The sequence below is a fragment of the Ambystoma mexicanum genome, chromosome 3p (assembly GCF_040938575.1).
Source record: "Ambystoma mexicanum isolate Mex_15411 chromosome 3p, UKY_AmexF1_1, whole genome shotgun sequence".
Classification (NCBI taxonomy): Eukaryota; Metazoa; Chordata; class Amphibia; order Caudata; family Ambystomatidae; genus Ambystoma; species Ambystoma mexicanum.
Genome location: NC_090925.1, coordinates 783,503,437 through 783,570,835, shown reverse-complemented (window position 1 = coordinate 783,570,835; position 67,399 = coordinate 783,503,437). Strand labels below are relative to the sequence as shown.

The window sequence follows — 67,399 nt, the reverse complement described above, 5'->3', positions numbered from 1 at the left end:
TAGGCAGAGAGAGAGAGAGAGAGAGAGAGAGAGAGAAGCAACAGGCTCTGCTCCTGGGCCTCTCAGGGCCCATCAGAGAGTGGCGACCGCACTCAGCAGCGGGTGGAGCAAGGAATACGCTCCGGCCTGGCCCCTAGGCCCCGAACGGCCAGGTTCTATAGGCAGGAAAACAGGGCTGACCTACAGGCACTTGTAACTCAGAGTGTGCTGTGACCCCTGGCTTCTCGGATAACAGTGCACCGGGCGACGCGAGAGTTCTCGAGGCCTGCTCAGAGGCTTATGGGGATGGCTAGAGGGGTGTGTGTGTGCCCCCCGCTTGGTCTGCAGCTGGGTACTTCTGGGAGTTATCAGCATAATCCCGCCTTTCCCAGCCAACTCTACCTAGGCCGCAGTACCTTCTGCCGTTACAAGAGGGCATCGGGGAGCTCAGTGCTTTGGCATGAGTGCCTTAGTCTGGTTACCAGAAGGGAAGAGAGATGTGGGGGGGGGGGGCAGGGAGGGAGGGGGCTTCCCATCTGCAAGGGGGTATGTATTCTCATGTAGGTAGACTTTGACGCGAAGTAAAGAGCTATCAAGTGGAATTCCTAAAGTGGACTTGGTTTCTTTTGGCGCATTGCCCCATTTACATTTCAATGGGCGCACACACAACGGGGCTGTTGGTATTTTGGCCCACGGGACCTCGAGTGCCACTGCCGCACAGGTCCACCGCACTGGCGGGGAAGCAGAGGGGTGGGCTGGGTTCAGCCTTCCAAGAAAGCGCGGTTCCATGTGATAATATGCCTGCAAAAATGTCGCCATGCAAGAATTGCGCAGTTTTTTTTGCGGCGATCTTACCCCACGGAACCTGTGGGGGACAGCCCCTGCAACCCCCATATTTTTTTCATACCATAAATAATGTCGCCTATGCTGGGGATAATATTAGCCCAATACCGAATGCGCAGCGCAAATGAGCAGCTCTGTTATTGACGGTGTGGGCGGCTCTTAAAAGAGCCTTTGGGTTTGTGCGTCGGTGCTGTGGTAGGTGTTCCTCAACCCCCGAATCCATAGAGAGTGCGTCCCTGGCGCTTCAGGGCATAGACCACATCCATGGCAGTGACCGTCTTCCTCTTGGCGTGCTCAGTGTAGGTGACGGCGTCCCGGATCACGTTTTCCAGGAAGACCTTGAGCACACCGCGGGTCTCCTCGTAGATGAGGCCGGAGATGCGCTTGACTCCGCCACGGCGGGCCAGGCGGCGGATGGCGGGCTTGGTAATGCCCTGGATGTTGTCTCGGAGCACTTTCCTGTGCCTCTTGGCGCCGCCCTTGCCGAGACCTTTCCCTCCTTTGCCGCGTCCAGACATGTCCGCTTCTGCTGCTGCTCTGCTCGTCACAAGGGAGCTGGGGCTGTGTGTGTGGTGGCCGACGGGAATCGGCTGCTTATATGGACAGAGGGCGGGCCATGGGGGTGGAGGGCGGGGATCGCGCGGCAGCCGTCCGCTCCAGTGTGCACATGCGCAGCATTTCAAAATCAAAATGCCCGCGCTTTCCAGCCGTTACACCGGCTGGCCTTTGTTCTCTCCGAACTCGGTAAAGCAGGAAGGCGCTTGATTGTCAGCCCTTTAATGTAGAAACGTAGCTGCGCTTCTGAGAGAGGGCGCGCACGAACACACACACACACCACCCCTTCCTCCAATTAAGCCCTGTGTACTCACTCCCACCCTTTCCAGCTGTGCCTCACAGTCCGGTGTGCCGCATTCGCGCCCTACTTTGCCCATGCACCCAGAAAGCTGCATGGGTATCGGGAGCATGCGATCAGCCCAAAGGGGTTTTGCACATACTCTGTTGTAGTGTAGAGAAGTGGTGGCGCTGCTGTCAAGGTACTGAGCTCTTTGTCTGAGTGTGTGAGCGGCTCTTACAAGAGCCTTTGTGTTTTTTGTTTTGTTTTTGGGAGAGTGTGTACCTTGGGCTTGTTACTTGCTGGCTTTGCCCCCTGCCTTGTGGCCCTCGGTCTTCTTGGGCAGCAGCACGGCCTGGATGTTGGGCAGGACACCGCCCTGGGCAATGGTGACCTTGCCCAGCAGCTTGTTGAGCTCCTCGTCGTTGCGGATGGCGAGCTGCAGGTGTCTGGGGATGATGCGGGTCTTCTTGTTGTCCCGGGCGGCGTTGCCGGCCAGCTCCAGGATCTCAGCAGTCAGGTACTCGAGCACGGCAGCCAGGTACACCGGGGCTCCGGCTCCCACGCGCTCACCGTAGTTCCCCTTCCGCAGCAGCCTGTGCACACGGCCTACTGGGAACTGCAAGCCTGCCCGGGAGGAGCGAGTCTTTGCCTTAGCACGGGCCTTCCCTCCTTGCTTTCCTCGTCCAGACATGATGCGTTGCTCGTTCAACGTTCAAAACGAAAGTAATGAGCGCTTGTTCTTCTTCTTCTTGCTGATAGATTTTTATCCATCAGCGGTGATTTTTTGGATACCGAGGCTTGAGCCTCATTACTCCATCTTCTCGGGTTGAGTGTGTAGTCGTGGGTTTGTATTCTTCTTGGTCTGTGTGGTCTTGTCACAGTAGGGCTGGTTTCACTGGGTCTTCGCAGTGATGGGCCGCGGGTAGCGGTCGAAGGGGTTTGCAGTGGTGGCAGTGAGTCTTCTGATCAGAGGGTTCGGGTTCTGATCCAGTTCTTGGCAGAAGTTCTTACTCAGCTTTGCTAGATGTTCATCCAACATCTCGATGTCCAGGTCTCTGTGAAGGTCTGCTATCCTTGTGAAGATTGGAGCTCCAGATGATATCCGCAGGGCCTTGTTCTGGACTATCTGAAGACTCTTCCGGTGTCGCTCATGGCAGGTCATCCATGCTGGTGAGGCATAAGTCAGGGTTGGTCTGATGATCGCCTTGTAGACGTTGATCTTTGTCCGGAGGGGCATGGACTTGCTCTTCAGGAGTGGGTACAGCGCTGCCATCTTTCCTGTTGCCTTCTGCTGAGTATTCTCGATGTGGCTTTCCCAGTTGAGTTTGCTGTCCAGGGCCTGGGAGGGCCGGCATATAAAGACACGGTGGAGCTCTCTCATTGGACGAAACCTAGGCTCTGTGTGAACATCCATTGGAGGGGGAGACTACTCCTGCCAACCAACCAATCAGAGCTCTGTGCCGGGCACACAGACACGGAAGAGCTGCAGAACCAAAGGGGCCAATGGCGAGCAGGGACTGGCAGCAGCTGATTAAGCACAGGCAGCCTACAAAAGAGAGGGGAGGGGTGCGGTTATTTACTCATTTCTTCCGCTCCTCACAGCGTGATCGTTCGCGGCAGACAATGCCTGAGCCAGCCAAGTCCGCCCCAGCGCCCAAGAAGGGCTCCAAGAAAGCGCTCTCCAAGCCGCCCAAGAAGGACGGGAAGAAGCGCAAGAGGTGCAGGAAGGAAAGCTATGCCATTTACATCTACAAGGTGATGAAGCAGGTGCACCCTGACACCGGCATCTCTTCCAAGGCCATGGGCATCATGAACTCGTTTGTCAATGACATCTTCGAGCGCATCTCCGGGGAAGCCTCCCGCCTGTGCCACTACAACAAACACAGGACCATCACCTCCAGGGAGATCCAGACCGCAGTGCGACTCCTGCTGCCAGGCGAGCTGGCCAAGCACGCTGTGTCCGAGGGCACCAAGGCCGTCACCAAGTACACCAGTGCCAAGTGAGGCCACAGTTCCCAGCAGCAAAAAACCCAAAGGCTCTTTTAAGAGCCGCTCACCACCTCCACTCAAGAGCTCGCATGCTTTGCCTAGCAAGCCCCGCTTTATTCCATCCCCGGAAGACATAAGGGCAATGGTCTCAAATAGGGACTTCGGCGTAAGCAAATTAATGCTCTGCGCTGCGGCAGGAGTCACGCTCCCTACTTGACACATTCGCTGGGCTGGGAGGGAAAGCTCTGGGGACAGAGCGCAATGTGCAGGACAGGCACTGCCAGGGAAGCGCTCGCAGCAGACCCCTCTGTCCCCGAGCTCGACAGGGAGCCAGTACCGCACCGTTCGGTTTGCGGGTGGGGGGGGCGGCGGGCGGAGAACCGGCCGTTAGCGCACAACGCTTAGAAGTGGTTGTGATCCAGCATCAAGGCAGGCGCTATAGAAACCGTGATGTGTAGGGGGGGGGGGGGCGTCTTCAGGTTCAGAGATCTCTGTGGGGAGGTGGGGGGGCCGGCCTCGGGTTAAGAGATGGCTGTGCTCCGGCTAAGAGGCACAAGCCATCGCATCTAATCCGACCGCCACAAGAGCACAAATTGAAAGCAATATGAAGGTGAGGCAAAGCTGGTCGCCAAAGCGCCCTGACATGCATTTTGGGGGCTCGCAGCGGTGGGGTGTGGCGGGTTGCGTTGACTTGGACGCCAGCCGCAGGGCGTTTCATTCAACACATGCCAAGACAGGCAGTGGCAACTGGAGCGTTGGCATGTTTGCCTTGGGTTTGAGAGACAACCTAGCTGCCTGTGCAGTGAAGAGAGGCGCCTCGAGAGGCAGAGTTGAGCAGCTCTTGTGTGTGACAATGTGTCGGCTCTTAAAAGAGCCTTTGTGGTGGTGGGTCTTGCTGCCGGTGCCCCTCAGGCCCTCTCGCCTCGGATGCGGCGGGCCAGCTGGATGTCCTTGGGCATAATGGTCACTCTTTTGGCGTGAATGGCGCAGAGGTTGGTGTCCTCAAAGAGCCCCACCAAGTAGGACTCGCTGGCCTCCTGCAGGGCCATGACGGCGGAGCTCTGGAAACGCAGGTCGGTCTTGAAATCCTGTGCGATCTCCCGCACAAGGCGCTGGAAGGGCAGTTTGCGGATGAGCAGCTCGGTAGATTTCTGGTAGCGCCGTATCTCCCGGAGGGCCACGGTGCCCGGCCGGTAGCGGTGAGGTTTCTTGACACCGCCAGTGGCTGGTGCGCTCTTGCGGGCAGCTTTGGTGGCCAGCTGCTTGCGAGGTGCCTTGCCTCCGGTGGACTTGCGGGCGGTCTGCTTGGTACGGGCCATGGTAACCTTGTGCGACTTACTTCCGAAGTACAATGGTCTGTCTGTGACGGCTTCAGAGAGCGCGCGGGCTGATGAAGACCCAGCTCCACTCCGATTGGCTGGGACAATAGCAGGAAACAGGTTTGAAAAAGCCCGCCAAACTCTGTGACGAGCCCGAGGCAGAACGTCGGCCCGTTGAAGGGCTGGCAGGCATCTACGTGCACAGGCACGCGCGGAACAGGAGGGCTATGATTGGACAGCCAGTCTGAGGTTTGCCAGCTATTCATTGATTCCTGTTATGATTGACAGCACGCACGCACGCACGCTCGTGTCTCTCACTTTTCTTTCTTTCTCTCTTGGGCTGAGGGGGATTTATTCATTTTATTCAGGTGGCCATTTTGTATGGCACGATAAGGGGCGGCGTGGGGTCACCTCAGAGTACGAGTCTGTGAAGCACCCAGCCTGGCAAGCAAGTGCAGAAAAGAAAGCGGACCGCGCCCCGAAAAGTTATAAAAGGAGACTCCATAGAAGTAGGTGGTTGTGGGAAAAGTTAAGAGTGGTTCTAACGAGCAACCACCTTCTCTTGACTCCCCCATCTGACACCTGATGGCAAGGCTCTCGCGTTTCCCGGGTCCATGAGTGGGAAAGCCACCCAGTTCTGTTTTTTGTTTGGAATTCTGGCACTGGTAGTGTTTCTGCATTTGAAACAGGGAAGACAAATCGACAAGACCCGCAATCCAGAGGGGGGTTAAGACAGGACTGGATGGCCTCCCCACGCGTTGGCCACTGGACATTTGAGAGTTCGGCTCATGCACTGCTTACGTCTCTCTGGCTCTCGCATATGCTCTCTCTACACTCTCTGGGCAGGCAGGATACACAACCTCTCCTTTGCCATCATAGCGATCTGAGAAACACACGTGCAGCTGCCCCCAGTCAGAGGGCCGACCAACTGCCGCATAGCGACCTTCTACAGCCATCCTCAGAGGAATGCACCAACACAGATACCCAACGGAGCGCTTTGCCCAGGGATGCAACAGTGCAGATGCGTAACTGAGTGCTTTTCAGGGGTAAAAACGGAACAGATATACAGCAGGGAGTAGGATACGGAGGGGCACCGCCATACAGGGTGGCTGGGTGGAGAGAGGCAGGTGTCGTCTAGCGAGCCAGGTGGTGCGGCGTGATTGGCCTAGGTATTGAGGGGGAGAGCGACTCCTTGAAGAGGTGCGTCTTGAGTTCTTTTCTGAATTGTGGGAGCGTGTGGGGCAAGTCTGATGCCGACGGGGAGGAGGTTCCCTGGTCTCGGGGCGTAGGCAGAGAAGGCTTGTTGTCTGGTCCTTTCCTTTTTGCAGTGGCGGATTTAAAGACTGCTCGTGTCCCAGGCTTCTGGTGGTGCGTTGTCTGCTGGAGATGCTGGGTTTCTCTGCAAGGTAGCTGGGTGACTTGAGGGCGTGACTGCCTTATAGATGATGCGGCAAGACTTGAAGGTGATTTGTGGGTGCAGTGTGAGCCAGTGAAGGTCGATGAGGGGAGGGGTGACGGGGTACCTGCGTAGAGCCTTGAGAAAGCGTGTGGCTGCATGTAGGACACTTCTCTGGGGCTCAAGGGAAGACGACGGGCGGCCTTTCCGAGGAGGGCGTTGCCCCCATCCAGGTGGGATAGGACCAGTGCTTGTACGGTGGATCTAAAGCTGTCCGGAGGGATATTGTTGGCATGCGAAATGACTCCTGCCCTACAACCTACCATCCTGCCTAGACCTACCCTGCAACCCACCATTAACGACGACCAAGGATCAGAAAAATGAGCTCGATGTGACCACATTGGTGCGTGATAGCTCCTGCCCAATATCCAATTATCCTGTAACCAACCATAAACCGCAACCAGTGAAACCGGGCCCCTGAGATGCAGTCTGCTGAGCCTAAGATTAATGGCCCTCTGCCCGAGCACACATATCTTACCCGGCTACTAGCTGTGCATCTGCCTCTGAGGGCAGCTACCGCGAAACACGACAATGTAACCCTGGAACAGTGGGCTCGTAAGAACAAAACATCCACTCCAGACGCTCACCTCTCCTATCACTATGCTCACGCTCTACTTTACACCAACACAAAATAGAGCGCAGCTATAGCCCGCGATCAATTTCGGCCTAGCTGCTCACATATACGTACTATAGCCCATGAACGCCTCAGCATCCTGCTAGAACGCAGCTATAGCCCACGAAAAGAAATCGGCCTAGCTGCACACATAAGCGTCCTACACAGGCCTCATGCCGCAGTCTCGAGAGACCAACCCCCAAACTGCACACATTCAACTGATCTCTCAATACCACCGCACCAAATGTTAGGATGCAGCTACCATCAAGCAATCGCATCAGCTGCTCCCATATTGAATGCACCCAAGCACCCTACTCTCTCGACTGACCTTTACTACGGTCTCCAAGGGGGGCGTTCAACCCACAAGCGCTTTGAGATCATACCAATGATATATAGAGCGCTATGTAAATGCCAAATAACAATGTATGATGTTGGCCTGACTGACCCGATGGCTGGAGGGAGAGAAATGGCAGCTGGGCCGGCCACTCCCGAGGAGAGGCCAGTAGTGAGTGGAGCAAATGCCATGCTCCTGGCTGTCTCAGGGAGCCTAGGCAGAGAGAGAGAGAGAGAGAGAGAGAGAGAGAGAGAGAGAGAGAGAGAGAGAGAAGCAACAGGCTCTGCTCCTGGGCCTCTCAGGGCCCATCAGAGAGTGGCGACCGCACTCAGCAGCGGGTGGAGCAAGGAATACGCTCCGGCCTGGCCCCTAGGCCCCGAACGGCCAGGTTCTATAGGCAGGAAAACAGGGCTGACCTACAGGCACTTGTAACTCAGAGTGTGCTGTGACCCCTGGCTTCTCGGATAACAGTGCACCGGGCGACGCGAGAGTTCTCGAGGCCTGCTCAGAGGCTTATGGGGATGGCTAGAGGGGTGTGTGTGTGCCCCCCGCTTGGTCTGCAGCTGGGTACTTCTGGGAGTTATCAGAATAATCCCGCCTTTCCCAGCCAACTCTACCTAGGCCGCAGTACCTTCTGCCGTTACAAGAGGGCATCGGGGAGCTCAGTGCTTTGGCATGAGTGCCTTAGTCTGGTTACCAGAAGGGAAGAGAGATGTGGGGGGGGGGGGGGCAGGGAGGGAGGGGGCTTCCCATCTGCAAGGGGGTATGTATTCTCATGTAGGTAGACTTTGACGCGAAGTAAAGAGCTATCAAGTGGAATTCCTAAAGTGGACTTGGTTTCTTTTGGCGCATTGCCCCATTTACATTTCAATGGGCGCACACACAACGGGGCTGTTGGTATTTTGGCCCACGGGACCTCGAGTGCCACTGCCGCACAGGTCCACCGCACTGGCGGGGAAGCAGAGGGGTGGGCTGGGTTCAGCCTTCCAAGAAAGCGCGGTTCCATGTGATAATATGCCTGCAAAAATGTCGCCATGCAAGAATTGCGCAGTTTTTTTTGCGGCGATCTTACCCCACGGAACCTGTGGGGGACAGCCCCTGCAACCCCCATATTTTTTTTATACCATAAATAATGTCGCCTATGCTGGGGATAATATTAGCCCAATACCGAATGCGCAGCGCAAATGAGCAGCTCTGTTATTGACGGTGTGGGCGGCTCTTAAAAGAGCCTTTGGGTTTGTGCGTCGGTGCTGTGGTAGGTGTTCCTCAACCCCCGAATCCATAGAGAGTGCGTCCCTGGCGCTTCAGGGCATAGACCACATCCATGGCAGTGACCGTCTTCCTCTTGGCGTGCTCAGTGTAGGTGACGGCGTCCCGGATCACGTTTTCCAGGAAGACCTTGAGCACACCGCGGGTCTCCTCGTAGATGAGGCCGGAGATGCGCTTGACTCCGCCACGGCGGGCCAGGCGGCGGATGGCGGGCTTGGTAATGCCCTGGATGTTGTCTCGGAGCACTTTCCTGTGCCTCTTGGCGCCGCCCTTGCCGAGACCTTTCCCTCCTTTGCCGCGACCAGACATGTCCGCTTCTGCTGCTGCTCTGCTCGTCACAAGGGAGCTGGGGCTGTGTGTGTGGTGGCCGACGGGAATCGGCTGCTTATATGGACAGAGGGCGGGCCATGGGGGTGGAGGGCGGGGATCGCGCGGCAGCCGTCCGCTCCAGTGTGCACATGCGCAGCATTTCAAAATCAAAATGCCCGCGATTTCCAGCCGTTACACCGGCTGGCCTTTGTTCTCTCCGAACTCGGTAAAGCAGGAAGGCGCTTGATTGTCAGCCCTTTAATGTAGAAACGTAGCTGCGCTTCTGAGAGAGGGCGCGCACGAACACACACACACCACCCCTTCCTCCAATTAAGCCCTGTGTACTCACTCCCACCCTTTCCAGCTGTGCCTCACAGTCCGGTGTGCCGCATTCGCGCCCTACTTTGCCCATGCACCCAGAAAGCTGCATGGGTATCGGGAGCATGCGATCAGCCCAAAGGGGTTTTGCACATACTCTGTTGTAGTGTAGAGAAGTGGTGGCGCTGCTGTCAAGGTACTGAGCTCTTTGTCTGAGTGTGTGAGCGGCTCTTACAAGAGCCTTTGTGTTTTTTGTTTTGTTTTTGGGAGAGTGTGTACCTTGGGCTTGTTACTTGCTGGCTTTGCCCCCTGCCTTGTGGCCCTCGGTCTTCTTGGGCAGCAGCACGGCCTGGATGTTGGGCAGGACACCGCCCTGGGCAATGGTGACCTTGCCCAGCAGCTTGTTGAGCTCCTCGTCGTTGCGGATGGCGAGCTGCAGGTGTCTGGGGATGATGCGGGTCTTCTTGTTGTCCCGGGCGGCGTTGCCGGCCAGCTCCAGGATCTCAGCAGTCAGGTACTCGAGCACGGCAGCCAGGTACACCGGGGCTCCGGCTCCCACGCGCTCACCGTAGTTCCCCTTCCGCAGCAGCCTGTGCACACGGCCTACTGGGAACTGCAAGCCTGCCCGGGAGGAGCGAGTCTTTGCCTTAGCACGGGCCTTCCCTCCTTGCTTGCCTCGTCCAGACATGATGCGTTGCTCGTTCAACGTTCAAAACGAAAGTAATGAGCGCGCGCTTGTTCTTCTTCTTGCTGATAGATTTTTATCCATCAGCGGTGATTTTTTGGATACCGAGGCTTGAGCCTCATTACTCCATCTTCTCGGGTTGAGTGTGTAGTCGTGGGTTTGTATTTTTCTTGGTCTGTGTGGTCTTGTCACAGTAGGGCTGGTTTCACTGGGTCTTCGCAGTGATGGGCCGCGGGTAGCGGTCGAAGGGGTTTGCAGTGGTGGCAGTGAGTCTTCTGATCAGAGGGTTCGGGTTCTGATCCAGTTCTGAGGGCCGGCATATAAAGACACGGTGGAGCTCTCTCATTGGACGAAACCTAGGCTCTGTGTGAACATCCATTGGAGGGGGAGACTACTCCTGCCAACCAACCAATCAGAGCTCTGTGCCGGGCACACAGACACGGAAGAGCTGCAGAACCAAACGGGCCAATGGCGAGCAGGGACTGGCAGCAGCTGATTAAGCACAGGCAGCCTACAAAAGAGAGGGGAGGGGTGCGGTTATTTACTCATTTCTTCCGCTCCTCACAGCGTGAACGTTCGCGGCAGACAATGCCTGAGCCAGCCAAGTCCGCCCCAGCGCCCAAGAAGGGCTCCAAGAAAGCGCTCTCCAAGCCGCCCAAGAAGGACGGGAAGAAGCGCAAGAGGTGCAGGAAGGAAAGCTATGCCATTTACATCTACAAGGTGATGAAGCAGGTGCACCCTGACACCGGCATCTCTTCCAAGGCCATGGGCATCATGAACTCGTTTGTCAATGACATCTTCGAGCGCATCTCCGGGGAAGCCTCCCGCCTGTGCCACTACAACAAACACAGGACCATCACCTCCAGGGAGATCCAGACCGCAGTGCGACTCCTGCTGCCAGGCGAGCTGGCCAAGCACGCTGTGTCCGAGGGCACCAAGGCTGTCACCAAGTACACCAGTGCCAAGTGAGGCCACAGTTCCCAGCAGCAAAAAACCCAAAGGCTCTTTTAAGAGCCGCTCACCACCTCCACTCAAGAGCTCGCATGCTTTGCCTAGCAAGCCCCGCTTTATTCCATCCCCGGAAGACATAAGGGCAATGGTCTCAAATAGGGACTTCGGCCTCAGGGTCGGCGTAGGCAAATTAATGCTCTGCGCTGCGGCAGGAGTCACGCTCCCTACTTGACACATTCGCTGGGCTGGGAGGGAAAGCTCTGGGGACAGAGCGCAATGTGCAGGACAGGCACTGCCAGGGAAGCGCTCGCAGCAGACCCCTCTGTCCCCGAGCTCGACAGGGAGCCAGTACCGCACCGTTCGGTTTGCGGGGGGGGGGGGGGGGGCGGCGAGCGGAGAACCGGCCGTTAGCGCACAACGCTTAGAAGTGGTTGTGATCCAGCATCAAGGCAGGCGCTATAGAAACCGTGATGTGTAGAGGGGGGGGGGGCGTCTTCAGGTTCAGAGATCTCTGTGGGGAGGTGGGGGGGCCGGCCTCGGGTTAAGAGATGGCTGTGCTCCGGCTAAGAGGCACAAGCCATCGCATCTAATCCGACCGCCACAAGAGCACAAATTGAAAGCAATATGAAGGTGAGGCAAAGCTGGTCGCCAAAGCGCCCTGACATGCATTTTGGGGGCTCGCAGCGGTGGGGTGTGGCGGGTTGCGTTGACTTGGACGCCAGCCGCAGGGCGTTTCATTCAACACATGCCAAGACAGGCAGTGGCAACTGGAGCGTTGGCATGTTTGCCTTGGGTTTGAGAGACAACCTAGCTGCCTGTGCAGTGAAGAGAGGCGCCTCGAGAGGCAGAGTTGAGCAGCTCTTGTGTGTGACAATGTGTCGGCTCTTAAAAGAGCCTTTGTGGTGGTGGGTCTTGCTGCCGGTGCCCCTCAGGCCCTCTCGCCTCGGATGCGGCGGGCCAGCTGGATGTCCTTGGGCATAATGGTCACTCTTTTGGCGTGAATGGCGCAGAGGTTGGTGTCCTCAAAGAGCCCCACCAAGTAGGACTCGCTGGCCTCCTGCAAGGCCATGACGGCGGAGCTCTGGAAACGCAGGTCGGTCTTGAAATCCTGTGCGATCTCCCGCACAAGGCGCTGGAAGGGCAGTTTGCGGATGAGCAGCTCGGTAGATTTCTGGTAGCGCCGTATCTCCCGGAGGGCCACGGTGCCCGGCCGGTAGCGGTGAGGTTTCTTGACACCGCCAGTGGCTGGTGCGCTCTTGCGGGCAGCTTTGGTGGCCAGCTGCTTGCGAGGTGCCTTGCCTCCGGTGGACTTGCGGGCGGTCTGCTTGGTACGGGCCATGGTAACCTTGTGCGACTTACTTCCGAAGTACAACGGTCTGTCTGTGACGGCTTCACTCCGCTTGTTCTTCTTCTTGCTGATAGATTTTTATCCATCAGCGGTGATTTTTTGGATACCGAGGCTTGAGCCTCATTACTCCATCTTCTCGGGTTGAGTGTGTAGTCGTGGGTTTGTATTCTTCTTGGTCTGTGTGGTCTTGTCACAGTAGGGCTGGTTTCACTGGGTCTTCGCAGTGATGGGCCGCGGGTAGCGGTCGAAGGGGTTTGCAGTGGTGGCAGTGAGTCTTCTGATCAGAGGGTTCGGGTTCTGATCCAGTTCTTGGCAGAAGTTCTTACTCAGCTTTGCTAGATGTTCATCCAACATCTCGATGTCCAGGTCTCTGTGAAGGTCTGCTATCCTTGTGAAGATTGGAGCTCCAGATGATATCCGCAGGGCCTTGTTCTGGACTATCTGAAGACTCTTCCGGTGTCGCTCATGGCAGGTCATCCATGCTGGTGAGGCATAAGTCAGGGTTGGTCTGATGATCGCCTTGTAGACGTTGATCTTTGTCCGGAGGGGCATGGACTTGCTCTTCAGGAGTGGGTACAGCGCTGCCATCTTTCCTGTTGCCTTCTGCTGAGTATTCTCGATGTGGCTTTCCCAGTTGAGTTTGCTGTCCAGGGTCACACCGAGGTAGCGGCTGCTGCTCTCCCATTTGATGGTCTCCCCGTTGAGGCTGATGTGTGGGTGCTCCTTGATCTTCTTTCTGGTGAACAGCGTTGCAGTTGTCTTGCTGGTGTTGAGTTCTATCCGCCAGTCGCTGTACCACTTTGCGATGGTATCCAATGAAGCTTGCAGGTTCTTCGCCACTTCCTTTTCGCTGAAAGACTGGGAGATTACTGCAACATCGTCTGCATACAGTGCCAGGTTCGTCTTGTGGAGATCTGTCGGGATGTCGTTGGTGAAGAGGTTGAACAGGAAGGGTCCGAGGTTCGATCCCTGTGGCACGCCTGCTCGGATGGGATGTGAAGAGGACATCTCAGACCGCATGGCGACATGGAAGGTGCGGCCTCCCAGGTAGCTTGCAATCGTCTTCACCAGGTAGTTCAGAAATCCCAGGCCAATCATCTTGTGCAGCAGTCCCTTGTGCCAGACTCGGTCGAATGCTTTGGCTACATCCAGGAAGACGATTCCTGTGGACTTCTTGATGTTGAATCCGTGGCTGATGGTGTCCACCACTCTCAGTAGCTGATGAGTCGTTGCATGCTCCTTTCGAAATCCAAACTGTTCCTTTGCTAGTAGATTTCTTTCGGAGGTGAAGTCGCTGAGTCGAGCGAGGAGGACCTTCTCCAGGAGCTTCGATAATCCAGAAAGCAGGCTGATGGGGCGGTAGTTTGCTGGATCCCTCAGTGGTTTGCCGGCCTTTGGAAAAACGATGACCCTTGCTTCTTTCCAGGAACTCGGGAAGTGCTGGAGCCTCATGCATGCATTGAAGATCTCTGTGAGATGTTCCATTGATGCTGTTGGGAGGTTCTTGATTGCCAGGTTGGTTATTCCGTCGCTCCCCGGTGCCTTGCCGTTCGCCAGCTTTTCTGCAAGTCCTGCTACCTCAGAGCTTGTGCACTCCTTGATGTCTTCTGCTCCCAGCCCGGTTCCGTGATCTGCGAGGTACTTCTCAACTGCTTCCTCCACTCCGTCTGAGAGCCTACTTACCTTGTTCGGGGTGAACGAAGCCTCCAGTGTCTCGGCAAGGACCTCTGCCTTGTCCTTGTTGCTGCATGCAAGGTGGGTTCGTCCCTGGATTGGTGGGCTTGGCTCCTTCTTCCCAGTCAGTCGACGAGTCATTCTCCACACCGAGTTGTCAGCCTCCTTCAGCTTGGCTGTTGCAGACTCCCACTTCTCTCCACGGTGCTGTCGGATCTGTTCCCGCAGGAGTCTTGCAAGCGTGTTGTACTTCTGCAGGAGATCAGGTGTGCGGAGCTTCTGCCACTGGCGTCGGGCGCGGTTCTTGTCGGCGATTGACTGTTGGATGCCTCTCGGTAGGTCGTAGATGGAACATCTGGTTGTCTTCTGCTTCGGAACACTGCTCTTGATTGCCTCCTGGACTGCTGTCGTGAAGTCTTCCACGGCCCTGTTGATATCATCCATGGTGCTCAGCGGGGTTGGAGTGACCATTCTGTTCAGCTCTTCTTTGAAGCGGCTCCAGTCAGCTCTTCTGAAGTTGTACTTCTCGGCCTGCTGGTAGGGTTCCATCTCATCTCCCACAGTGATTGCTACTGGATTGTGGTCCGAGGTCAGCTCCACCAGTGTTTCCAGCTCCACAGAGTGTTGCAGGTTCTTCAGTAGCTGGTGGGTCTTGCTGCCAGTGCCCCTCAGGCCCTCTCGCCTCGGATGCGGCGGGCCAGCTGGATGTCCTTGGGCATAATGGTCACTCTTTTGGCGTGAATGGCGCAGAGGTTGGTGTCCTCAAAGAGCCCCACCAAGTAGGACTCGCTGGCCTCCTGCAGGGCCATGACGGCGGAGCTCTGGAAACGCAGGTCGGTCTTGAAATCCTGTGCGATCTCCCGCACAAGGCGCTGGAAGGGCAGTTTGCGGATGAGCAGCTCGGTAGATTTCTGGTAGCGCCGTATCTCCCGGAGGGCCACGGTGCCCGGCCGGTAGCGGTGAGGTTTCTTGACACCGCCAGTGGCTGGTGCGCTCTTGCGGGCAGCTTTGGTGGCCAGCTGCTTGCGAGGTGCCTTGCCTCCGGTGGACTTGCGGGCGGTCTGCTTGGTACGGGCCATGGTAACCTTGTGCGACTTACTTCCGAAGTACAACGGTCTGTCTGTGACGGCTTCAGAGAGCGCGCGGGCTGATGAAGACCCAGCTCCACTCCGATTGGCTGGGACAATAGCAGGAAACAGGTTTGAAAAAGCCCGCCAAACTCTGTGACGAGCCCGAGGCAGAACGTCGGCCCGTTGAAGGGCTGGCAGGCATCTACGTGCACAGGCACGCGCGGAACAGGAGGGCTATGATTGGACAGCCAGTCTGAGGTTTGCCAGCTATTCATTGATTCCTGTTATGATTGACAGCACGCACGCACGCTCGTGTCTCTCACTTTTCTTTCTTTCTCTCTTGGGCTGAGGGGGATTTATTCATTTTATTCAGGTGGCCATTTTGTATGGCACGATAAGGGGCGGCGTGGGGTCACCTCAGAGTACGAGTCTGTGAAGCACCCAGCCTGGCAAGCAAGTGCAGAAAAGAAAGCGGACCGCGCCCCGGAAAGTTATAAAAGGAGACTCCATAGAAGTAGGTGGTTGTGGGAAAAGTTAAGAGTGGTTCTAACGAGCAACCACCTTCTCTTGACTCCCCCATCTGACACCTGATGGCAAGGCTCTCGCGTTTCCCGGGTCCATGAGTGGGAAAGCCACCCAGTTCTGTTTTTTGTTTGGAATTCTGGCACTGGTAGTGTTTCTGCATTTGAAACAGGGAAGACAAATCGACAAGACCCGCAATCCAGAGGGGGGTTAAGACAGGACTGGATGGCCTCCCCACGCGTTGGCCACTGGACATTTGAGAGTTCTGCTCATGCACTGCTTACGTCTCTCTGGCTCTCGCATATGCTCTCTCTACACTCTCTGGGCAGGCAGGATACACAACCTCTCCTTTGCCATCATAGCGATCTGAGAAACACACGTGCAGCTGCCCCCAGTCAGAGGGCCGACCAACTGCCGCATAGCGACCTTCTACAGCCATCCTCAGAGGAATGCACCAACACAGATACCCAACGGAGCGCTTTGCCCAGGGATGCAACAGTGCAGATGCGTAACTGAGTGCTTTTCAGGGGTAAAAACGGAACAGATATACAGCAGGGAGTAGGATACGGAGGGGCACCGCCATACAGGGTGGCTGGGTGGAGAGAGGCAGGTGTCGTCTAGCGAGCCAGGTGGTGCGGCGTGATTGGCCTAGGTATTGAGGGGGAGAGCGACTCCTTGAAGAGGTGCGTCTTGAGTTCTTTTCTGAATTGTGGGAGCGTGTGGGGCAAGTCTGATGCCGACGGGGAGGAGGTTCCCTGGTCTCGGGGCGTAGGCAGAGAAGGCTTGTTGTCTGGTCCTTTCCTTTTTGCAGTGGCGGATTTAAAGACTGCTCGTGTCCCAGGCTTCTGGTGGTGCGTTGTCTGCTGGAGATGCTGGGTTTCTCTGCAAGGTAGCTGGGTGACTTGAGGGCGTGACTGCCTTATAGATGATGCGGCAAGACTTGAAGGTGATTTGTGGGTGCAGTGTGAGCCAGTGAAGGTCGATGAGGGGAGGGGTGACGGGGTACCTGCGTAGAGCCTTGAGAAAGCGTGTGGCTGCATGTAGGACACTTCTCTGGGGCTCAAGGGAAGACGACGGGCGGCCTTTCCGAGGAGGGCGTTGCCCCCATCCAGGTGGGATAGGACCAGTGCTTGTACGGTGGATCTAAAGCTGTCCGGAGGGATATTGTTGGCATGCGAAATGACTCCTGCCCTATAACCTACCATCCTGCCTAGACCTACCCTGCAACCCACCATTAACGACGACCAAGGATCAGAAAAATGAGCTCGATGTGACCACATTGGTGCGAGATAGCTCCTGCCCAATATCCAATTATCCTGCAACCAACCATAAACCGCAACCAGTGAAACCGGGCCCCTGAGATGCAGTCTGCTGAGCCTAAGATTAATGGCCCTCTGCCCGAGCACACATATCTTACCCGGCTACTAGCTGTGCATCTGCCTCTGAGGGCAGCTACCGCGAAACACGACAATGTAACCCTGGAACAGTGGGCTCGTAAGAACAAAACATCCACTCCAGACGCTCACCTCTCCTATCACTATGCTCACGCTCTACTTTACACCAACACAAAATAGAGCGCAGCTATAGCCCGCGATCAATTTCGGCCTAGCTGCTCACATATACGTACTATAGCCCATGAACGCCTCAGCATCCTGCTAGAACGCAGCTATAGCCCACGAAAAGAAATCGGCCTAGCTGCACACATAAGCGTCCTACACAGGCCTCATGCCGCAGTCTCGAGAGACCAACCCCCAAACTGCACACATTCAACTGATCTCTCAATACCACCGCACCAAATGTTAGGATGCAGCTACCATCAAGCAATCGCATCAGCTGCTCCCATATTGAATGCACCCAAGCACCCTACTCTCTCGACTGACCTTTACTACGGTCTCCAAGGGGGGCGTTCAACCCACAAGCGCTTTGAGATCATACCAATGATATATAGAGCGCTATGTAAATGCCAAATAACAATGTATGATGTTGGCCTGACTGACCCGATGGCTGGAGGGAGAGAAATGGCAGCTGGGCCGGCCACTCCCGAGGAGAGGCCAGTAGTGAGTGGAGCAAATGCCATGCTCCTGGCTGTCTCAGGGAGCCTAGGCAGAGAGAGAGAGAGAGAGAGAGAGAGAGAGAGAGAAGCAACAGGCTCTGCTCCTGGGCCTCTCAGGGCCCATCAGAGAGTGGCGACCGCACTCAGCAGCGGGTGGAGCAAGGAATACGCTCCGGCCTGGCCCCTAGGCCCCGAACGGCCAGGTTCTATAGGCAGGAAAACAGGGCTGACCTACAGGCACTTGTAACTCAGAGTGTGCTGTGACCCCTGGCTTCTCGGATAACAGTGCACCGGGCGACGCGAGAGTTCTCGAGGCCTGCTCAGAGGCTTATGGGGATGGCTAGAGGGGTGTGTGTGTGCCCCCCGCTTGGTCTGCAGCTGGGTACTTCTGGGAGTTATCAGCATAATCCCGCCTTTCCCAGCCAACTCTACCTAGGCCGCAGTACCTTCTGCCGTTACAAGAGGGCATCGGGGAGCTCAGTGCTTTGGCATGAGTGCCTTAGTCTGGTTACCAGAAGGGAAGAGAGATGTGGGGGGGGGGGGCAGGGAGGGAGGGGGCTTCCCATCTGCAAGGGGGTATGTATTCTCATGTAGGTAGACTTTGACGCGAAGTAAAGAGCTATCAAGTGGAATTCCTAAAGTGGACTTGGTTTCTTTTGGCGCATTGCCCCATTTACATTTCAATGGGCGCACACACAACGGGGCTGTTGGTATTTTGGCCCACGGGACCTCGAGTGCCACTGCCGCACAGGTCCACCGCACTGGCGGGGAAGCAGAGGGGTGGGCTGGGTTCAGCCTTCCAAGAAAGCGCGGTTCCATGTGATAATATGCCTGCAAAAATGTCGCCATGCAAGAATTGCGCAGTTTTTTTTGCGGCGATCTTACCCCACGGAACCTGTGGGGGACAGCCCCTGCAACCCCCATATTTTTTTCATACCATAAATAATGTCGCCTATGCTGGGGATAATATTAGCCCAATACCGAATGCGCAGCGCAAATGAGCAGCTCTGTTATTGACGGTGTGGGCGGCTCTTAAAAGAGCCTTTGGGTTTGTGCGTCGGTGCTGTGGTAGGTGTTCCTCAACCCCCGAATCCATAGAGAGTGCGTCCCTGGCGCTTCAGGGCATAGACCACATCCATGGCAGTGACCGTCTTCCTCTTGGCGTGCTCAGTGTAGGTGACGGCGTCCCGGATCACGTTTTCCAGGAAGACCTTGAGCACACCGCGGGTCTCCTCGTAGATGAGGCCGGAGATGCGCTTGACTCCGCCACGGCGGGCCAGGCGGCGGATGGCGGGCTTGGTAATGCCCTGGATGTTGTCTCGGAGCACTTTCCTGTGCCTCTTGGCGCCGCCCTTGCCGAGACCTTTCCCTCCTTTGCCGCGACCAGACATGTCCGCTTCTGCTGCTGCTCTGCTCGTCACAAGGGAGCTGGGGCTGTGTGTGTGGTGGCCGACGGGAATCGGCTGCTTATATGGACAGAGGGCGGGCCATGGGGGTGGAGGGCGGGGATCGCGCGGCAGCCGTCCGCTCCAGTGTGCACATGCGCAGCATTTCAAAATCAAAATGCCCGCGCTTTCCAGCCGTTACACCGGCTGGCCTTTGTTCTCTCCGAACTCGGTAAAGCAGGAAGGCGCTTGATTGTCAGCCCTTTAATGTAGAAACGTAGCTGCGCTTCTGAGAGAGGGCGCGCACGAACACACACACACACCACCCCTTCCTCCAATTAAGCCCTGTGTACTCACTCCCACCCTTTCCAGCTGTGCCTCACAGTCCGGTGTGCCGCATTCGCGCCCTACTTTGCCCATGCACCCAGAAAGCTGCATGGGTATCGGGAGCATGCGATCAGCCCAAAGGGGTTTTGCACATACTCTGTTGTAGTGTAGAGAAGTGGTGGCGCTGCTGTCAAGGTACTGAGCTCTTTGTCTGAGTGTGTGAGCGGCTCTTACAAGAGCCTTTGTGTTTTTTGTTTTGTTTTTGGGAGAGTGTGTACCTTGGGCTTGTTACTTGCTGGCTTTGCCCCCTGCCTTGTGGCCCTCGGTCTTCTTGGGCAGCAGCACGGCCTGGATGTTGGGCAGGACACCGCCCTGGGCAATGGTGACCTTGCCCAGCAGCTTGTTGAGCTCCTCGTCGTTGCGGATGGCGAGCTGCAGGTGTCTGGGGATGATGCGGGTCTTCTTGTTGTCCCGGGCGGCGTTGCCGGCCAGCTCCAGGATCTCAGCAGTCAGGTACTCGAGCACGGCAGCCAGGTACACCGGGGCTCCGGCTCCCACGCGCTCACCGTAGTTCCCCTTCCGCAGCAGCCTGTGCACACGGCCTACTGGGAACTGCAAGCCTGCCCGGGAGGAGCGAGTCTTTGCCTTAGCACGGGCCTTCCCTCCTTGCTTGCCTCGTCCAGACATGATGCGTTGCTCGTTCAACGTTCAAAACGAAAGTAATGAGCGCGCGCTTGTTCTTCTTCTTGCTGATAGATTTTTATCCATCAGCGGTGATTTTTTGGATACCGAGGCTTGAGCCTCATTACTCCATCTTCTCGGGTTGAGTGTGTAGTCGTGGGTTTGTATTTTTCTTGGTCTGTGTGGTCTTGTCACAGTAGGGCTGGTTTCACTGGGTCTTCGCAGTGATGGGCCGCGGGTAGCGGTCGAAGGGGTTTGCAGTGGTGGCAGTGAGTCTTCTGATCAGAGGGTTCGGGTTCTGATCCAGTTCTGAGGGCCGGCATATAAAGACACGGTGGAGCTCTCTCATTGGACGAAACCTAGGCTCTGTGTGAACATCCATTGGAGGGGGAGACTACTCCTGCCAACCAACCAATCAGAGCTCTGTGCCGGGCACACAGACACGGAAGAGCTGCAGAACCAAACGGGCCAATGGCGAGCAGGGACTGGCAGCAGCTGATTAAGCACAGGCAGCCTACAAAAGAGAGGGGAGGGGTGCGGTTATTTACTCATTTCTTCCGCTCCTCACAGCGTGAACGTTCGCGGCAGACAATGCCTGAGCCAGCCAAGTCCGCCCCAGCGCCCAAGAAGGGCTCCAAGAAAGCGCTCTCCAAGCCGCCCAAGAAGGACGGGAAGAAGCGCAAGAGGTGCAGGAAGGAAAGCTATGCCATTTACATCTACAAGGTGATGAAGCAGGTGCACCCTGACACCGGCATCTCTTCCAAGGCCATGGGCATCATGAACTCGTTTGTCAATGACATCTTCGAGCGCATCTCCGGGGAAGCCTCCCGCCTGTGCCACTACAACAAACACAGGACCATCACCTCCAGGGAGATCCAGACCGCAGTGCGACTCCTGCTGCCAGGCGAGCTGGCCAAGCACGCTGTGTCCGAGGGCACCAAGGCTGTCACCAAGTACACCAGTGCCAAGTGAGGCCACAGTTCCCAGCAGCAAAAAACCCAAAGGCTCTTTTAAGAGCCGCTCACCACCTCCACTCAAGAGCTCGCATGCTTTGCCTAGCAAGCCCCGCTTTATTCCATCCCCGGAAGACATAAGGGCAATGGTCTCAAATAGGGACTTCGGCCTCAGGGTCGGCGTAGGCAAATTAATGCTCTGCGCTGCGGCAGGAGTCACGCTCCCTACTTGACACATTCGCTGGGCTGGGAGGGAAAGCTCTGGGGACAGAGCGCAATGTGCAGGACAGGCACTGCCAGGGAAGCGCTCGCAGCAGACCCCTCTGTCCCCGAGCTCGACAGGGAGCCAGTACCGCACCGTTCGGTTTGCGGGGGGGGGGGGGGGCGGCGAGCGGAGAACCGGCCGTTAGCGCACAACGCTTAGAAGTGGTTGTGATCCAGCATCAAGGCAGGCGCTATAGAAACCGTGATGTGTAGAGGGGGGGGGGGGCGTCTTCAGGTTCAGAGATCTCTGTGGGGAGGTGGGGGGGCCGGCCTCGGGTTAAGAGATGGCTGTGCTCCGGCTAAGAGGCACAAGCCATCGCATCTAATCCGACCGCCACAAGAGCACAAATTGAAAGCAATATGAAGGTGAGGCAAAGCTGGTCGCCAAAGCGCCCTGACATGCATTTTGGGGGCTCGCAGCGGTGGGGTGTGGCGGGTTGCGTTGACTTGGACGCCAGCCGCAGGGCGTTTCATTCAACACATGCCAAGACAGGCAGTGGCAACTGGAGCGTTGGCATGTTTGCCTTGGGTTTGAGAGACAACCTAGCTGCCTGTGCAGTGAAGAGAGGCGCCTCGAGAGGCAGAGTTGAGCAGCTCTTGTGTGTGACAATGTGTCGGCTCTTAAAAGAGCCTTTGTGGTGGTGGGTCTTGCTGCCGGTGCCCCTCAGGCCCTCTCGCCTCGGATGCGGCGGGCCAGCTGGATGTCCTTGGGCATAATGGTCACTCTTTTGGCGTGAATGGCGCAGAGGTTGGTGTCCTCAAAGAGCCCCACCAAGTAGGACTCGCTGGCCTCCTGCAAGGCCATGACGGCGGAGCTCTGGAAACGCAGGTCGGTCTTGAAATCCTGTGCGATCTCCCGCACAAGGCGCTGGAAGGGCAGTTTGCGGATGAGCAGCTCGGTAGATTTCTGGTAGCGCCGTATCTCCCGGAGGGCCACGGTGCCCGGCCGGTAGCGGTGAGGTTTCTTGACACCGCCAGTGGCTGGTGCGCTCTTGCGGGCAGCTTTGGTGGCCAGCTGCTTGCGAGGTGCCTTGCCTCCGGTGGACTTGCGGGCGGTCTGCTTGGTACGGGCCATGGTAACCTTGTGCGACTTACTTCCGAAGTACAACGGTCTGTCTGTGACGGCTTCACTCCGCTTGTTCTTCTTCTTGCTGATAGATTTTTATCCATCAGCGGTGATTTTTTGGATACCGAGGCTTGAGCCTCATTACTCCATCTTCTCGGGTTGAGTGTGTAGTCGTGGGTTTGTATTCTTCTTGGTCTGTGTGGTCTTGTCACAGTAGGGCTGGTTTCACTGGGTCTTCGCAGTGATGGGCCGCGGGTAGCGGTCGAAGGGGTTTGCAGTGGTGGCAGTGAGTCTTCTGATCAGAGGGTTCGGGTTCTGATCCAGTTCTTGGCAGAAGTTCTTACTCAGCTTTGCTAGATGTTCATCCAACATCTCGATGTCCAGGTCTCTGTGAAGGTCTGCTATCCTTGTGAAGATTGGAGCTCCAGATGATATCCGCAGGGCCTTGTTCTGGACTATCTGAAGACTCTTCCGGTGTCGCTCATGGCAGGTCATCCATGCTGGTGAGGCATAAGTCAGGGTTGGTCTGATGATCGCCTTGTAGACGTTGATCTTTGTCCGGAGGGGCATGGACTTGCTCTTCAGGAGTGGGTACAGCGCTGCCATCTTTCCTGTTGCCTTCTGCTGAGTATTCTCGATGTGGCTTTCCCAGTTGAGTTTGCTGTCCAGGGTCACACCGAGGTAGCGGCTGCTGCTCTCCCATTTGATGGTCTCCCCGTTGAGGCTGATGTGTGGGTGCTCCTTGATCTTCTTTCTGGTGAACAGCGTTGCAGTTGTCTTGCTGGTGTTGAGTTCTATCCGTCAGTCGCTGTACCACTTTGCGATGGTATCCAATGAAGCTTGCAGGTTCTTCGCCACTTCCTTTTCGCTGAAAGACTGGGAGATTACTGCAACATCGTCTGCATACAGTGCCAGGTTCGTCTTGTGGAGATCTGTCGGGATGTCGTTGGTGAAGAGGTTGAACAGGAAGGGTCCGAGGTTCGATCCCTGTGGCACGCCTGCTCGGATGGGATGTGAAGAGGACATCTCAGACCGCATGGCGACATGGAAGGTGCGGCCTCCCAGGTAGCTTGCAATCGTCTTCACCAGGTAGTTCGGAAATCCCAGGCCAATCATCTTGTGCAGCAGTCCCTTGTGCCAGACTCGGTCGAATGCTTTGGCTACATCCAGGAAGACGATTCCTGTGGACTTCTTGATGTTGAATCCGTGGCTGAGGGTGTCCACCACTCTCAGTAGCTGATGAGTCGTTGCATGCTCCTTTCGAAATCCAAACTGTTCCTTTGCTAGTAGATTTCTTTCGGAGGTGAAGTCGCTGAGTCGAGCGAGGAGGACCTTCTCCAGGAGCTTCGATAATCCAGAAAGCAGGCTGATGGGGCGGTAGTTTGCTGGATCCCTCAGTGGTTTGCCGGCCTTTGGAAAAACGATGACCCTTGCTTCTTTCCAGGAACTCGGGAAGTGCTGGAGCCTCATGCATGCATTGAAGATCTCTGTGAGATGTTCCATTGATGCTGTTGGGAGGTTCTTGATTGCCAGGTTGGTTATTCCGTCGCTCCCCGGTGCCTTGCCGTTCGCCAGCTTTTCTGCAAGTCCTGCTACCTCAGAGCTTGTGCACTCCTTGATGTCTTCTGCTCCCAGCCCGGTTCCGTGATCTGCGAGGTACTTCTCAACTGCTTCCTCCACTCCGTCTGAGAGCCTACTTACCTTGTTCGGGGTGAACGAAGCCTCCAGTGTCTCGGCAAGGACCTCTGCCTTGTCCTTGTTGCTGCATGCAAGGTGGGTTCGTCCCTGGATTGGTGGGCTTGGCTCCTTCTTCCCAGTCAGTCGACGAGTCATTCTCCACACCGAGTTGTCAGCCTCCTTCAGCTTGGCTGTTGCAGACTCCCACTTCTCTCCACGGTGCTGTCGGATCTGTTCCCGCAGGAGTCTTGCAAGCGTGTTGTACTTCTGCAGGAGATCAGGTGTGCGGAGCTTCTGCCACTGGCGTCGGGCGCGGTTCTTGTCGGCGATTGACTGTTGGATGCCTCTCGGTAGGTCGTAGATGGAACATCTGGTTGTCTTCTGCTTCGGAACACTGCTCTTGATTGCCTCCTGGACTGCTGTCGTGAAGTCTTCCACGGCCCTGTTGATATCATCCATGGTGCTCAGCGGGGTTGGAGTGACCATTCTGTTCAGCTCTTCTTTGAAGCGGCTCCAGTCAGCTCTTCTGAAGTTGTACTTCTCGGCCTGCTGGTAGGGTTCCATCTCATCTCCCACAGTGATTGCTACTGGATTGTGGTCCGAGGTCAGCTCCACCAGTGTTTCCAGCTCCACAGAGTGTTGCAGGTTCTTCAGTAGCTGGTGGGTCTTGCTGCCAGTGCCCCTCAGGCCCTCTCGCCTCGGATGCGGCGGGCCAGCTGGATGTCCTTGGGCATAATGGTCACTCTTTTGGCGTGAATGGCGCAGAGGTTGGTGTCCTCAAAGAGCCCCACCAAGTAGGACTCGCTGGCCTCCTGCAGGGCCATGACGGCGGAGCTCTGGAAACGCAGGTCGGTCTTGAAATCCTGTGCGATCTCCCGCACAAGGCGCTGGAAGGGCAGTTTGCGGATGAGCAGCTCGGTAGATTTCTGGTAGCGCCGTATCTCCCGGAGGGCCACGGTGCCCGGCCGGTAGCGGTGAGGTTTCTTGACACCGCCAGTGGCTGGTGCGCTCTTGCGGGCAGCTTTGGTGGCCAGCTGCTTGCGAGGTGCCTTGCCTCCGGTGGACTTGCGGGCGGTCTGCTTGGTACGGGCCATGGTAACCTTGTGCGACTTACTTCCGAAGTACAACGGTCTGTCTGTGACGGCTTCAGAGAGCGCGCGGGCTGATGAAGACCCAGCTCCACTCCGATTGGCTGGGACAATAGCAGGAAACAGGTTTGAAAAAGCCCGCCAAACTCTGTGACGAGCCCGAGGCAGAACGTCGGCCCGTTGAAGGGCTGGCAGGCATCTACGTGCACAGGCACGCGCGGAACAGGAGGGCTATGATTGGACAGCCAGTCTGAGGTTTGCCAGCTATTCATTGATTCCTGTTATGATTGACAGCACGCACGCACGCTCGTGTCTCTCACTTTTCTTTCTTTCTCTCTTGGGCTGAGGGGGATTTATTCATTTTATTCAGGTGGCCATTTTGTATGGCACGATAAGGGGCGGCGTGGGGTCACCTCAGAGTACGAGTCTGTGAAGCACCCAGCCTGGCAAGCAAGTGCAGAAAAGAAAGCGGACCGCGCCCCGGAAAGTTATAAAAGGAGACTCCATAGAAGTAGGTGGTTGTGGGAAAAGTTAAGAGTGGTTCTAACGAGCAACCACCTTCTCTTGACTCCCCCATCTGACACCTGATGGCAAGGCTCTCGCGTTTCCCGGGTCCATGAGTGGGAAAGCCACCCAGTTCTGTTTTTTGTTTGGAATTCTGGCACTGGTAGTGTTTCTGCATTTGAAACAGGGAAGACAAATCGACAAGACCCGCAATCCAGAGGGGGGTTAAGACAGGACTGGATGGCCTCCCCACGCGTTGGCCACTGGACATTTGAGAGTTCTGCTCATGCACTGCTTACGTCTCTCTGGCTCTCGCATATGCTCTCTCTACACTCTCTGGGCAGGCAGGATACACAACCTCTCCTTTGCCATCATAGCGATCTGAGAAACACACGTGCAGCTGCCCCCAGTCAGAGGGCCGACCAACTGCCGCATAGCGACCTTCTACAGCCATCCTCAGAGGAATGCACCAACACAGATACCCAACGGAGCGCTTTGCCCAGGGATGCAACAGTGCAGATGCGTAACTGAGTGCTTTTCAGGGGTAAAAACGGAACAGATATACAGCAGGGAGTAGGATACGGAGGGGCACCGCCATACAGGGTGGCTGGGTGGAGAGAGGCAGGTGTCGTCTAGCGAGCCAGGTGGTGCGGCGTGATTGGCCTAGGTATTGAGGGGGAGAGCGACTCCTTGAAGAGGTGCGTCTTGAGTTCTTTTCTGAATTGTGGGAGCGTGTGGGGCAAGTCTGATGCCGACGGGGAGGAGGTTCCCTGGTCTCGGGGCGTAGGCAGAGAAGGCTTGTTGTCTGGTCCTTTCCTTTTTGCAGTGGCGGATTTAAAGACTGCTCGTGTCCCAGGCTTCTGGTGGTGCGTTGTCTGCTGGAGATGCTGGGTTTCTCTGCAAGGTAGCTGGGTGACTTGAGGGCGTGACTGCCTTATAGATGATGCGGCAAGACTTGAAGGTGATTTGTGGGTGCAGTGTGAGCCAGTGAAGGTCGATGAGGGGAGGGGTGACGGGGTACCTGCGTAGAGCCTTGAGAAAGCGTGTGGCTGCATGTAGGACACTTCTCTGGGGCTCAAGGGAAGACGACGGGCGGCCTTTCCGAGGAGGGCGTTGCCCCCATCCAGGTGGGATAGGACCAGTGCTTGTACGGTGGATCTAAAGCTGTCCGGAGGGATATTGTTGGCATGCGAAATGACTCCTGCCCTATAACCTACCATCCTGCCTAGACCTACCCTGCAACCCACCATTAACGACGACCAAGGATCAGAAAAATGAGCTCGATGTGACCACATTGGTGCGAGATAGCTCCTGCCCAATATCCAATTATCCTGCAACCAACCATAAACCGCAACCAGTGAAACCGGGCCCCTGAGATGCAGTCTGCTGAGCCTAAGATTAATGGCCCTCTGCCCGAGCACACATATCTTACCCGGCTACTAGCTGTGCATCTGCCTCTGAGGGCAGCTACCGCGAAACACGACAATGTAACCCTGGAACAGTGGGCTCGTAAGAACAAAACATCCACTCCAGACGCTCACCTCTCCTATCACTATGCTCACGCTCTACTTTACACCAACACAAAATAGAGCGCAGCTATAGCCCGCGATCAATTTCGGCCTAGCTGCTCACATATACGTACTATAGCCCATGAACGCCTCAGCATCCTGCTAGAACGCAGCTATAGCCCACGAAAAGAAATCGGCCTAGCTGCACACATAAGCGTCCTACACAGGCCTCATGCCGCAGTCTCGAGAGACCAACCCCCAAACTGCACACATTCAACTGATCTCTCAATACCACCGCACCAAATGTTAGGATGCAGCTACCATCAAGCAATCGCATCAGCTGCTCCCATATTGAATGCACCCAAGCACCCTACTCTCTCGACTGACCTTTACTACGGTCTCCAAGGGGGGCGTTCAACCCACAAGCGCTTTGAGATCATACCAATGATATATAGAGCGCTATGTAAATGCCAAATAACAATGTATGATGTTGGCCTGACTGACCCGATGGCTGGAGGGAGAGAAATGGCAGCTGGGCCGGCCACTCCCGAGGAGAGGCCAGTAGTGAGTGGAGCAAATGCCATGCTCCTGGCTGTCTCAGGGAGCCTAGGCAGAGAGAGAGAGAGAGAGAGAGAGAGAGAGAGAGAAGCAACAGGCTCTGCTCCTGGGCCTCTCAGGGCCCATCAGAGAGTGGCGACCGCACTCAGCAGCGGGTGGAGCAAGGAATACGCTCCGGCCTGGCCCCTAGGCCCCGAACGGCCAGGTTCTATAGGCAGGAAAACAGGGCTGACCTACAGGCACTTGTAACTCAGAGTGTGCTGTGACCCCTGGCTTCTCGGATAACAGTGCACCGGGCGACGCGAGAGTTCTCGAGGCCTGCTCAGAGGCTTATGGGGATGGCTAGAGGGGTGTGTGTGTGCCCCCCGCTTGGTCTGCAGCTGGGTACTTCTGGGAGTTATCAGCATAATCCCGCCTTTCCCAGCCAACTCTACCTAGGCCGCAGTACCTTCTGCCGTTACAAGAGGGCATCGGGGAGCTCAGTGCTTTGGCATGAGTGCCTTAGTCTGGTTACCAGAAGGGAAGAGAGATGTGGGGGGGGGGGGCAGGGAGGGAGGGGGCTTCCCATCTGCAAGGGGGTATGTATTCTCATGTAGGTAGACTTTGACGCGAAGTAAAGAGCTATCAAGTGGAATTCCTAAAGTGGACTTGGTTTCTTTTGGCGCATTGCCCCATTTACATTTCAATGGGCGCACACACAACGGGGCTGTTGGTATTTTGGCCCACGGGACCTCGAGTGCCACTGCCGCACAGGTCCACCGCACTGGCGGGGAAGCAGAGGGGTGGGCTGGGTTCAGCCTTCCAAGAAAGCGCGGTTCCATGTGATAATATGCCTGCAAAAATGTCGCCATGCAAGAATTGCGCAGTTTTTTTTGCGGCGATCTTACCCCACGGAACCTGTGGGGGACAGCCCCTGCAACCCCCATATTTTTTTCATACCATAAATAATGTCGCCTATGCTGGGGATAATATTAGCCCAATACCGAATGCGCAGCGCAAATGAGCAGCTCTGTTATTGACGGTGTGGGCGGCTCTTAAAAGAGCCTTTGGGTTTGTGCGTCGGTGCTGTGGTAGGTGTTCCTCAACCCCCGAATCCATAGAGAGTGCGTCCCTGGCGCTTCAGGGCATAGACCACATCCATGGCAGTGACCGTCTTCCTCTTGGCGTGCTCAGTGTAGGTGACGGCGTCCCGGATCACGTTTTCCAGGAAGACCTTGAGCACACCGCGGGTCTCCTCGTAGATGAGGCCGGAGATGCGCTTGACTCCGCCACGGCGGGCCAGGCGGCGGATGGCGGGCTTGGTAATGCCCTGGATGTTGTCTCGGAGCACTTTCCTGTGCCTCTTGGCGCCGCCCTTGCCGAGACCTTTCCCTCCTTTGCCGCGACCAGACATGTCCGCTTCTGCTGCTGCTCTGCTCGTCACAAGGGAGCTGGGGCTGTGTGTGTGGTGGCCGACGGGAATCGGCTGCTTATATGGACAGAGGGCGGGCCATGGGGGTGGAGGGCGGGGATCGCGCGGCAGCCGTCCGCTCCAGTGTGCACATGCGCAGCATTTCAAAATCAAAATGCCCGCGCTTTCCAGCCGTTACACCGGCTGGCCTTTGTTCTCTCCGAACTCGGTAAAGCAGGAAGGCGCTTGATTGTCAGCCCTTTAATGTAGAAACGTAGCTGCGCTTCTGAGAGAGGGCGCGCACGAACACACACACACACCACCCCTTCCTCCAATTAAGCCCTGTGTACTCACTCCCACCCTTTCCAGCTGTGCCTCACAGTCCGGTGTGCCGCATTCGCGCCCTACTTTGCCCATGCACCCAGAAAGCTGCATGGGTATCGGGAGCATGCGATCAGCCCAAAGGGGTTTTGCACATACTCTGTTGTAGTGTAGAGAAGTGGTGGCGCTGCTGTCAAGGTACTGAGCTCTTTGTCTGAGTGTGTGAGCGGCTCTTACAAGAGCCTTTGTGTTTTTTGTTTTGTTTTTGGGAGAGTGTGTACCTTGGGCTTGTTACTTGCTGGCTTTGCCCCCTGCCTTGTGGCCCTCGGTCTTCTTGGGCAGCAGCACGGCCTGGATGTTGGGCAGGACACCGCCCTGGGCAATGGTGACCTTGCCCAGCAGCTTGTTGAGCTCCTCGTCGTTGCGGATGGCGAGCTGCAGGTGTCTGGGGATGATGCGGGTCTTCTTGTTGTCCCGGGCGGCGTTGCCGGCCAGCTCCAGGATCTCAGCAGTCAGGTACTCGAGCACGGCAGCCAGGTACACCGGGGCTCCGGCTCCCACGCGCTCACCGTAGTTCCCCTTCCGCAGCAGCCTGTGCACACGGCCTACTGGGAACTGCAAGCCTGCCCGGGAGGAGCGAGTCTTTGCCTTAGCACGGGCCTTCCCTCCTTGCTTTCCTCGTCCAGACATGATGCGTTGCTCGTTCAACGTTCAAAACGAAAGTAATGAGCCTGGGAGGGCCGGCATATAAAGACACGGTGGAGCTCTCTCATTGGACGAAACCTAGGCTCTGTGTGAACATCCATTGGAGGGGGAGACTACTCCTGCCAACCAACCAATCAGAGCTCTGTGCCGGGCACACAGACACGGAAGAGCTGCAGAACCAAAGGGGCCAATGGCGAGCAGGGACTGGCAGCAGCTGATTAAGCACAGGCAGCCTACAAAAGAGAGGGGAGGGGTGCGGTTATTTACTCATTTCTTCCGCTCCTCACAGCGTGATCGTTCGCGGCAGACAATGCCTGAGCCAGCCAAGTCCGCCCCAGCGCCCAAGAAGGGCTCCAAGAAAGCGCTCTCCAAGCCGCCCAAGAAGGACGGGAAGAAGCGCAAGAGGTGCAGGAAGGAAAGCTATGCCATTTACATCTACAAGGTGATGAAGCAGGTGCACCCTGACACCGGCATCTCTTCCAAGGCCATGGGCATCATGAACTCGTTTGTCAATGACATCTTCGAGCGCATCTCCGGGGAAGCCTCCCGCCTGTGCCACTACAACAAACACAGGACCATCACCTCCAGGGAGATCCAGACCGCAGTGCGACTCCTGCTGCCAGGCGAGCTGGCCAAGCACGCTGTGTCCGAGGGCACCAAGGCCGTCACCAAGTACACCAGTGCCAAGTGAGGCCACAGTTCCCAGCAGCAAAAAACCCAAAGGCTCTTTTAAGAGCCGCTCACCACCTCCACTCAAGAGCTCGCATGCTTTGCCTAGCAAGCCCCGCTTTATTCCATCCCCGGAAGACATAAGGGCAATGGTCTCAAATAGGGACTTCGGCGTAAGCAAATTAATGCTCTGCGCTGCGGCAGGAGTCACGCTCCCTACTTGACACATTCGCTGGGCTGGGAGGGAAAGCTCTGGGGACAGAGCGCAATGTGCAGGACAGGCACTGCCAGGGAAGCGCTCGCAGCAGACCCCTCTGTCCCCGAGCTCGACAGGGAGCCAGTACCGCACCGTTCGGTTTGCGGGTGGGGGGGGCGGCGGGCGGAGAACCGGCCGTTAGCGCACAACGCTTAGAAGTGGTTGTGATCCAGCATCAAGGCAGGCGCTATAGAAACCGTGATGTGTAGGGGGGGGGGGGGGCGTCTTCAGGTTCAGAGATCTCTGTGGGGAGGTGGGGGGGCCGGCCTCGGGTTAAGAGATGGCTGTGCTCCGGCTAAGAGGCACAAGCCATCGCATCTAATCCGACCGCCACAAGAGCACAAATTGAAAGCAATATGAAGGTGAGGCAAAGCTGGTCGCCAAAGCGCCCTGACATGCATTTTGGGGGCTCGCAGCGGTGGGGTGTGGCGGGTTGCGTTGACTTGGACGCCAGCCGCAGGGCGTTTCATTCAACACATGCCAAGACAGGCAGTGGCAACTGGAGCGTTGGCATGTTTGCCTTGGGTTTGAGAGACAACCTAGCTGCCTGTGCAGTGAAGAGAGGCGCCTCGAGAGGCAGAGTTGAGCAGCTCTTGTGTGTGACAATGTGTCGGCTCTTAAAAGAGCCTTTGTGGTGGTGGGTCTTGCTGCCGGTGCCCCTCAGGCCCTCTCGCCTCGGATGCGGCGGGCCAGCTGGATGTCCTTGGGCATAATGGTCACTCTTTTGGCGTGAATGGCGCAGAGGTTGGTGTCCTCAAAGAGCCCCACCAAGTAGGACTCGCTGGCCTCCTGCAGGGCCATGACGGCGGAGCTCTGGAAACGCAGGTCGGTCTTGAAATCCTGTGCGATCTCCCGCACAAGGCGCTGGAAGGGCAGTTTGCGGATGAGCAGCTCGGTAGATTTCTGGTAGCGCCGTATCTCCCGGAGGGCCACGGTGCCCGGCCGGTAGCGGTGAGGTTTCTTGACACCGCCAGTGGCTGGTGCGCTCTTGCGGGCAGCTTTGGTGGCCAGCTGCTTGCGAGGTGCCTTGCCTCCGGTGGACTTGCGGGCGGTCTGCTTGGTACGGGCCATGGTAACCTTGTGCGACTTACTTCCGAAGTACAATGGTCTGTCTGTGACGGCTTCAGAGAGCGCGCGGGCTGATGAAGACCCAGCTCCACTCCGATTGGCTGGGACAATAGCAGGAAACAGGTTTGAAAAAGCCCGCCAAACTCTGTGACGAGCCCGAGGCAGAACGTCGGCCCGTTGAAGGGCTGGCAGGCATCTACGTGCACAGGCACGCGCGGAACAGGAGGGCTATGATTGGACAGCCAGTCTGAGGTTTGCCAGCTATTCATTGATTCCTGTTATGATTGACAGCACGCACGCACGCACGCTCGTGTCTCTCACTTTTCTTTCTTTCTCTCTTGGGCTGAGGGGGATTTATTCATTTTATTCAGGTGGCCATTTTGTATGGCACGATAAGGGGCGGCGTGGGGTCACCTCAGAGTACGAGTCTGTGAAGCACCCAGCCTGGCAAGCAAGTGCAGAAAAGAAAGCGGACCGCGCCCCGGAAAGTTATAAAAGGAGACTCCATAGAAGTAGGTGGTTGTGGGAAAAGTTAAGAGTGGTTCTAACGAGCAACCACCTTCTCTTGACTCCCCCATCTGACACCTGATGGCAAGGCTCTCGCGTTTCCCGGGTCCATGAGTGGGAAAGCCACCCAGTTCTGTTTTTTGTTTGGAATTCTGGCACTGGTAGTGTTTCTGCATTTGAAACAGGGAAGACAAATCGACAAGACCCGCAATCCAGAGGGGGGTTAAGACAGGACTGGATGGCCTCCCCACGCGTTGGCCACTGGACATTTGAGAGTTCGGCTCATGCACTGCTTACGTCTCTCTGGCTCTCGCATATGCTCTCTCTACACTCTCTGGGCAGGCAGGATACACAACCTCTCCTTTGCCATCATAGCGATCTGAGAAACACACGTGCAGCTGCCCCCAGTCAGAGGGCCGACCAACTGCCGCATAGCGACCTTCTACAGCCATCCTCAGAGGAATGCACCAACACAGATACCCAACGGAGCGCTTTGCCCAGGGATGCAACAGTGCAGATGCGTAACTGAGTGCTTTTCAGGGGTAAAAACGGAACAGATATACAGCAGGGAGTAGGATACGGAGGGGCACCGCCATACAGGGTGGCTGGGTGGAGAGAGGCAGGTGTCGTCTAGCGAGCCAGGTGGTGCGGCGTGATTGGCCTAGGTATTGAGGGGGAGAGCGACTCCTTGAAGAGGTGCGTCTTGAGTTCTTTTCTGAATTGTGGGAGCGTGTGGGGCAAGTCTGATGCCGACGGGGAGGAGGTTCCCTGGTCTCGGGGCGTAGGCAGAGAAGGCTTGTTGTCTGGTCCTTTCCTTTTTGCAGTGGCGGATTTAAAGACTGCTCGTGTCCCAGGCTTCTGGTGGTGCGTTGTCTGCTGGAGATGCTGGGTTTCTCTGCAAGGTAGCTGGGTGACTTGAGGGCGTGACTGCCTTATAGATGATGCGGCAAGACTTGAAGGTGATTTGTGGGTGCAGTGTGAGCCAGTGAAGGTCGATGAGGGGAGGGGTGACGGGGTACCTGCGTAGAGCCTTGAGAAAGCGTGTGGCTGCATGTAGGACACTTCTCTGGGGCTCAAGGGAAGACGACGGGCGGCCTTTCCGAGGAGGGCGTTGCCCCCATCCAGGTGGGATAGGACCAGTGCTTGTACGGTGGATCTAAAGCTGTCCGGAGGGATATTGTTGGCATGCGAAATGACTCCTGCCCTACAACCTACCATCCTGCCTAGACCTACCCTGCAACCCACCATTAACGACGACCAAGGATCAGAAAAATGAGCTCGATGTGACCACATTGGTGCGTGATAGCTCCTGCCCAATATCCAATTATCCTGTAACCAACCATAAACCGCAACCAGTGAAACCGGGCCCCTGAGATGCAGTCTGCTGAGCCTAAGATTAATGGCCCTCTGCCCGAGCACACATATCTTACCCGGCTACTAGCTGTGCATCTGCCTCTGAGGGCAGCTACCGCGAAACACGACAATGTAACCCTGGAACAGTGGGCTCGTAAGAACAAAACATCCACTCCAGACGCTCACCTCTCCTATCACTATGCTCACGCTCTACTTTACACCAACACAAAATAGAGCGCAGCTATAGCCCGCGATCAATTTCGGCCTAGCTGCTCACATATACGTACTATAGCCCATGAACGCCTCAGCATCCTGCTAGAACGCAGCTATAGCCCACGAAAAGAAATCGGCCTAGCTGCACACATAAGCGTCCTACACAGGCCTCATGCCGCAGTCTCGAGAGACCAACCCCCAAACTGCACACATTCAACTGATCTCTCAATACCACCGCACCAAATGTTAGGATGCAGCTACCATCAAGCAATCGCATCAGCTGCTCCCATATTGAATGCACCCAAGCACCCTACTCTCTCGACTGACCTTTACTACGGTCTCCAAGGGGGGCGTTCAACCCACAAGCGCTTTGAGATCATACCAATGATATATAGAGCGCTATGTAAATGCCAAATAACAATGTATGATGTTGGCCTGACTGACCCGATGGCTGGAGGGAGAGAAATGGCAGCTGGGCCGGCCACTCCCGAGGAGAGGCCAGTAGTGAGTGGAGCAAATGCCATGCTCCTGGCTGTCTCAGGGAGCCTAGGCAGAGAGAGAGAGAGAGAGAGAGAGAGAGAGAAGCAACAGGCTCTGCTCCTGGGCCTCTCAGGGCCCATCAGAGAGTGGCGACCGCACTCAGCAGCGGGTGGAGCAAGGAATACGCTCCGGCCTGGCCCCTAGGCCCCGAACGGCCAGGTTCTATAGGCAGGAAAACAGGGCTGACCTACAGGCACTTGTAACTCAGAGTGTGCTGTGACCCCTGGCTTCTCGGATAACAGTGCACCGGGCGACGCGAGAGTTCTCGAGGCCTGCTCAGAGGCTTATGGGGATGGCTAGAGGGGTGTGTGTGTGCCCCCCGCTTGGTCTGCAGCTGGGTACTTCTGGGAGTTATCAGCATAATCCCGCCTTTCCCAGCCAACTCTACCTAGGCCGCAGTACCTTCTGCCGTTACAAGAGGGCATCGGGGAGCTCAGTGCTTTGGCATGAGTGCCTTAGTCTGGTTACCAGAAGGGAAGAGAGATGTGGGGGGGGGGGGCAGGGAGGGAGGGGGCTTCCCATCTGCAAGGGGGTATGTATTCTCATGTAGGTAGACTTTGACGCGAAGTAAAGAGCTATCAAGTGGAATTCCTAAAGTGGACTTGGTTTCTTTTGGCGCATTGCCCCATTTACATTTCAATGGGCGCACACACAACGGGGCTGTTGGTATTTTGGCCCACGGGACCTCGAGTGCCACTGCCGCACAGGTCCACCGCACTGGCGGGGAAGCAGAGGGGTGGGCTGGGTTCAGCCTTCCAAGAAAGCGCGGTTCCATGTGATAATATGCCTGCAAAAATGTCGCCATGCAAGAATTGCGCAGTTTTTTTTGCGGCGATCTTACCCCACGGAACCTGTGGGGGACAGCCCCTGCAACCCCCATATTTTTTTCATACCATAAATAATGTCGCCTATGCTGGGGATAATATTAGCCCAATACCGAATGCGCAGCGCAAATGAGCAGCTCTGTTATTGACGGTGTGGGCGGCTCTTAAAAGAGCCTTTGGGTTTGTGCGTCGGTGCTGTGGTAGGTGTTCCTCAACCCCCGAATCCATAGAGAGTGCGTCCCTGGCGCTTCAGGGCATAGACCACATCCATGGCAGTGACCGTCTTCCTCTTGGCGTGCTCAGTGTAGGTGACGGCGTCCCGGATCACGTTTTCCAGGAAGACCTTGAGCACACCGCGGGTCTCCTCGTAGATGAGGCCGGAGATGCGCTTGACTCCGCCACGGCGGGCCAGGCGGCGGATGGCGGGCTTGGTAATGCCCTGGATGTTGTCTCGGAGCACTTTCCTGTGCCTCTTGGCGCCGCCCTTGCCGAGACCTTTCCCTCCTTTGCCGCGACCAGACATGTCCGCTTCTGCTGCTGCTCTGCTCGTCACAAGGGAGCTGGGGCTGTGTGTGTGGTGGCCGACGGGAATCGGCTGCTTATATGGACAGAGGGCGGGCCATGGGGGTGGAGGGCGGGGATCGCGCGGCAGCCGTCCGCTCCAGTGTGCACATGCGCAGCATTTCAAAATCAAAATGCCCGCGCTTTCCAGCCGTTACACCGGCTGGCCTTTGTTCTCTCCGAACTCGGTAAAGCAGGAAGGCGCTTGATTGTCAGCCCTTTAATGTAGAAACGTAGCTGCGCTTCTGAGAGAGGGCGCGCACGAACACACACACACACCACCCCTTCCTCCAATTAAGCCCTGTGTACTCACTCCCACCCTTTCCAGCTGTGCCTCACAGTCCGGTGTGCCGCATTCGCGCCCTACTTTGCCCATGCACCCAGAAAGCTGCATGGGTATCGGGAGCATGCGATCAGCCCAAAGGGGTTTTGCACATACTCTGTTGTAGTGTAGAGAAGTGGTGGCGCTGCTGTCAAGGTACTGAGCTCTTTGTCTGAGTGTGTGAGCGGCTCTTACAAGAGCCTTTGTGTTTTTTGTTTTGTTTTTGGGAGAGTGTGTACCTTGGGCTTGTTACTTGCTGGCTTTGCCCCCTGCCTTGTGGCCCTCGGTCTTCTTGGGCAGCAGCACGGCCTGGATGTTGGGCAGGACACCGCCCTGGGCAATGGTGACCTTGCCCAGCAGCTTGTTGAGCTCCTCGTCGTTGCGGATGGCGAGCTGCAGGTGTCTGGGGATGATGCGGGTCTTCTTGTTGTCCCGGGCGGCGTTGCCGGCCAGCTCCAGGATCTCAGCAGTCAGGTACTCGAGCACGGCAGCCAGGTACACCGGGGCTCCGGCTCCCACGCGCTCACCGTAGTTCCCCTTCCGCAGCAGCCTGTGCACACGGCCTACTGGGAACTGCAAGCCTGCCCGGGAGGAGCGAGTCTTTGCCTTAGCACGGGCCTTCCCTCCTTGCTTTCCTCGTCCAGACATGATGCGTTGCTCGTTCAACGTTCAAAACGAAAGTAATGAGCCTGGGAGGGCCGGCATATAAAGACACGGTGGAGCTCTCTCATTGGACGAAACCTAGGCTCTGTGTGAACATCCATTGGAGGGGGAGACTACTCCTGCCAACCAACCAATCAGAGCTCTGTGCCGGGCACACAGACACGGAAGAGCTGCAGAACCAAAGGGGCCAATGGCGAGCAGGGACTGGCAGCAGCTGATTAAGCACAGGCAGCCTACAAAAGAGAGGGGAGGGGTGCGGTTATTTACTCATTTCTTCCGCTCCTCACAGCGTGATCGTTCGCGGCAGACAATGCCTGAGCCAGCCAAGTCCGCCCCAGCGCCCAAGAAGGGCTCCAAGAAAGCGCTCTCCAAGCCGCCCAAGAAGGACGGGAAGAAGCGCAAGAGGTGCAGGAAGGAAAGCTATGCCATTTACATCTACAAGGTGATGAAGCAGGTGCACCCTGACACCGGCATCTCTTCCAAGGCCATGGGCATCATGAACTCGTTTGTCAATGACATCTTCGAGCGCATCTCCGGGGAAGCCTCCCGCCTGTGCCACTACAACAAACACAGGACCATCACCTCCAGGGAGATCCAGACCGCAGTGCGACTCCTGCTGCCAGGCGAGCTGGCCAAGCACGCTGTGTCCGAGGGCACCAAGGCCGTCACCAAGTACACCAGTGCCAAGTGAGGCCACAGTTCCCAGCAGCAAAAAACCCAAAGGCTCTTTTAAGAGCCGCTCACCACCTCCACTCAAGAGCTCGCATGCTTTGCCTAGCAAGCCCCGCTTTATTCCATCCCCGGAAGACATAAGGGCAATGGTCTCAAATAGGGACTTCGGCGTAAGCAAATTAATGCTCTGCGCTGCGGCAGGAGTCACGCTCCCTACTTGACACATTCGCTGGGCTGGGAGGGAAAGCTCTGGGGACAGAGCGCAATGTGCAGGACAGGCACTGCCAGGGAAGCGCTCGCAGCAGACCCCTCTGTCCCCGAGCTCGACAGGGAGCCAGTACCGCACCGTTCGGTTTGCGGGTGGGGGGGGCGGCGGGCGGAGAACCGGCCGTTAGCGCACAACGCTTAGAAGTGGTTGTGATCCAGCATCAAGGCAGGCGCTATAGAAACCGTGATGTGTAGGGGGGGGGGGGGGCGTCTTCAGGTTCAGAGATCTCTGTGGGGAGGTGGGGGGGCCGGCCTCGGGTTAAGAGATGGCTGTGCTCCGGCTAAGAGGCACAAGCCATCGCATCTAATCCGACCGCCACAAGAGCACAAATTGAAAGCAATATGAAGGTGAGGCAAAGCTGGTCGCCAAAGCGCCCTGACATGCATTTTGGGGGCTCGCAGCGGTGGGGTGTGGCGGGTTGCGTTGACTTGGACGCCAGCCGCAGGGCGTTTCATTCAACACATGCCAAGACAGGCAGTGGCAACTGGAGCGTTGGCATGTTTGCCTTGGGTTTGAGAGACAACCTAGCTGCCTGTGCAGTGAAGAGAGGCGCCTCGAGAGGCAGAGTTGAGCAGCTCTTGTGTGTGACAATGTGTCGGCTCTTAAAAGAGCCTTTGTGGTGGTGGGTCTTGCTGCCGGTGCCCCTCAGGCCCTCTCGCCTCGGATGCGGCGGGCCAGCTGGATGTCCTTGGGCATAATGGTCACTCTTTTGGCGTGAATGGCGCAGAGGTTGGTGTCCTCAAAGAGCCCCACCAAGTAGGACTCGCTGGCCTCCTGCAGGGCCATGACGGCGGAGCTCTGGAAACGCAGGTCGGTCTTGAAATCCTGTGCGATCTCCCGCACAAGGCGCTGGAAGGGCAGTTTGCGGATGAGCAGCTCGGTAGATTTCTGGTAGCGCCGTATCTCCCGGAGGGCCACGGTGCCCGGCCGGTAGCGGTGAGGTTTCTTGACACCGCCAGTGGCTGGTGCGCTCTTGCGGGCAGCTTTGGTGGCCAGCTGCTTGCGAGGTGCCTTGCCTCCGGTGGACTTGCGGGCGGTCTGCTTGGTACGGGCCATGGTAACCTTGTGCGACTTACTTCCGAAGTACAATGGTCTGTCTGTGACGGCTTCAGAGAGCGCGCGGGCTGATGAAGACCCAGCTCCACTCCGATTGGCTGGGACAATAGCAGGAAACAGGTTTGAAAAAGCCCGCCAAACTCTGTGACGAGCCCGAGGCAGAACGTCGGCCCGTTGAAGGGCTGGCAGGCATCTACGTGCACAGGCACGCGCGGAACAGGAGGGCTATGATTGGACAGCCAGTCTGAGGTTTGCCAGCTATTCATTGATTCCTGTTATGATTGACAGCACGCACGCACGCACGCTCGTGTCTCTCACTTTTCTTTCTTTCTCTCTTGGGCTGAGGGGGATTTATTCATTTTATTCAGGTGGCCATTTTGTATGGCACGATAAGGGGCGGCGTGGGGTCACCTCAGAGTACGAGTCTGTGAAGCACCCAGCCTGGCAAGCAAGTGCAGAAAAGAAAGCGGACCGCGCCCCGGAAAGTTATAAAAGGAGACTCCATAGAAGTAGGTGGTTGTGGGAAAAGTTAAGAGTGGTTCTAACGAGCAACCACCTTCTCTTGACTCCCCCATCTGACACCTGATGGCAAGGCTCTCGCGTTTCCCGGGTCCATGAGTGGGAAAGCCACCCAGTTCTGTTTTTTGTTTGGAATTCTGGCACTGGTAGTGTTTCTGCATTTGAAACAGGGAAGACAAATCGACAAGACCCGCAATCCAGAGGGGGGTTAAGACAGGACTGGATGGCCTCCCCACGCGTTGGCCACTGGACATTTGAGAGTTCGGCTCATGCACTGCTTACGTCTCTCTGGCTCTCGCATATGCTCTCTCTACACTCTCTGGGCAGGCAGGATACACAACCTCTCCTTTGCCATCATAGCGATCTGAGAAACACACGTGCAGCTGCCCCCAGTCAGAGGGCCGACCAACTGCCGCATAGCGACCTTCTACAGCCATCCTCAGAGGAATGCACCAACACAGATACCCAACGGAGCGCTTTGCCCAGGGATGCAACAGTGCAGATGCGTAACTGAGTGCTTTTCAGGGGTAAAAACGGAACAGATATACAGCAGGGAGTAGGATACGGAGGGGCACCGCCATACAGGGTGGCTGGGTGGAGAGAGGCAGGTGTCGTCTAGCGAGCCAGGTGGTGCGGCGTGATTGGCCTAGGTATTGAGGGGGAGAGCGACTCCTTGAAGAGGTGCGTCTTGAGTTCTTTTCTGAATTGTGGGAGCGTGTGGGGCAAGTCTGATGCCGACGGGGAGGAGGTTCCCTGGTCTCGGGGCGTAGGCAGAGAAGGCTTGTTGTCTGGTCCTTTCCTTTTTGCAGTGGCGGATTTAAAGACTGCTCGTGTCCCAGGCTTCTGGTGGTGCGTTGTCTGCTGGAGATGCTGGGTTTCTCTGCAAGGTAGCTGGGTGACTTGAGGGCGTGACTGCCTTATAGATGATGCGGCAAGACTTGAAGGTGATTTGTGGGTGCAGTGTGAGCCAGTGAAGGTCGATGAGGGGAGGGGTGACGGGGTACCTGCGTAGAGCCTTGAGAAAGCGTGTGGCTGCATGTAGGACACTTCTCTGGGGCTCAAGGGAAGACGACGGGCGGCCTTTCCGAGGAGGGCGTTGCCCCCATCCAGGTGGGATAGGACCAGTGCTTGTACGGTGGATCTAAAGCTGTCCGGAGGGATATTGTTGGCATGCGAAATGACTCCTGCCCTACAACCTACCATCCTGCCTAGACCTACCCTGCAACCCACCATTAACGACGACCAAGGATCAGAAAAATGAGCTCGATGTGACCACATTGGTGCGTGATAGCTCCTGCCCAATATCCAATTATCCTGTAACCAACCATAAACCGCAACCAGTGAAACCGGGCCCCTGAGATGCAGTCTGCTGAGCCTAAGATTAATGGCCCTCTGCCCGAGCACACATATCTTACCCGGCTACTAGCTGTGCATCTGCCTCTGAGGGCAGCTACCGCGAAACACGACAATGTAACCCTGGAACAGTGGGCTCGTAAGAACAAAACATCCACTCCAGACGCTCACCTCTCCTATCACTATGCTCACGCTCTACTTTACACCAACACAAAATAGAGCGCAGCTATAGCCCGCGATCAATTTCGGCCTAGCTGCTCACATATACGTACTATAGCCCATGAACGCCTCAGCATCCTGCTAGAACGCAGCTATAGCCCACGAAAAGAAATCGGCCTAGCTGCACACATAAGCGTCCTACACAGGCCTCATGCCGCAGTCTCGAGAGACCAACCCCCAAACTGCACACATTCAACTGATCTCTCAATACCACCGCACCAAATGTTAGGATGCAGCTACCATCAAGCAATCGCATCAGCTGCTCCCATATTGAATGCACCCAAGCACCCTACTCTCTCGACTGACCTTTACTACGGTCTCCAAGGGGGGCGTTCAACCCACAAGCGCTTTGAGATCATACCAATGATATATAGAGCGCTATGTAAATGCCAAATAACAATGTATGATGTTGGCCTGACTGACCCGATGGCTGGAGGGAGAGAAATGGCAGCTGGGCCGGCCACTCCCGAGGAGAGGCCAGTAGTGAGTGGAGCAAATGCCATGCTCCTGGCTGTCTCAGGGAGCCTAGGCAGAGAGAGAGAGAGAGAGAGAGAGAGAGAGAGAGAGAGAGAAGCAACAGGCTCTGCTCCTGGGCCTCTCAGGGCCCATCAGAGAGTGGCGACCGCACTCAGCAGCGGGTGGAGCAAGGAATACGCTCCGGCCTGGCCCCTAGGCCCCGAACGGCCAGGTTCTATAGGCAGGAAAACAGGGCTGACCTACAGGCACTTGTAACTCAGAGTGTGCTGTGACCCCTGGCTTCTCGGATAACAGTGCACCGGGCGACGCGAGAGTTCTCGAGGCCTGCTCAGAGGCTTATGGGGATGGCTAGAGGGGTGTGTGTGTGCCCCCCGCTTGGTCTGCAGCTGGGTACTTCTGGGAGTTATCAGCATAATCCCGCCTTTCCCAGCCAACTCTACCTAGGCCGCAGTACCTTCTGCCGTTACAAGAGGGCATCGGGGAGCTCAGTGCTTTGGCATGAGTGCCTTAGTCTGGTTACCAGAAGGGAAGAGAGATGTGGGGGGGGGGGGGGGGCAGGGAGGGAGGGGGCTTCCCATCTGCAAGGGGGTATGTATTCTCATGTAGGTAGACTTTGACGCGAAGTAAAGAGCTATCAAGTGGAATTCCTAAAGTGGACTTGGTTTCTTTTGGCGCATTGCCCCATTTACATTTCAATGGGCGCACACACAACGGGGCTGTTGGTATTTTGGCCCACGGGACCTCGAGTGCCACTGCCGCACAGGTCCACCGCACTGGCGGGGAAGCAGAGGGGTGGGCTGGGTTCAGCCTTCCAAGAAAGCGCGGTTCCATGTGATAATATGCCTGCAAAAATGTCGCCATGCAAGAATTGCGCAGTTTTTTTTGCGGCGATCTTACCCCACGGAACCTGTGGGGGACAGCCCCTGCAACCCCCATATTTTTTTTATACCATAAATAATGTCGCCTATGCTGGGGATAATATTAGCCCAATACCGAATGCGCAGCGCAAATGAGCAGCTCTGTTATTGACGGTGTGGGCGGCTCTTAAAAGAGCCTTTGGGTTTGTGCGTCGGTGCTGTGGTAGGTGTTCCTCAACCCCCGAATCCATAGAGAGTGCGTCCCTGGCGCTTCAGGGCATAGACCACATCCATGGCAGTGACCGTCTTCCTCTTGGCGTGCTCAGTGTAGGTGACGGCGTCCCGGATCACGTTTTCCAGGAAGACCTTGAGCACACCGCGGGTCTCCTCGTAGATGAGGCCGGAGATGCGCTTGACTCCGCCACGGCGGGCCAGGCGGCGGATGGCGGGCTTGGTAATGCCCTGGATGTTGTCTCGGAGCACTTTCCTGTGCCTCTTGGCGCCGCCCTTGCCGAGACCTTTCCCTCCTTTGCCGCGACCAGACATGTCCGCTTCTGCTGCTGCTCTGCTCGTCACAAGGGAGCTGGGGCTGTGTGTGTGGTGGCCGACGGGAATCGGCTGCTTATATGGACAGAGGGCGGGCCATGGGGGTGGAGGGCGGGGATCGCGCGGCAGCCGTCCGCTCCAGTGTGCACATGCGCAGCATTTCAAAATCAAAATGCCCGCGATTTCCAGCCGTTACACCGGCTGGCCTTTGTTCTCTCCGAACTCGGTAAAGCAGGAAGGCGCTTGATTGTCAGCCCTTTAATGTAGAAACGTAGCTGCGCTTCTGAGAGAGGGCGCGCACGAACACACACACACCACCCCTTCCTCCAATTAAGCCCTGTGTACTCACTCCCACCCTTTCCAGCTGTGCCTCACAGTCCGGTGTGCCGCATTCGCGCCCTACTTTGCCCATGCACCCAGAAAGCTGCATGGGTATCGGGAGCATGCGATCAGCCCAAAGGGGTTTTGCACATACTCTGTTGTAGTGTAGAGAAGTGGTGGCGCTGCTGTCAAGGTACTGAGCTCTTTGTCTGAGTGTGTGAGCGGCTCTTACAAGAGCCTTTGTGTTTTTTGTTTTGTTTTTGGGAGAGTGTGTACCTTGGGCTTGTTACTTGCTGGCTTTGCCCCCTGCCTTGTGGCCCTCGGTCTTCTTGGGCAGCAGCACGGCCTGGATGTTGGGCAGGACACCGCCCTGGGCAATGGTGACCTTGCCCAGCAGCTTGTTGAGCTCCTCGTCGTTGCGGATGGCGAGCTGCAGGTGTCTGGGGATGATGCGGGTCTTCTTGTTGTCCCGGGCGGCGTTGCCGGCCAGCTCCAGGATCTCAGCAGTCAGGTACTCGAGCACGGCAGCCAGGTACACCGGGGCTCCGGCTCCCACGCGCTCACCGTAGTTCCCCTTCCGCAGCAGCCTGTGCACACGGCCTACTGGGAACTGCAAGCCTGCCCGGGAGGAGCGAGTCTTTGCCTTAGCACGGGCCTTCCCTCCTTGCTTGCCTCGTCCAGACATGATGCGTTGCTCGTTCAACGTTCAAAACGAAAGTAATGAGCGCGCGCTTGTTCTTCTTCTTGCTGATAGATTTTTATCCATCAGCGGTGATTTTTTGGATACCGAGGCTTGAGCCTCATTACTCCATCTTCTCGGGTTGAGTGTGTAGTCGTGGGTTTGTATTTTTCTTGGTCTGTGTGGTCTTGTCACAGTAGGGCTGGTTTCACTGGGTCTTCGCAGTGATGGGCCGCGGGTAGCGGTCGAAGGGGTTTGCAGTGGTGGCAGTGAGTCTTCTGATCAGAGGGTTCGGGTTCTGATCCAGTTCTGAGGGCCGGCATATAAAGACACGGTGGAGCTCTCTCATTGGACGAAACCTAGGCTCTGTGTGAACATCCATTGGAGGGGGAGACTACTCCTGCCAACCAACCAATCAGAGCTCTGTGCCGGGCACACAGACACGGAAGAGCTGCAGAACCAAACGGGCCAATGGCGAGCAGGGACTGGCAGCAGCTGATTAAGCACAGGCAGCCTACAAAAGAGAGGGGAGGGGTGCGGTTATTTACTCATTTCTTCCGCTCCTCACAGCGTGAACGTTCGCGGCAGACAATGCCTGAGCCAGCCAAGTCCGCCCCAGCGCCCAAGAAGGGCTCCAAGAAAGCGCTCTCCAAGCCGCCCAAGAAGGACGGGAAGAAGCGCAAGAGGTGCAGGAAGGAAAGCTATGCCATTTACATCTACAAGGTGATGAAGCAGGTGCACCCTGACACCGGCATCTCTTCCAAGGCCATGGGCATCATGAACTCGTTTGTCAATGACATCTTCGAGCGCATCTCCGGGGAAGCCTCCCGCCTGTGCCACTACAACAAACACAGGACCATCACCTCCAGGGAGATCCAGACCGCAGTGCGACTCCTGCTGCCAGGCGAGCTGGCCAAGCACGCTGTGTCCGAGGGCACCAAGGCTGTCACCAAGTACACCAGTGCCAAGTGAGGCCACAGTTCCCAGCAGCAAAAAACCCAAAGGCTCTTTTAAGAGCCGCTCACCACCTCCACTCAAGAGCTCGCATGCTTTGCCTAGCAAGCCCCGCTTTATTCCATCCCCGGAAGACATAAGGGCAATGGTCTCAAATAGGGACTTCGGCCTCAGGGTCGGCGTAGGCAAATTAATGCTCTGCGCTGCGGCAGGAGTCACGCTCCCTACTTGACACATTCGCTGGGCTGGGAGGGAAAGCTCTGGGGACAGAGCGCAATGTGCAGGACAGGCACTGCCAGGGAAGCGCTCGCAGCAGACCCCTCTGTCCCCGAGCTCGACAGGGAGCCAGTACCGCACCGTTCGGTTTGCGGGGGGGGGGGGGCGGCGAGCGGAGAACCGGCCGTTAGCGCACAACGCTTAGAAGTGGTTGTGATCCAGCATCAAGGCAGGCGCTATAGAAACCGTGATGTGTAGAGGGGGGGGGGGGCGTCTTCAGGTTCAGAGATCTCTGTGGGGAGGTGGGGGGGCCGGCCTCGGGTTAAGAGATGGCTGTGCTCCGGCTAAGAGGCACAAGCCATCGCATCTAATCCGACCGCCACAAGAGCACAAATTGAAAGCAATATGAAGGTGAGGCAAAGCTGGTCGCCAAAGCGCCCTGACATGCATTTTGGGGGCTCGCAGCGGTGGGGTGTGGCGGGTTGCGTTGACTTGGACGCCAGCCGCAGGGCGTTTCATTCAACACATGCCAAGACAGGCAGTGGCAACTGGAGCGTTGGCATGTTTGCCTTGGGTTTGAGAGACAACCTAGCTGCCTGTGCAGTGAAGAGAGGCGCCTCGAGAGGCAGAGTTGAGCAGCTCTTGTGTGTGACAATGTGTCGGCTCTTAAAAGAGCCTTTGTGGTGGTGGGTCTTGCTGCCGGTGCCCCTCAGGCCCTCTCGCCTCGGATGCGGCGGGCCAGCTGGATGTCCTTGGGCATAATGGTCACTCTTTTGGCGTGAATGGCGCAGAGGTTGGTGTCCTCAAAGAGCCCCACCAAGTAGGACTCGCTGGCCTCCTGCAAGGCCATGACGGCGGAGCTCTGGAAACGCAGGTCGGTCTTGAAATCCTGTGCGATCTCCCGCACAAGGCGCTGGAAGGGCAGTTTGCGGATGAGCAGCTCGGTAGATTTCTGGTAGCGCCGTATCTCCCGGAGGGCCACGGTGCCCGGCCGGTAGCGGTGAGGTTTCTTGACACCGCCAGTGGCTGGTGCGCTCTTGCGGGCAGCTTTGGTGGCCAGCTGCTTGCGAGGTGCCTTGCCTCCGGTGGACTTGCGGGCGGTCTGCTTGGTACGGGCCATGGTAACCTTGTGCGACTTACTTCCGAAGTACAACGGTCTGTCTGTGACGGCTTCACTCCGCTTGTTCTTCTTCTTGCTGATAGATTTTTATCCATCAGCGGTGATTTTTTGGATACCGAGGCTTGAGCCTCATTACTCCATCTTCTCGGGTTGAGTGTGTAGTCGTGGGTTTGTATTCTTCTTGGTCTGTGTGGTCTTGTCACAGTAGGGCTGGTTTCACTGGGTCTTCGCAGTGATGGGCCGCGGGTAGCGGTCGAAGGGGTTTGCAGTGGTGGCAGTGAGTCTTCTGATCAGAGGGTTCGGGTTCTGATCCAGTTCTTGGCAGAAGTTCTTACTCAGCTTTGCTAGATGTTCATCCAACATCTCGATGTCCAGGTCTCTGTGAAGGTCTGCTATCCTTGTGAAGATTGGAGCTCCAGATGATATCCGCAGGGCCTTGTTCTGGACTATCTGAAGACTCTTCCGGTGTCGCTCATGGCAGGTCATCCATGCTGGTGAGGCATAAGTCAGGGTTGGTCTGATGATCGCCTTGTAGACGTTGATCTTTGTCCGGAGGGGCATGGACTTGCTCTTCAGGAGTGGGTACAGCGCTGCCATCTTTCCTGTTGCCTTCTGCTGAGTATTCTCGATGTGGCTTTCCCAGTTGAGTTTGCTGTCCAGGGTCACACCGAGGTAGCGGCTGCTGCTCTCCCATTTGATGGTCTCCCCGTTGAGGCTGATGTGTGGGTGCTCCTTGATCTTCTTTCTGGTGAACAGCGTTGCAGTTGTCTTGCTGGTGTTGAGTTCTATCCGCCAGTCGCTGTACCACTTTGCGATGGTATCCAATGAAGCTTGCAGGTTCTTCGCCACTTCCTTTTCGCTGAAAGACTGGGAGATTACTGCAACATCGTCTGCATACAGTGCCAGGTTCGTCTTGTGGAGATCTGTCGGGATGTCGTTGGTGAAGAGGTTGAACAGGAAGGGTCCGAGGTTCGATCCCTGTGGCACGCCTGCTCGGATGGGATGTGAAGAGGACATCTCAGACCGCATGGCGACATGGAAGGTGCGGCCTCCCAGGTAGCTTGCAATCGTCTTCACCAGGTAGTTCGGAAATCCCAGGCCAATCATCTTGTGCAGCAGTCCCTTGTGCCAGACTCGGTCGAATGCTTTGGCTACATCCAGGAAGACGATTCCTGTGGACTTCTTGATGTTGAATCCGTGGCTGATGGTGTCCACCACTCTCAGTAGCTGATGAGTCGTTGCATGCTCCTTTCGAAATCCAAACTGTTCCTTTGCTAGTAGATTTCTTTCGGAGGTGAAGTCGCTGAGTCGAGCGAGGAGGACCTTCTCCAGGAGCTTCGATAATCCAGAAAGCAGGCTGATGGGGCGGTAGTTTGCTGGATCCCTCAGTGGTTTGCCGGCCTTTGGAAAAACGATGACCCTTGCTTCTTTCCAGGAACTCGGGAAGTGCTGGAGCCTCATGCATGCATTGAAGATCTCTGTGAGATGTTCCATTGATGCTGGTGGGAGGTTCTTGATTGCCAGGTTGGTTATTCCGTCGCTCCCCGGTGCCTTGCCGTTCGCCAGCTTTTCTGCAAGTCCTGCTACCTCAGAGCTTGTGCACTCCTTGATGTCTTCTGCTCCCAGCCCGGTTCCGTGATCTGCGAGGTACTTCTCAACTGCTTCCTCCACTCCGTCTGAGAGCCTACTTACCTTGTTCGGGGTGAACGAAGCCTCCAGTGTCTCGGCAAGGACCTCTGCCTTGTCCTTGTTGCTGCATGCAAGGTGGGTTCGTCCCTGGATTGGTGGGCTTGGCTCCTTCTTCCCAGTCAGTCGACGAGTCATTCTCCACACCGAGTTGTCAGCCTCCTTCAGCTTGGCTGTTGCAGACTCCCACTTCTCTCCACGGTGCTGTCGGATCTGTTCCCGCAGGAGTCTTGCAAGCGTGTTGTACTTCTGCAGGAGATCAGGTGTGCGGAGCTTCTGCCACTGGCGTCGGGCGCGGTTCTTGTCGGCGATTGACTGTTGGATGCCTCTCGGTAGGTCGTAGATGGAACATCTGGTTGTCTTCTGCTTCGGAACACTGCTCTTGATTGCCTCCTGGACTGCTGTCGTGAAGTCTTCCACGGCCCTGTTGATATCATCCATGGTGCTCAGCGGGGTTGGAGTGACCATTCTGTTCAGCTCTTCTTTGAAGCGGCTCCAGTCAGCTCTTCTGAAGTTGTACTTCTCGGCCTGCTGGTAGGGTTCCATCTCATCTCCCACAGTGATTGCTACTGGATTGTGGTCCGAGGTCAGCTCCACCAGTGTTTCCAGCTCCACAGAGTGTTGCAGGTTCTTCAGTAGCTGGTGGGTCTTGCTGCCAGTGCCCCTCAGGCCCTCTCGCCTCGGATGCGGCGGGCCAGCTGGATGTCCTTGGGCATAATGGTCACTCTTTTGGCGTGAATGGCGCAGAGGTTGGTGTCCTCAAAGAGCCCCACCAAGTAGGACTCGCTGGCCTCCTGCAGGGCCATGACGGCGGAGCTCTGGAAACGCAGGTCGGTCTTGAAATCCTGTGCGATCTCCCGCACAAGGCGCTGGAAGGGCAGTTTGCGGATGAGCAGCTCGGTAGATTTCTGGTAGCGCCGTATCTCCCGGAGGGCCACGGTGCCCGGCCGGTAGCGGTGAGGTTTCTTGACACCGCCAGTGGCTGGTGCGCTCTTGCGGGCAGCTTTGGTGGCCAGCTGCTTGCGAGGTGCCTTGCCTCCGGTGGACTTGCGGGCGGTCTGCTTGGTACGGGCCATGGTAACCTTGTGCGACTTACTTCCGAAGTACAACGGTCTGTCTGTGACGGCTTCAGAGAGCGCGCGGGCTGATGAAGACCCAGCTCCACTCCGATTGGCTGGGACAATAGCAGGAAACAGGTTTGAAAAAGCCCGCCAAACTCTGTGACGAGCCCGAGGCAGAACGTCGGCCCGTTGAAGGGCTGGCAGGCATCTACGTGCACAGGCACGCGCGGAACAGGAGGGCTATGATTGGACAGCCAGTCTGAGGTTTGCCAGCTATTCATTGATTCCTGTTATGATTGACAGCACGCACGCACGCTCGTGTCTCTCACTTTTCTTTCTTTCTCTCTTGGGCTGAGGGGGATTTATTCATTTTATTCAGGTGGCCATTTTGTATGGCACGATAAGGGGCGGCGTGGGGTCACCTCAGAGTACGAGTCTGTGAAGCACCCAGCCTGGCAAGCAAGTGCAGAAAAGAAAGCGGACCGCGCCCCGGAAAGTTATAAAAGGAGACTCCATAGAAGTAGGTGGTTGTGGGAAAAGTTAAGAGTGGTTCTAACGAGCAACCACCTTCTCTTGACTCCCCCATCTGACACCTGATGGCAAGGCTCTCGCGTTTCCCGGGTCCATGAGTGGGAAAGCCACCCAGTTCTGTTTTTTGTTTGGAATTCTGGCACTGGTAGTGTTTCTGCATTTGAAACAGGGAAGACAAATCGACAAGACCCGCAATCCAGAGGGGGGTTAAGACAGGACTGGATGGCCTCCCCACGCGTTGGCCACTGGACATTTGAGAGTTCTGCTCATGCACTGCTTACGTCTCTCTGGCTCTCGCATATGCTCTCTCTACACTCTCTGGGCAGGCAGGATACACAACCTCTCCTTTGCCATCATAGCGATCTGAGAAACACACGTGCAGCTGCCCCCAGTCAGAGGGCCGACCAACTGCCGCATAGCGACCTTCTACAGCCATCCTCAGAGGAATGCACCAACACAGATACCCAACGGAGCGCTTTGCCCAGGGATGCAACAGTGCAGATGCGTAACTGAGTGCTTTTCAGGGGTAAAAACGGAACAGATATACAGCAGGGAGTAGGATACGGAGGGGCACCGCCATACAGGGTGGCTGGGTGGAGAGAGGCAGGTGTCGTCTAGCGAGCCAGGTGGTGCGGCGTGATTGGCCTAGGTATTGAGGGGGAGAGCGACTCCTTGAAGAGGTGCGTCTTGAGTTCTTTTCTGAATTGTGGGAGCGTGTGGGGCAAGTCTGATGCCGACGGGGAGGAGGTTCCCTGGTCTCGGGGCGTAGGCAGAGAAGGCTTGTTGTCTGGTCCTTTCCTTTTTGCAGTGGCGGATTTAAAGACTGCTCGTGTCCCAGGCTTCTGGTGGTGCGTTGTCTGCTGGAGATGCTGGGTTTCTCTGCAAGGTAGCTGGGTGACTTGAGGGCGTGACTGCCTTATAGATGATGCGGCAAGACTTGAAGGTGATTTGTGGGTGCAGTGTGAGCCAGTGAAGGTCGATGAGGGGAGGGGTGACGGGGTACCTGCGTAGAGCCTTGAGAAAGCGTGTGGCTGCATGTAGGACACTTCTCTGGGGCTCAAGGGAAGACGACGGGCGGCCTTTCCGAGGAGGGCGTTGCCCCCATCCAGGTGGGATAGGACCAGTGCTTGTACGGTGGATCTAAAGCTGTCCGGAGGGATATTGTTGGCATGCGAAATGACTCCTGCCCTATAACCTACCATCCTGCCTAGACCTACCCTGCAACCCACCATTAACGACGACCAAGGATCAGAAAAATGAGCTCGATGTGACCACATTGGTGCGAGATAGCTCCTGCCCAATATCCAATTATCCTGCAACCAACCATAAACCGCAACCAGTGAAACCGGGCCCCTGAGATGCAGTCTGCTGAGCCTAAGATTAATGGCCCTCTGCCCGAGCACACATATCTTACCCGGCTACTAGCTGTGCATCTGCCTCTGAGGGCAGCTACCGCGAAACACGACAATGTAACCCTGGAACAGTGGGCTCGTAAGAACAAAACATCCACTCCAGACGCTCACCTCTCCTATCACTATGCTCACGCTCTACTTTACACCAACACAAAATAGAGCGCAGCTATAGCCCGCGATCAATTTCGGCCTAGCTGCTCACATATACGTACTATAGCCCATGAACGCCTCAGCATCCTGCTAGAACGCAGCTATAGCCCACGAAAAGAAATCGGCCTAGCTGCACACATAAGCGTCCTACACAGGCCTCATGCCGCAGTCTCGAGAGACCAACCCCCAAACTGCACACATTCAACTGATCTCTCAATACCACCGCACCAAATGTTAGGATGCAGCTACCATCAAGCAATCGCATCAGCTGCTCCCATATTGAATGCACCCAAGCACCCTACTCTCTCGACTGACCTTTACTACGGTCTCCAAGGGGGGCGTTCAACCCACAAGCGCTTTGAGATCATACCAATGATATATAGAGCGCTATGTAAATGCCAAATAACAATGTATGATGTTGGCCTGACTGACCCGATGGCTGGAGGGAGAGAAATGGCAGCTGGGCCGGCCACTCCCGAGGAGAGGCCAGTAGTGAGTGGAGCAAATGCCATGCTCCTGGCTGTCTCAGGGAGCCTAGGCAGAGAGAGAGAGAGAGAGAGAGAGAGAGAGAGAGAGAGAAGCAACAGGCTCTGCTCCTGGGCCTCTCAGGGCCCATCAGAGAGTGGCGACCGCACTCAGCAGCGGGTGGGGCAAGGAATACGCTCCGGCCTGGCCCCTAGGCCCCGAACGGCCAGGTTCTATAGGCAGGAAAACAGGGCTGACCTACAGGCACTTGTAACTCAGAGTGTGCTGTGACCCCTGGCTTCTCGGGTAACAGTGCACCGGGCGACGCGAGAGTTCTCGAGGCCTGCTCAGAGGCTTATGGGGATGGCTAGAGGGGTGTGTGTGTGCCCCCCGCTTGGTCTGCAGCTGGGTACTTCTGGGAGTTATCAGCATAATCCCGCCTTTCCCAGCCAACTCTACCTAGGCCGCAGTACCTTCTGCCGTTACAAGAGGGCATCGGGGAGCTCAGTGCTTTGGCATGAGTGCCTGAGTCTGGTTACCAGAAGGGAAGAGAGATGTGGGGGGGGGGGCAGGGAGGGAGGGGGCTTCCCATCTGCAAGGGGGTATGTATTCTCATGTAGGTAGACTTTGACGCGAAGTAAAGAGCTATCAAGTGGAATTCCTAAAGTGGACTTGGTTTCTTTTGGCGCATTGCCCCATTTACATTTAAATGGGCGCACACACAACGGGGCTGTTGGTATTTTGGCCCACGGGACCTCGAGTGCCACTGCCGCACAGGTCCACCGCACTGGCGGGGAAGCAGAGGGGTGGGCTGGGTTCAGCCTTCCAAGAAAGCGCGGTTCCATGTGATAATATGCCTGCAAAAATGTCGCCATGCAAGAATTGCGCAGTTTTTTTTTGCGGCGATCTTACCCCACGGAACCTGTGGGGGACAGCCCCTGCAACCCCCATATTTTTTTATACCATAAATAATGTCGCCTATGCTGGGGATAATATTAGCCCAATACCGAATGCGCAGCGCAAATGAGCAGCTCTGTCATTGACGGTGTGGGCGGCTCTTAAAAGAGCCTTTGGGTTTGTGCGTCGGTGCTGTGGTAGGTGTTCCTCAACCCCCGAATCCATAGAGAGTGCGTCCCTGGCGCTTCAGGGCATAGACCACATCCATGGCAGTGACCGTCTTCCTCTTGGCGTGCTCAGTGTAGGTGACGGCGTCCCGGATCACGTTTTCCAGGAAGACCTTGAGCACACCGCGGGTCTCCTCGTAGATGAGGCCGGAGATGCACTTGACTCCGCCACGGCGGGCCAGGCGGCGGATGGCGGGCTTGGTAATGCCCTGGATGTTGTCTCGGAGCACTTTCCTGTGCCTCTTGGCGCCGCCCTTGCCGAGACCTTTCCCTCCTTTGCCGCGACCAGACATGTCCGCTTCTGCTGCTGCTGCTGCTCTGCTCGTCACAAGGGAGCTGGGGCTGTGTGTGTGGTGGCCGACGGGAATCGGCTGCTTATATGGACAGAGGGCGGGCCATGGGGGTGGAGGGCGGGGATCGCGCGGCAGCCGTCCGCTCCAGTGTGCACATGCGCAGCATTTCAAAATCAAAATGCCCGCGCTTTCCAGCCGTTACACCGGCTGGCCTTTGTTCTCTCCGAACTCGGTAAAGCAGGAAGGCGCTTGATTGTCAGCCCTTTAATGTAGAAACGTAGCTGCGCTTCTGAGAGAGGGCGCGCACGAACACACACACACCACCCCTTCCTCCAATTAAGCCCTGTGTACTCACTCCCACCCTTTCCAGCTGTGCCTCACAGTCCGGTGTGCCGCATTCGCGCCCTACTTTGCCCATGCACCCAGAAAGCTGCATGGGTATCGGGAGCATGCGATCAGCCCAAAGGGGTTTTGCACATACTCTGTTGTAGTGTAGAGAAGTGGTGGCGCTGCTGTCAAGGTACTGAGCTCTTTGTCTGAGTGTGTGAGCGGCTCTTACAAGAGCCTTTGTGTTTTTTGTTTTGTTTTTGGGAGAGTGTGTACCTTGGGCTTGTTACTTGCTGGCTTTGCCCCCTGCCTTGTGGCCCTCGGTCTTCTTGGGCAGCAGCACGGCCTGGATGTTGGGCAGGACACCGCCCTGGGCAATGGTGACCTTGCCCAGCAGCTTGTTGAGCTCCTCGTCGTTGCGGATGGCGAGCTGCAGGTGTCTGGGGATGATGCGGGTCTTCTTGTTGTCCCGGGCGGCGTTGCCGGCCAGCTCCAGGATCTCAGCAGTCAGGTACTCGAGCACGGCAGCCATGTACACCGGGGCTCCGGCTCCCACGCGCTCACCGTAGTTCCCCTTCCGCAGCAGCCTGTGCACACGGCCTACTGGGAACTGCAAGCCTGCCCGGGAGGAGCGAGTCTTTGCCTTAGCACGGGCCTTTTGGCTTAATGCACAAAAACCCAGACTCGTTTAGAAGTGGAAAAGGTCGCTTTAATGTGACAGGCCAAAGCTTACAATCAAACGCTTAACTGGCTCCATGGCCTAACAAACTAAAGGAATATATTAACCACCCCTTAAATAAATTAAACATTTTCATTTTCCCCCAACAATTAAATAATTAAATAACCCAATTCCTCCCTAATGATCCCTTGGATCCTACCGTCTCCTTGCCCCTTTTCCAGGCGTCCCGCTTTCTCCCAGGGGCCATGCCCCTCCAGGCTCAATACCTGTTCCCCCGGGGTGACCTGCTTGTGCAAACAGCGCCACCCCATCCTTTCCCGTGTCATTCCCCCATTGTGCTTCCCTCCCCCCACATCAAAAGGGGCCATGCCCCCGGCGCCCGGACCCACTTCAACACCCTTCAAACTCCCCTCTACACCAAACTCCCCCTTCCTATGACCTGCAGCCAGCCTGACCTGCCACATCAGCAACATATATTACACACACTTTCACAATGCCCTGACCTGTCACACAAAACCACCAACCCTACCTTCTCAACAGACCCCAGAACTCATGAACCTGCCATGTCATCTAAAGAACCCCCTGCATAATCCCATAAACAATGGCCCCCCCCATATTACCTAACCAGACACTACCCTAACGAAACTGAAAGGGGTGGGAGGGCGGGACAATCATCAAGTCCTAACCGTCGCCTGCCCCCCGAACCTTCCCCGAGCCCTTAAATACCCCCCCAGGCGGCGCTCTGCCCCACGGCCACTCGCTGGCCATGTGCATCGCCAAAAAACTCCCCGGGGGGAAACGCTTCGCGTTCCCCCCGGGGCCCCCCTTTTGGCTTAATGCACAAAAACCCAGACTCGTTTAGAAGTGGAAAAGGTCGCTTTAATGTGACAGGCCAAAGCTTACAATCAAACGCTTAACTGGCTCCATGGCCTAACAAACTAAAGGAATATATTAACCACCCCTTAAATAAATTAAACATTTTCATTTTCCCCCAACAATTAAATAATTAAATAACCCAATTCCTCCCTAATGATCCCTTGGATCCTACCGTCTCCTTGCCCCTTTTCCAGGCGTCCCGCTTTCTCCCAGGGGCCATGCCCCTCCAGGCTCAATACCTGTTCCCCCGGGGTGACCTGCTTGTGCAAACAGCGCCACCCCATCCTTTCCCGTGTCATTCCCCCATTGTGCTTCCCTCCCCCCACATCAAAAGGGGCCATGCCCCCGGCACCAGAAAAACCCTCCCCAGAGGAGTTCTTTCTGCCCCAACCCACCCCCCCCACTTTTCTACCTCAAACTTTTTACCCAATCTCTCATCCAAGCACCAAATTCCGCCAGGTAGTGATTATTCCCCTACACGGACAAGTGTACCCCAACCTCTCTAAAGATAAGGAGACCCTCAACGTTATTTCTTTCTGGTCCATGACCTGCACTGCCACCGAGGCACAACATTGTACCCATTCCCTTATTATCCCCTTCCTGGCCCGTTCCATTGCTCCCCCCTTTTCATTCCCCTCCACACTCATTGCGGCAACAACTTAGTCCATACCACCACTGCTTGAGGCCACATTTCCCGCACCCCCCCTACGTCCCTCTTCATTTTCCTTAGCAGAGCCAACCCCTAATCTCTCACCAGGTCATTCTCCCCTGCATGCATAATCACCACCTCTGGAACCCCAAGCGTTCCCTCGTCCCTGCCAATATAGGAAGCAGCTGATCCCACCGCAGGCCCCCCAACCCGTGCCGTCTCACCACCACTTCCTTGAAACTGCACCCCTGTTACCTTCCAAAAACCCCTCTCTCCACTTCCTTCCCAGTCCACTTAACAATTGAATGGCAACAAATCAAAACATGCGCCAACTCCCCTTCCTTTCGCGCAGCATCTGAAAAAGAAAATACAAAATCACTGACAAGTCAAAAAATTATTTCAACAACAGTTGGCCCACAAAAACCTAACCACCTTTTCAACACCCCCATTATCAAAACTCCCTGCCGTACCCCTTGCATTTCCCAGACCTTCAACGTCCCACTCTTCTCACCTTGTCTTCTGAAAAAACCCCGCCCGGTACCCTCAGATGCTGCGCCCCTCCTAAAGTAATGAGTCCCAAAATCCTCTTCCTTTTCTCCCACTGCCACCAACTCCTTCCGCAATACCCTTAGCACCTGGAACTGGGCATAAGACCTTGCTCCCACGACCCAGCCGAACCCAAGAGCCCCTTCCCTTCATAACCGTCTTAGACCTTAAATCTTGATGTCCAACCTTCTTCTGTAATTTGAACATCTTCCAATTGCAGTCACCCTACCCCCCCTTTTTCCCCCTCGACCAACTCAGAAGCCCTGAAAGCCCCCACACAATAACCACGTAAAACAGGTCGCAAACAGCTCCCCTACAAGCAATAAACCATTTGTTCCACTTGTTATGTCCAGTTTTATTCCCTTACATTCCTGCCTTGTCCTACCTGCACCGGGGGCCCCCGTGCACCCCCGTCCCTGCAGGCCCTTTATATTATTACTCCTCTCGCCATTGCACCAGGGGCCAAACCTGCACCCCTGTCCATGCAATCCCTTCCATCTAACTCTTTAAGCTCCTCTCATCCCTTACCACCTTTTTCCCGCCTGCACCAGGGGCCCTAATGCACCCCCGTCCATGCAGGCCCCTTTTTGCTTTACCCCTCTTCACCGCTGCACCAGGGGCCAAACCTGCGCCCCCGTCCATGCAGTTCCTTCATATCACCATCTTCAAGCTACTTGCGTCCATTACCACCTTTTTCCCACCTGCACCAGGGGGCCTAGTGCACCCCTGTCCATGCAGGCCCCCTTTTTTCCTTTATTCCTCTCCACCGCTGCACCAGGGGCCAAACCTGCGCCCCCGTCCATGCAGACCATTACACATACATTCTTCTTCCGGCACCTCGCTTCTCTGTTTCACTTTTTTTTTTTGTTTTTTTTTTTTTTTTTTTAATTTTAGCTGCACCAGGGGCCTTAGTGCACCCCCGTCCATGCAGACCCATCTCCCCACTTCCCCCTGCTGCACCAGAGGCGCTCCCGCACCTCCGTCCATGCAGCCAGAAACCTACTCACCTTGTCGTGCGGCAAGCGTGAGGGCTTCACCACCGTCGTCCCTGCCTTCCCCACGACAGCTACCTCTCCCTTAACAAATTCCCACCGATACCTCCCCCCTGGGCCCTCCCCTACCTACGCATCTTCCTCCTCACCTTTTTCCCGTCCCATTCAATTTGCTCCCAACAAACCTTTCATCAAACCTTGTGCCCCCCACCTCCTCTACGATAAACTGAGCCCGACCTACCAGCACACCCCAATTTTTTCTGGCATGCGGTCCTTCCCCCCCACTTCCTTACCCCGCTCCTCGCCCTGACCCACTGTCCCCTGCCTGAAAACAATCTGTAACCGGATGCCAACCCGCACACCTGCTGCACTCGCGTTTAAATTTGCACCTCCACCGAATGCAGCTTTCTTTATTGAACTCCCGAAATGCTGTTGAGGTCTGTCCTCCGCCTCCTCCCCCCGCCCCCTCATGGGCGGGGCGACCCAGAAAGGGCCGGTAAGGCACAGGCAGCCCACTTGCTGTGTGTAATGTTGGGGCAGGCCCCGTTGGAGCCATCCATTGCAGCCAAAGATCCATGTCTCTCTCACCCCCCCAGACCGCCTAACTATCCACCGCCCTTCTCGCTCTCAATTCCTCATCATAGCGTACCCAACCAAAAACTCCCCACTCGTGAAAAACCTTCCTAATTATGTCCATATATTTAAGCAGGGACGCACCACTCCGTAAATTTTTTACAGCACACACTGGCATAAATAATAAACGCCGATGTCCAATTCTCGATGGTCACCGGGACCCTTGGGCGTGAAGCCAGTTCCCTCTCTACCTCCTCAGACCCCTCTTTTGCTCTCACTTCCCTATGGAGCAATTTAAAGACATCCACCAATTCCCCTGCCTGAATCTTTTCCCTGGTCGCTGCCCTCAAGTGCGTCCCCAATGGTTTTGTTATCCCCATGTATGGCCCTTTGTCCCCCTTTCTTTTCGCTTCACACTCCTTATCCTTTCCAGCTTGCACTTCGAGCACCAATGGCTCCCTCACCTTGTCCGTTTGGACCTCCACCGAGCAAATGCTCTTTCCAACCCCTTCAGCTTCAATGGCCTGCACACCAACTTCTTTCCTTACACCTTGAAAACCAGCCCGTTCCTCCCCCGTCCACCTACTTGTAACCCCTCTCTGCCATGCAGATGACCATTCCCTTTCCCGCTCACCTCTTTCCACACCTGCCGCCCGTAGTCTGGCGTCCACACCGATACTCCTCCTCTCCTTCCATAGAGGGCTCCTACCCTTAAATAGCATTGCAGATGTGAGCTCATGCCCAGTTTGAGTTGATGATCTTCATGCGAGCCCGGGGCGTCCGCCCCGCCACCCCTTTGACGTCTTCTCGGCGGGGTTGTGGGAAACCCTTGCCTGGTCCTCTTCTCTCGGGCGAGGCGTTCCGACCTCCACCCTGGAATCCTCATTGCTAGGGGCTGTACTGCACCCTCTAGGCTTTCCTTGCGCTGACCGAGGAGGGGCCGTTGTAAAACTCTCTACCTCCCCCTGACCAGCGGGGGCTGCACAGCGCCCTCCGCCCTCACTCCTCGTACCCGGGGGGGCCGTTCCGCGCCCCCTTTCAACCTCCTCAAATTGATGGGGACCTCGCCCTCCTTCTCCCACCTGCACTCTTCCGCAGGTTTTTGCCCCCTTTTCCCTCTGTCCAGATTGCCCCACTCTGCGCCCCATCACCCCCACCGACATGACTCTCCTGCCACCCGCCGCTGCCCTACGCTGCGGCCTGCCCCCCCCCCACCTCCCCTTCTCCCGAAACCTCCACTACCTCCCCTTCAAGCTGGGCCTTAGATGCCCTGTTAATAATTTCTAGGGCCTCCCTCAGCACCCTGGCATCCACCCTGCCCTTCTTACTAGCTCCCTGTCCCACCATATTGCCCAGATAAAATGACCGTGCACTCAATAATCCCTTTAATCTTACACCTAGCCACTACACCCCCGAGCCAGCCCTTTCCGTGGGCACTTACCCAGTGCAAGGAAAAAACCCCGAAAGGGGAACTAAGCTAAGAAAATAAGGTATCCCAGAATATTAATTAACCTAATTCCACATAATAATACCCCAAAGATACCATTGTATGCTCTATTTCGCTATTATTCTTATATACTTTATTTTTTATTTTTTTTTTTTTTTTATTTTAACCTCTTTAAACTAACCTTTGCCCAGACAAAACGTCCTCCTTATTTTCCGACAAATGCCACCCAAAGAAACAAACCCAAAAAACCAGGAGCCACAGCACAACCTTGAAACACTTGTGTATAGGAGCGTTTCAAATGCCATATCATATCCCTACTGCTGAGAAAAAACCCCTACCCAAACCCCCCTCCCTTCTCGCCTGCTGTGTGTTTCGTTTTTTTTTTTTTTTTTTTTTTTTACTGGGCCCCACCGTGCCCTTCCACTTCAGCAGCCTGCCCCCTGGTGGCTCACTCGCCGCACCGCAGGGCCTAGCAGCCCACTACATGAAAGGGAGAGCGGCCCCTTTAAGAGGACCGCTCTGCCCCCTCACTTCAGAAGCCAGCACCGCGCGCGAGTACCAGGGAAGCCCAGCACGCAACGGCTCCAACAAACAGACCCCCCAGCCGACCCATTGCCCCCTAACGCCCCCCAAATGAAGCGGGGACGGCACCGGGTCATAAAAACCCCCCGCGACCACGCTAAAACCAACGAGGGATGCACCTCACAGCGGCGCTCCTGCTCCCTCCCCGGCAACCCGAATCCGCGGCCCCAGCTGGCGCGACCCGCCCTCCCTGATCCAAAGCCACTGACGGCTGCTCCGGTAAGCAGGGGGGGGGAAGGGGTGGGGGTACCTTATGTACAATACCCCCCTAACATGCGGAGTCCGCAATCACCACCCCTTTCTTTGTTTTTTTTTTTTTTTTTTTTTTTAATAAACGCCCGCCGACACACCTACACCCTCCCCTACTAAACCTATCCCCGCCACCAAAACCCCTACTAATCCCCTACCTCCTCCTCACCGCGACCCTAGGCCCAGCTACAGGGAAGGCTCGGGAGCAGGCGACAGGACAATCATCAAGTCCTAACCGTCGCCTGCCCCCCGAACCTTCCCCGAGCCCTTAAATACCCCCCCAGGCGGCGCTCTGCCCCACGGCCACTCGCTGGCCATGTGCATCGCCAAAAAACTCCCCGGGGGGAAACGCTTCGCGTTCCCCCGGGGCCCCCCTTCCCTCCTTGCTTTCCTCGTCCAGACATGATGCGTTGCTCGTTCAACGTTCAAAACGAAAGTAATGAGCCTGGGAGGGCCGGCATATAAAGACACGGTGGAGCTCTCTCATTGGACGAAACCTAGGCTCTGTGTGAACATCCATTGGAGGGGGAGACTACTCCTGCCAACCAACCAATCAGAGCTCTGTGCCGGGCACACAGACACGGAAGAGCTGCAGAACCAAAGGGGCCAATGGCGAGCAGGGACTGGCAGCAGCTGATTAAGCACAGGCAGCCTACAAAAGAGAGGGGAGGGGTGCGGTTATTTACTCATTTCTTCCGCTCCTCACAGCGTGATCGTTCGCGGCAGACAATGCCTGAGCCAGCCAAGTCCGCCCCAGCGCCCAAGAAGGGCTCCAAGAAAGCGCTCTCCAAGCCGCCCAAGAAGGACGGGAAGAAGCGCAAGAGGTGCAGGAAGGAAAGCTATGCCATTTACATCTACAAGGTGATGAAGCAGGTGCACCCTGACACCGGCATCTCTTCCAAGGCCATGGGCATCATGAACTCGTTTGTCAATGACATCTTCGAGCGCATCTCCGGGGAAGCCTCCCGCCTGTGCCACTACAACAAACACAGGACCATCACCTCCAGGGAGATCCAGACCGCAGTGCGACTCCTGCTGCCAGGCGAGCTGGCCAAGCACGCTGTGTCCGAGGGCACCAAGGCCGTCACCAAGTACACCAGTGCCAAGTGAGGCCACAGTTCCCAGCAGCAAAAAACCCAAAGGCTCTTTTAAGAGCCGCTCACCACCTCCACTCAAGAGCTCGCATGCTTTGCCTAGCAAGCCCCGCTTTATTCCATCCCCGGAAGACATAAGGGCAATGGTCTCAAATAGGGACTTCGGCGTAAGCAAATTAATGCTCTGCGCTGCGGCAGGAGTCACGCTCCCTACTTGACACATTCGCTGGGCTGGGAGGGAAAGCTCTGGGGACAGAGCGCAATGTGCAGGACAGGCACTGCCAGGGAAGCGCTCGCAGCAGACCCCTCTGTCCCCGAGCTCGACAGGGAGCCAGTACCGCACCGTTCGGTTTGCGGGTGGCGGCGGGCGGAGAACCGGCCGTTAGCGCACAACGCTTAGAAGTGGTTGTGATCCAGCATCAAGGCAGGCGCTATAGAAACCGTGATGTGTAGGGGGGGGGGGCGTCTTCAGGTTCAGAGATCTCTGTGGGGAGGTGGGGGGGCCGGCCTCGGGTTAAGAGATGGCTGTGCTCCGGCTAAGAGGCACAAGCCATCGCATCTAATCCGACCGCCACAAGAGCACAAATTGAAAGCAATATGAAGGTGAGGCAAAGCTGGTCGCCAAAGCGCCCTGACATGCATTTTGGGGGCTCGCAGCGGTGGGGTGTGGCGGGTTGCGTTGACTTGGACGCCAGCCGCAGGGCGTTTCATTCAACACATGCCAAGACAGGCAGTGGCAACTGGAGCGTTGGCATGTTTGCCTTGGGTTTGAGAGACAACCTAGCTCCCTGTGCAGTGAAGAGAGGCGCCTCGAGAGGCAGAGTTGAGCAGCTCTTGTGTGTGACAATGTGTCGGCTCTTAAAAGAGCCTTTGTGGTGGTGGGTCTTGCTGCCAGTGCCCCTCAGGCCCTCTCGCCTCGGATGCGGCGGGCCAGCTGGATGTCCTTGGGCATAATGGTCACTCTTTTGGCGTGAATGGCGCAGAGGTTGGTGTCCTCAAAGAGCCCCACCAAGTAGGACTCGCTGGCCTCCTGCAGGGCCATGACGGCGGAGCTCTGGAAACGCAGGTCGGTCTTGAAATCCTGTGCGATCTCCCGCACAAGGCGCTGGAAGGGCAGTTTGCGGATGAGCAGCTCGGTAGATTTCTGGTAGCGCCGTATCTCCCGGAGGGCCACGGTGCCCGGCCGGTAGCGGTGAGGTTTCTTGACACCGCCAGTGGCTGGTGCGCTCTTGCGGGCAGCTTTGGTGGCCAGCTGCTTGCGAGGTGCCTTGCCTCCGGTGGACTTGCGGGCGGTCTGCTTGGTACGGGCCATGGTAACCTTGTGCGACTTACACTCCGAAGTACAACGGTCTGTCTGTGACGGCTTCAGAGAGCGCGCGGGCTGATGAAGACCCAGCTCCACTCCGATTGGCTGGGACAATAGCAGGAAACAGGTTTGAAAAAGCCCGCCAAACTCTGTGACGAGCCCGAGGCAGAACGTCGGCCCGTTGAAGGGCTGGCAGGCATCTACGTGCACAGGCACGCGCGGAACAGGAGGGCTATGATTGGACAGCCAGTCTGAGGTTTGCCAGCTATTCATTGATTCCTGTTATGATTGACAGCACGCACGCACGCACGCACGCTCGTGTCTCTCACTTTTCTTTCTTTCTCTCTTGGGCTGAGGGGGATTTATTCATTTTATTCAGGTGGCCATTTTGTATGGCACGATAAGGGGCGGCGTGGGGTCACCTCAGAGTACGAGTCTGTGAAGCACCCAGCCTGGCAAGCAAGTGCAGAAAAGAAAGCGGACCGCGCCCCGGAAAGTTATAAAAGGAGACTCCATAGAAGTAGGTGGTTGTGGGAAAAGTTAAGAGTGGTTCTAACGAGCAACCACCTTCTCTTGACTCCCCCATCTGACACCTGATGGCAAGGCTCTCGCGTTTCCCGGGTCCATGAGTGGGAAAGCCACCCAGTTCTGTTTTTTGTTTGGAATTCTGGCACTGGTAGTGTTTCTGCATTTGAAACAGGGAAGACAAATCGACAAGACCCGCAATCCAGAGGGGGGTTAAGACAGGACTGGATGGCCTCCCCACGCGTTGGCCACTGGACATTTGAGAGTTCTGCTCATGCACTGCTTACGTCTCTCTGGCTCTCGCATATGCTCTCTCTACACTCTCTGGGCAGGCAGGATACACAACCTCTCCTTTGCCATCATAGCGATCTGAGAAACACACGTGCAGCTGCCCCCAGTCAGAGGGCCGACCAACTGCCGCATAGCGACCTTCTACAGCCATCCTCAGAGAAATGCACCAACACAGATACCCAACGGAGCGCTTTGCCCAGGGATGCAACAGTGCAGATGCGTAACTGAGTGCTTTTCAGGGGTAAAAACGGAACAGATATACAGCAGGGAGTAGGATACGGAGGGGCACCGCCATACAGGGTGGCTGGGTGGAGAGAGGCAGGTGTCGTCTAGCGAGCCAGGTGGTGCGGCGTGATTGGCCTAGGTATTGAGGGGGAGAGCGACTCCTTGAAGAGATGCGTCTTGAGTTCTTTTCTGAATTGTGGGAGCGTGTGGGGCAAGTCTGATGCCGACGGGGAGGAGGTTCCCTGGTCTCGGGGCGTAGGCAGAGAAGGCTTGTTGTCTGGTCCTTTCCTTTTTGCAGTGGCGGATTTAAAGACTGCTCGTGTCCCAGGCTTCTGGTGGTGCGTTGTCTGCTGGAGATGCTGGGTTTCTCTGCAAGGTAGCTGGGTGACTTGAGGGCGTGACTGCCTTATAGATGATGCGGCAAGACTTGAAGGTGATTTGTGGGTGCAGTGTGAGCCAGTGAAGGTCGATGAGGGGAGGGGTGACGGGGTACCTGCGTAGAGCCTTGAGAAAGCGTGTGGCTGCATGTAGGACACTTCTCTGGGGCTCAAGGGAAGACGACGGGCGGCCTTTCCGAGGAGGGCGTTGCCCCCATCCAGGTGGGATAGGACCAGTGCTTGTACGGTGGATCTAAAGCTGTCCGGAGGGATATTGTTGGCATGCGAAATGACTCCTGCCCTACAACCTACCATCCTGCCTAGACCTACCCTGCAACCCACCATTAACGACGACCAAGGATCAGAAAAATGAGCTCGATGTGACCACATTGGTGCGTGATAGCTCCTGCCCAATATCCAATTATCCTGTAACCAACCATAAACCGCAACCAGTGAAACCGGGCCCCTGAGATGCAGTCTGCTGAGCCTAAGATTAATGGCCCTCTGCCCGAGCACACATATCTTACCCGGCTACTAGCTGTGCATCTGCCTCTGAGGGCAGCTACCGCGAAACACGACAATGTAACCCTGGAACAGTGGGCTCGTAAGAACAAAACATCCACTCCAGACGCTCACCTCTCCTATCACTATGCTCACGCTCTACTTTACACCAACACAAAATAGAGCGCAGCTATAGCCCGCGATCAATTTCGGCCTAGCTGCTCACATACGTACTATAGCCCATGAACGCCTCAGCATCCTGCTAGAACGCAGCTATAGCCCACGAAAAGAAATCGGCCTAGCTGCACACATAAGCGTCCTACACAGGCCTCATGCCGCAGTCTCGAGAGACCAACCCCCAAACTGCACACATTCAACTGATCTCTCAATACCACCGCACCAAATGTTAGGATGCAGCTACCATCAAGCAATCGCATCAGCTGCTCCCATATTGAATGCACCCAAGCACCCTACTCTCTCGACTGACCTTTACTACGGTCTCCAAAGGGGGCGTTCAACCCACAAGCGCTTTGAGATCATACCAATGATATATAGAGCGCTATGTAAATGCCAAATAACAATGTATGATGTTGGCCTGACTGACCCGATGGCTGGAGGGAGAGAAATGGCAGCTGGGCCGGCCACTCCCGAGGAGAGGCCAGTAGTGAGTGGAGCAAATGCCATGCTCCTGGCTGTCTCAGGGAGCCTAGGCAGAGAGAGAGAGAGAGAGAGAGAGAAGCAAAAGGCTCTGCTCCTGGGCCTCTCAGGGCCCAGCAGAGAGTGGCGACCGCACTCAGCAGTGGGTGGAGCAAGGAATACGCTCCGGCCTGGCCCCTAGGCCCCGAACGGCCAGGTTCTATAGGCAGGAAAACAGGGCTGACCCACAGGCACTTGTAACTCAGAGTGTGCTGTGACCCCTGGCTTCTCGGATAACAGTGCACCGGGCGACGCGAGAGTTCTCGAGGCCTGCTCAGAGGCTTATGGGGATGGCTAGAGGGGTGTGTGTGTGCCCCCCGCTTGGTCTGCAGCTGGGTACTTCTGGGAGTTATCAGCATAATCCCGCCTTTCCCAGCCAACTCTACCTAGGCCGCAGTACCTTCTGCCGTTACAAGAGGGCATCGGGGAGCTCAGTGCTTTGGCATGAGTGCCTTAGTCTGGTTACCAGAAGGGAAGAGAGATGTGGGGGGGGGGGGGGCAGGGAGGGGGCTTCCCATCTGCAAGGGGGTATGTATTCTCATGTAGGTAGACTTTGACGCGAAGTAAAGAGCTATCAAGTGGAATTCCTAAAGTGGACTTGGTTTCTTTTGGCGCATTGCCCCATTTACATGTTGTCTCGGAGCACTTTCCTGTGCCTCTTGGCGCCGCCCTTGCCGAGACCTTTCCCTCCTTTGCCGCGACCAGACATGTCCGCTTCTGCTGCTGCTCTGCTCGTCACAAGGGAGCTGGGGCTGTGTGTGTGGTGGCCGACGGGAATCGGCTGCTTATATGGACAGAGGGCGGGCCATGGGGGTGGAGGGCGGGGATCGCGCGGCAGCCGTCCGCTCCAGTGTGCACATGCGCAGCATTTCAAAATCAAAATGCCCGCGCTTTCCAGCCGTTACACCGGCTGGCCTTTGTTCTCTCCGAACTCGGTAAAGCAGGAAGGCGCTTGATTGTCAGCCCTTTAATGTAGAAACGTAGCTGCGCTTCTGAGAGAGGGCGCGCACGAACACACACACACACCACCCCTTCCTCCAATTAAGCCCTGTGTACTCACTCCCACCCTTTCCAGCTGTGCCTCACAGTCCGGTGTGCCGCATTCGCGCCCTACTTTGCCCATGCACCCAGAAAGCTGCATGGGTATCGGGAGCATGCGATCAGCCCAAAGGGGTTTTGCACATACTCTGTTGTAGTGTAGAGAAGTGGTGGCGCTGCTGTCAAGGTACTGAGCTCTTTGTCTGAGTGTGTGAGCGGCTCTTACAAGAGCCTTTGTGTTTTTTGTTTTGTTTTTGGGAGAGTGTGTACCTTGGGCTTGTTACTTGCTGGCTTTGCCCCCTGCCTTGTGGCCCTCGGTCTTCTTGGGCAGCAGCACGGCCTGGATGTTGGGCAGGACACCGCCCTGGGCAATGGTGACCTTGCCCAGCAGCTTGTTGAGCTCCTCGTCGTTGCGGATGGCGAGCTGCAGGTGTCTGGGGATGATGCGGGTCTTCTTGTTGTCCCGGGCGGCGTTGCCGGCCAGCTCCAGGATCTCAGCAGTCAGGTACTCGAGCACGGCAGCCAGGTACACGGGGGCTCCGGCTATAACTCGACTCGGGGTGGAGCTCTAGCTGGTGATAACCAGATCTCAAGTCCAGTTTCGAGAAGACCTTCGCCCCCTGAAGTTCGCCAACAATGTCGTCTAGGGTGGGCGTAAGGTGGCGTTCTCTCTTGATGGCTACATTGGGTAGCCTCATATCCACACATATTCGTTCAGCGCCCGGCTGTTTGTGCTTTGGGGCCACCACAATTGGGGAGACCCACGGGGTAGGTCCTTCCACTCTTTCGATAATATCTAAGTCAGCCAATGACTGTAGCTCTTTTTCTACCTGAGCCCGCAGATGGAATGGGATGCGGCGGTGCTTTAGCGCTGTCGGCCTCACTGATCCATCGATGTGCAAACATATGGGGTCGGCTTTTAGTTTCCCTATGCCATCGAAGATCATCTCAAAGCGTTGCAGCAGGCGTTCCAGATCGGCATGATATACCGCTAACGTGAAGTGCACAATGTTCAGCGCTTCCGACACGGCACAACTTAGAAGGGAGTGTGGGCTTACGCTGGTGACGAAGAACCGTGCTTTGATTCTGTTCTGTCCATGAGATACTGGAGCCACGAACACTCCTTGGATGGGAAGGGGTGCATCTCCTCCAAATGCGTATATTCTTGCTGTGGACTCAGTCAAATTTGGCAGGCCTGGGAGTGCATTGTAGTGTTCGGTAGCCAACACACAGACAGATGCCCCGGTGTCTATGAGGACCGGAGTAGGGACTTCTCCGATGAGTACTGTACATTTTGGTTGTCGACTTTTGCCAGGGCTCTTGGCAATGCTGGAGATGAAGAAAATGTCCTCTTCTTCCTCTTCCTCTTCTGCGATGTTGAGGTCTTGCATACCCTGTTCGACAGCCGATACAACCCTCACTCTCTGAGCGTTGCTCCTGCCAGCTCTCTCTGGCCCCCTCGAGGCCGCTACTGGTG

General features: G+C 56.2%; 10 protein-coding genes across 10 annotated transcripts; all 10 read right to left on the bottom strand.

The window, feature by feature from the left end:
• Window positions 1-4,179: 4,179 nt before the first annotated feature.
• On the bottom strand, window positions 4,180-4,987 carry LOC138580867 (histone H3). Its single transcript, XM_069651753.1, has one exon. The coding sequence runs from the start codon at window positions 4,963-4,965 to the stop codon at window positions 4,555-4,557; it is 411 nt and encodes a 136-aa protein (XP_069507854.1). The 5' UTR covers window positions 4,966-4,987; the 3' UTR covers window positions 4,180-4,554.
• Window positions 4,988-11,453: 6,466 nt separating this feature from the next.
• On the bottom strand, window positions 11,454-12,259 carry LOC138580865 (histone H3). Its single transcript, XM_069651752.1, has one exon. The coding sequence runs from the start codon at window positions 12,237-12,239 to the stop codon at window positions 11,829-11,831; it is 411 nt and encodes a 136-aa protein (XP_069507853.1). The 5' UTR covers window positions 12,240-12,259; the 3' UTR covers window positions 11,454-11,828.
• A 2,331-nt stretch (window positions 12,260-14,590) lies between these two features.
• LOC138579962 (histone H3) lies at window positions 14,591-15,021 on the bottom strand. The gene has a single exon (XM_069650186.1). It carries the CDS (start codon window positions 14,999-15,001, stop codon window positions 14,591-14,593), a length of 411 nt encoding a protein of 136 aa, XP_069506287.1. The 5' UTR covers window positions 15,002-15,021.
• Window positions 15,022-21,466: 6,445 nt separating this feature from the next.
• Window positions 21,467-22,272, bottom strand: LOC138580864 (histone H3). The gene has a single exon (XM_069651751.1). The coding sequence runs from the start codon at window positions 22,250-22,252 to the stop codon at window positions 21,842-21,844; it is 411 nt and encodes a 136-aa protein (XP_069507852.1). The 5' UTR covers window positions 22,253-22,272; the 3' UTR covers window positions 21,467-21,841.
• A 2,331-nt stretch (window positions 22,273-24,603) lies between these two features.
• On the bottom strand, window positions 24,604-25,034 carry LOC138579961 (histone H3). The gene has a single exon (XM_069650185.1). It carries the CDS (start codon window positions 25,012-25,014, stop codon window positions 24,604-24,606), a length of 411 nt encoding a protein of 136 aa, XP_069506286.1. The 5' UTR covers window positions 25,015-25,034.
• Window positions 25,035-31,204: 6,170 nt separating this feature from the next.
• On the bottom strand, window positions 31,205-32,012 carry LOC138580863 (histone H3). Its single transcript, XM_069651750.1, has one exon. It carries the CDS (start codon window positions 31,988-31,990, stop codon window positions 31,580-31,582), a length of 411 nt encoding a protein of 136 aa, XP_069507851.1. The 5' UTR covers window positions 31,991-32,012; the 3' UTR covers window positions 31,205-31,579.
• A 6,168-nt stretch (window positions 32,013-38,180) lies between these two features.
• On the bottom strand, window positions 38,181-38,988 carry LOC138580862 (histone H3). Its single transcript, XM_069651749.1, has one exon. It carries the CDS (start codon window positions 38,964-38,966, stop codon window positions 38,556-38,558), a length of 411 nt encoding a protein of 136 aa, XP_069507850.1. The 5' UTR covers window positions 38,967-38,988; the 3' UTR covers window positions 38,181-38,555.
• Window positions 38,989-45,441: 6,453 nt separating this feature from the next.
• On the bottom strand, window positions 45,442-46,247 carry LOC138580861 (histone H3). The gene has a single exon (XM_069651748.1). It carries the CDS (start codon window positions 46,225-46,227, stop codon window positions 45,817-45,819), a length of 411 nt encoding a protein of 136 aa, XP_069507849.1. The 5' UTR covers window positions 46,228-46,247; the 3' UTR covers window positions 45,442-45,816.
• A 2,331-nt stretch (window positions 46,248-48,578) lies between these two features.
• Window positions 48,579-48,999, bottom strand: LOC138579960 (histone H3). The gene has a single exon (XM_069650184.1). The coding sequence runs from the start codon at window positions 48,987-48,989 to the stop codon at window positions 48,579-48,581; it is 411 nt and encodes a 136-aa protein (XP_069506285.1). The 5' UTR covers window positions 48,990-48,999.
• Window positions 49,000-61,864: 12,865 nt separating this feature from the next.
• On the bottom strand, window positions 61,865-62,275 carry LOC138579958 (histone H3). Its single transcript, XM_069650183.1, has one exon. It carries the CDS (start codon window positions 62,273-62,275, stop codon window positions 61,865-61,867), a length of 411 nt encoding a protein of 136 aa, XP_069506284.1.
• Window positions 62,276-67,399: the final 5,124 nt, after the last annotated feature.

Coding starts and splice junctions, on each gene's coding strand:
- LOC138580867 (XM_069651753.1), bottom strand. CDS start 4,965: ATGGCCCGTACCAAGCAGACCGCCCGCAAGTCCACCGGAGGCAAGGCA.
- LOC138580865 (XM_069651752.1), bottom strand. CDS start 12,239: ATGGCCCGTACCAAGCAGACCGCCCGCAAGTCCACCGGAGGCAAGGCA.
- LOC138579962 (XM_069650186.1), bottom strand. CDS start 15,001: ATGGCCCGTACCAAGCAGACCGCCCGCAAGTCCACCGGAGGCAAGGCA.
- LOC138580864 (XM_069651751.1), bottom strand. CDS start 22,252: ATGGCCCGTACCAAGCAGACCGCCCGCAAGTCCACCGGAGGCAAGGCA.
- LOC138579961 (XM_069650185.1), bottom strand. CDS start 25,014: ATGGCCCGTACCAAGCAGACCGCCCGCAAGTCCACCGGAGGCAAGGCA.
- LOC138580863 (XM_069651750.1), bottom strand. CDS start 31,990: ATGGCCCGTACCAAGCAGACCGCCCGCAAGTCCACCGGAGGCAAGGCA.
- LOC138580862 (XM_069651749.1), bottom strand. CDS start 38,966: ATGGCCCGTACCAAGCAGACCGCCCGCAAGTCCACCGGAGGCAAGGCA.
- LOC138580861 (XM_069651748.1), bottom strand. CDS start 46,227: ATGGCCCGTACCAAGCAGACCGCCCGCAAGTCCACCGGAGGCAAGGCA.
- LOC138579960 (XM_069650184.1), bottom strand. CDS start 48,989: ATGGCCCGTACCAAGCAGACCGCCCGCAAGTCCACCGGAGGCAAGGCA.
- LOC138579958 (XM_069650183.1), bottom strand. CDS start 62,275: ATGGCCCGTACCAAGCAGACCGCCCGCAAGTCCACCGGAGGCAAGGCA.